General features: G+C 52.3%; 2 protein-coding genes and 1 long non-coding RNA gene across 3 annotated transcripts; all 3 read left to right on the forward strand.

Annotated features, from left to right (window-relative positions):
* Positions 1-21934: 21934 nt before the first annotated feature.
* LOC109939305 (probable beta-1,4-xylosyltransferase IRX14) lies at positions 21935-24477 on the forward strand. Its single transcript, XM_020549076.2, has 4 exons — positions 21935-21940; positions 22814-23004; positions 23087-23635; positions 24229-24477. The coding sequence occupies exons 1-4, from the start codon at positions 21935-21937 to the stop codon at positions 24239-24241; spliced, it is 759 nt and encodes a 252-aa protein (XP_020404665.1). The 3' UTR covers positions 24242-24477.
* A 524-nt stretch (positions 24478-25001) lies between these two features.
* LOC109939396 (uncharacterized) lies at positions 25002-25497 on the forward strand. Its single transcript, XR_002267676.2, has 3 exons — positions 25002-25091; positions 25222-25272; positions 25378-25497. It is a non-coding gene; the product is annotated as an uncharacterized lncRNA (long non-coding RNA).
* A 36744-nt stretch (positions 25498-62241) lies between these two features.
* LOC100278420 (uncharacterized) lies at positions 62242-65578 on the forward strand. Its single transcript, NM_001374046.1, has 3 exons — positions 62242-62468; positions 63179-64121; positions 64696-65578. The coding sequence occupies exons 2-3, from the start codon at positions 63199-63201 to the stop codon at positions 65171-65173; spliced, it is 1401 nt and encodes a 466-aa protein (NP_001360975.1). The 5' UTR covers positions 62242-62468; positions 63179-63198; the 3' UTR covers positions 65174-65578.
* The last annotated feature ends 5272 nt before the right edge of the window (positions 65579-70850 follow it).

Below are 70850 nucleotides of genomic sequence, written 5' to 3' on the forward strand. Positions count from 1 at the left end.
ATGGGAATCAAGGCAAGGTAAAAGGGTTAGGTAAAATTGCTATTTCATCCGAGCACTCTATATCTAATGTGTTTTTAGTTGAGTCTCTTGGATATAATTTGTTATCTGTTAGTCAATTATGCAATATGGGATAGAATTGTCTATTCACAAATGTAGATGTGTCTGTCTTTAGAAGAAGTGATGATTCATTAGCTTTTAAGGGTGTATTAGACGGCAAACTTTATTTAGTTGATGTTGCAAAAGAGGAGGCCGGTCTAGATGCATGCTTAATTGCTAAGACTAGCATGGGCTGGCTGTGGCATCGCCGCTTAGCACATGTGGGGATGAAGAACCTTCACAAGCTTCTAAAGGGAGAACACGTGATAGGTCTAACCAATGTTACTTTCGAAAAAGATAGACCTTGTGTAGCTTGTCAAGCAGGTAAACAAGTGGGAGGAGCGCATCACAGCAAGAATGTGATGACCACGTCAAGACCTCTGGAGCTGCTACATATGGACCTCTTCGGACCCGTCGCCTATCTAAGCATAGGAGGAAGTAAGTATGGTCTAGTTATTGTTGATGACTTTTCCCGCTTCACTTGGGTATTCTTTTTGCAGGATAAAACTGAAACCCAAGGGACCCTCAAGCGCTTCCTAAGGAGAGCTCAAAACGAGTTTGGGCTCAAGGTGAAGAAGATAAGGAGCGACAATGGGTCCGAGTTCAAGAACCTTCAAGTGGAGAAATACCTTGAGGAGGAAGGGATCAAGCACGAGTTCTCCGCTCCCTACACACCACAGCAAAATGGTGTGGTAGAAAGGAAGAAAAGGACTCTTATAGACATGGCGAGGACGATGCTTGGAGAGTTCAAGACCCTCGAGTGCTTTTGGTCGGAAGCCGTGAACACGACTTGCCACGCCATCAACAGGGTCTACCTTCATCGCCTCCTCAAGAAGACGTCATATGAGCTTCTAATCGGTAACAAACCCAATGTTTCGTATTTCCGAGTTTTTGGGAGTAAATGCTACATTCTAGTGAAGAAGGGTAGGAATTCCAAATTTGCTCCCAAAGCCGTAGAAGGGTTTTTGTTAGGTTATGACTAAAATACAAAGGCGTATAGAGTCTTCAACAAATCATCGGGGTTGGTTGAAGTCTCTAGCAACGTTGTATTTGATGAGACTAATGGCTCTCCAAGAGAGCAAGTTGTTGATTTTGATGATGTAGATGAAGAAGAAGTTCCAACGGCCGCAATACGCACCATAGCGATTGGAGATGTGCGGCCACAGGAACAAGATGAACGAGAACAACCTTCTTCCTCAACAATGGTGCAACCCCCAACTCAAGATGATGAACAGGAGGCGTGTGATCAAGGGGGAGCACAAGATGATCATGTAATGGAGGAAGAAACGCAACCGGCACCTCCAACCCAAGTTCGAGCGATGATTCAAAGGGATCATCTCGTCGACCAAATTTTGGGTGATATTAGCAAGGGAGTAACTACTCGGTCTCGATTAGTTAATTTTTGTGAGCATTACTCCTTTGTCTCTTCTATTGAGCCTTTCAGGGTAGAAGAGGCCTTGCTAGATCCGGACTGGGTGTTGGCCATGCAGGAGGAGCTCAACAACTTCAAAAGAAATGAAGTTTGGACACTAGTGCCTTGTCCCAAGCAAAATGTTGTGGGAACCAAGTGGGTGTTCCGCAACAAACAAGACGAGCACAGGGTGGTGACAAGGAACAAGGCACGACTTGTGGCAAAAGGTTATGCCCAAGTCGCAGGTTTGGACTTTGAGGAGACTTTTGCTCCTGTGGCTAGGCTAGAGTCCATTCGTATTTTGCTAGCATATGCCGCTCACCATTCTTTCAGGTTGTTCCAAATGGATGTGAAGAGCGCTTTCTTGAATGGGCCAATCAAGGAGGAGGTGTATGTAGAGCAACCCCCTGGCTTCGAGGATGAACGGTACCCCGACCACGTGTGTAAGCTCTCTAAGGCGCTCTATGGACTTAAGCAAGCCCCAAGAGCATGGTATGAATGCCTTAGAGACTTTTTAATTGCTAATGCTTTCAAGGTTGGGAAAGCCGATCCAACTCTTTGTACTAAGACTTGTGATGGTGATCTTTTTGTGTGCCAAATTTATGTTGATGACATAATATTTGGTTCTACTAACCAAAAGTCTTGTGAAGAGTTTAGCAGGGTGATGACTCAAAAATTCGAGATGTCGATGATGGGCGAGTTAAGCTACTTCCTTGGGTTCCAAGTGAGGCAACTCAAGGATGGGACCTTCATCTCTCAAACCAAGTACACGCAAGACTTGATCAAGCGGTTTGGGATGAAGGACGCCAAGCCCGCAAAGACTCCAATGGGAACCGACGGACACACCGACCTCAACAAAGGAGGTGGTTTGAAAGGGAAAAGGTGGACTTGGACCATGCAAGACTTCCACTGCACTCCGATGAAAGAGTAACTTCTTCCAAGTTCATCTGAGTACTCTTATTGCCTTTTTACTCTTAGTTGAAGATTTTGGTGAGGCAATGGGGTTAAAGGGCCAAAATTGATCCCGTTTTGGTGCTTGATGCCAAAGGGGGAGAAAATAAGGCCAAAGCAATAAATGGATCAGCTACCACTTGTGAATTTTGAAAATAGTAGAGTTAGAGTTTTTGTTTGTCAAAATACTCTTAATTGCTCTTATTGTCAAAAGTTGGTCTCCTGTGGGGAGAAGGTTTAATTATGGGAAAAAGGGGGAGTTTTTGAATCCTTGATAAATTTCTCGTGAAATATCTCACTTTATGTTTCAACATGTGTGTTTGACTTAGAGATAGGAAATTGAGTTTGATTTGCAAAAACAAACCAAGTGGTGGCAAAGAATGATCCATATATGCCAAATTTGATTCAAAACAAATTTGAGTTCTTATTTGAATTGATTTTATACTTGTTCTACTTGCTTTATGTTGTGTTGGCATAAATCACCAAAAAGGGGGAGATTGAAAGGGAAATGTGCCCTTGGGCCATTTCTAAGTATTTTGGTGATTTAGTGTCCAACACAAGTGCCTGAGTGTAAAATGGTGGACAAAGTACAAATCAAGCATAAAGGTATGTTTCTCAGACTTAGTACATTGTTTTATAGACTAATGTATTGTGTCTAAGTGCTGGAAACAGGAGAAATCGAATTGGAGAAGAGATGGCCTTGTTCAGCCAAAGCCAGCTCTGTCTAGGTGCACCGGACTGTCCGGTGGTGCACCGGACAGTGTCCGGTGGTGCACCGGACAGTGTCCGGTGCACCAGGCTGGCTCAGGCGAACTAGCTGCTCTCAGGAAGTAATTAACGGCGTACGGCTAAAATTCACCGGACTGTCCGGTGTACACCGGACTGTCCGGTGAGCCAACGGTCGGCCGCGCGATCCGCGCGGGACACGTGGCCGAGCCAACGGCTAGTAGGGGGCACCGGACTGTCCGGTGTGCACCGGACAGTGTCCGGTGCGCCAACGGCTCCAAGGCTGCCAACGGTCGGCTTCGCCAAATAAGGAAGGAAATCCGCACCGGACTGTCCGGTGCACCAGGCGACAGAAGGCAAGAATTGCCTTCCTGGAATGCACTCAACGGCTCCTAGCTGCCTTGGGGCTATAAAAGGGACCCCTAGGCGCATGGAGGAGTACACCAAGCATTCTCTAAGCATTCCTAAGCACTAAGACATCGATTCTGCGCTTTTGATTCCTTGCAATAGCAATTAGAGCTCTAGTTGAGTTGTGAACTCATTGAGTTGTGTTGTGAGCTCTTGTTGTGACTTGTGTGCGTGGTGTTGCTGTGATTTCTTGTCTTGAGTGTGTTGCTCATCCCTCCCTTACTCCGTGCTTCTTTGTGAACTTCAAGTGTAAGGGCGAGAGGCTCCAAAGTGTGGAGATTCCTCGCAAACGGGATATAGTAAAGCAAGCAAAACACCGTGGTATTCAAGTGGGTCTTTGGACCGCTTGAGAGGGGTTGATTGCAACCCTCGTCCGTTGGGACGCCACAACGTGGAGTAGGCAAGCGTTGGTCTTGGCCGAACCACGGGATAAACCACTGTGCCATCTCTGTGATTGACCTCTTGTGGTTATTGTGTTTTGTTGAGACTCCTCTCTAGCCACTTGGCATTATTGTGCTAACGCCTAACCAAGTTTTTGTGGATTAAGTTTCAAGTTTCACAGGATCACCTATTCACCCCCCCTCTAGGTGCTCTCACGTACCCAGAGTCATCCCTCGCTCTGCGTGTTCTAAGACGGCTGTCGAACCCTTCGGGGGGCCAGCCTTCGAACCCCTGATCAGTAGTGGGCGCAGAGCCCGAGTGGCCTGAGGCGGCTGTCGAACCCTTCCGAGGGGCCAGCCTTCGAACCTCCGACCAGTAGGGGGGCTCGGGGCCCGCGTGCTCTAAGGCGGCTGTCGAACCCTTCTGAGGGGCCAGCCTTCGAACCTCTGATCAGTAGGAGGGCTCGGGGCCCGCTTCCTTCGCAGAGAAGGATCCCTTTCAGAGTATCCCCTTTCCCGGTCCCTGTAGCAAGAGAGAGAAAGGGGAAGAGGAAAAGGATACGAAATTGAACGATGTGGCGCACCTTTTTTGACGCGGTCATTATGGCGGAGGTGAAGCGTCGCCCGCTTCGCCTGCCAAAGGTGTCGCCTGCCCTGCCGCGGTGTTAATGCGACGGGACGAGTGGTTCGCGGGGCAGCCGTTCGAGGAACGGAACAGGGGTGCGTCGTCTTCACGCTGTGGGAGGGGGCTCTCTCGTTGTCCCAGGAGGGGACGTGAGCCTGCAGACGATTTGACTGCTGCTTCCGCCCGCCTGCCGCCGCCATTACTACCGGCCTACTTTTGGCCATATCGACAGTCGCGCCTTCTCCCGCGGCTGACTGACCCGTGACCGATGTGCTTGGTTGGCACTGTTGGGCCATGCGTAGGGTCGCCTCGAGTCGCGGCACTGGTTCCGCAGCCGAGAAGGCGCGGTACTGGCGCAAGAGGCGGTGTAGTTTTTCGCACGTTGAAGTCGAAGGGGTGCATCCTCGTGGTGCGGTTGCATGCCGCCTGCATGGCGGTCCGCCCTTTTGCCCACTGGTTTAGGCGAAGATGGAGGAGTGCTTGTAACTGTTGGGCGATTACACGCTCTGCGCGCGACGGTTTGGCTTCTTCTGTCCTGGGCCAGCTCGCATGACGCGTGGGACCCAGCCCCCGTGTCGTAGGGGGAGGACCTTGGAGCGTGTTGGTGAAGATTTAGTCCGCGACGCCTGAGGACGCAAGTGGGGAGAGTCGCCTTTAAAAAGGGGGCGACCCCCTTGGGTGGCAGCCATGCCTTCGTACTCCCCTCATGCCTTGCATCCTTTCACCTTCTGAGCCCCTGGATGGGGAGCGCCCGCGTTGCTTTCGTCTTGCTGTTGTTGGAGGAGCGCAACTTCGCGGAAGTTGGTACCTTTCAGCCATCGCTCGGCTTCAAGGATTTTCATCAGGCAGCCCGGCTGCATCCCCTCACCAATGGTCACCCAAGACGGTGACCACTAGTTCGATGGTGGGGAGAAGCAAGCCGGGCTACGGCCTCTGCCTCGCCCTCAGCTTCAAGGATCTTCATCATCCTTGCTGGGGCGGAGGGCGAGGCGAGCCGGGGCCTGCCTTCGCGTGGGCTGGCATCAGGCTTCTTCCTCCAGCTTCTGGGGGTGGAAACCATCCTCCAGCTCTGTAGAGGAGGCGCCCTCCAGCCATGCCGGGGAAGGCGAACTGCTGCTGGCCTGCTGCCCAGCCAGGGTGCAGCATTCCGTCCTCTGTCCGGGCGACGGTGGCCAGCCGCACCGGGGGGTCTCACAACACGTCGTACGCCGCGAGGGCGGTACTCATGTTCTGGGACGGTCCCATTCTTGTTTTCGTGGCGAGGACGAGAGTGAGGACCTGCCGGTGCGCTTTGGGGCGGCCGGCGCCCGCTGGTGCGGTGTTGGTGGGCAGGTGGACGCCGCCGCCGGTGTTGAGGTGGTGGCAGCTGGAGAAAGCTTCTCCGCCGACGAGACTGTCAGCGCCACCCGCGGACCGACCACCGGCTCTTTGGCTTTAATGTCTGGTTCTCGCCCCTCGAGTGGGGACGCGAACGAGAGCCTTCCAGCGGTAGCGTCCGCCCTGGGACCATCGCTGCTGCTGCAGAGGTCGCCGGCGAGTCACCCGGAGTTTGTCGTCCCGCAGGCTCTCCAATGTGGGGGGTTGTTCGTACCTGCGGGAGTGGAACCAGAGTTCCGTTTGTAATGGCACCTTGAGTGCCGGTGTCTGTTCATTGTGGCTGTCGGGGCCTGAACATCTGGGTATTTTTGGTGCAATACCGTGTTTCTTCCTCATTTTGGGCACCAGGACTCGCCTATCGGCTAGCTGGACCGCTTAACCAAGTGTGAGTTGCCCGGTGCGGAAGGTGACGAGTGAGGTATCCATATCCCGGAGGCGTAGGAGTCCCTCGGCTCGCCCGGCCTTGCCGCCCGAGGCTTCTCTTGCTCAGTTAAAGAAAACCCTCGGCCGCTCTGCGATGAGCCGGAGCTGAAGGCAGCGGTGTGAGCGTGGACAGAGGCGGAGTCGGCTGGAGAAGAAACTTCGTCGGCCCAGGAGCGGGGGACTTCCTAGGCCGAGGAGGCGTAGCAGCGGTGGCTGGAACCTGGCCAGGTCGTCCACTAGCGGGACCAACCCTGGAGTCGGGCTGCCGAGGCCATGAGCCGGGCTGATGTCCTCAGGGGTCAGCTGGCTGAGGCTACAGAGCGGCTGACCAAGCCGTCTGCTCGGGCTGGGTTCCTGGAGGAGACCCTGGCGGCGATGGCCCAAGCGCGGTGCTGACATCTTCCTTCGAGGTGGAGATCCTCCGACCGTGTTGCCGTCCGAGGCCGGGTCGGATTCCGCCGAAGGTGGAGTCGATGCCGAGGGTGCTGCTGTTCCCCCTATTGATGTCTGAACCTACAGGATCAGTCTGTCTGTAGTATGCGTATGTTTTTTGCGGCCGCCGAGGCCCAAACATACTGTCGTCGTGTTGTAAAGTTGCGTTTCTTTTCCCCTAGTTTCGAGTATCAGGACTTGTTTGTCGGTAGCTGAATTGCTCATCCGAGCGAGAGTTACTTTTCACGGAAGGTGATGAATGAGGTATCCGTATCCCGGAGGCGTAGGAGTTCCTCGGCTCGGTCGGTCTTGCCGCCTACGTGTACTCTTACTCGTCCGCAGGGTTCTATTATCGATACAGTCGAGAAGGCACAAAAAATTGTTTCGGCAGAAAAGTTTTCGAGCGTTAAGACTTGTTCGGTCAGCGGAATCGCTTATCCGAGCGTGAGTTACTTATCGCAGAAGGTGATGAGTGAGGTATCCGTATCCCAGAGGCGTAGGAGTCCCTCGGCTCGGTTGGCCTTGCCGCTTACGTGTACTCCGTCGTTTTCAGGATCCCACCATCGAAGTAGTCGAAAAGCACGAAAGACGTTCTGACAGAAAGACTTTTTCCGAGGAAAATTTTGACGCAGAGGGGGTTCCCCCTTCTAGCCCCCGAGGGACGGTCGGGCTTTGCCGAGGCAAGGCTGACCCTTCCTTGATGGGTAGACTTTATTTGTGTATGTAAAGAGAACGAGGCATATGAACGACTTGAAAACATCTTAAGGGTAAAAGCGACGTAGCTGTCGGATGTTCCAAGCGTTGCTGTAGACCTCGCCTTGACTGTTGGCCAGCTTGTATGTTCCGGGCTTCAAAATCTTGGCGATGATGAATGGCCCTTCCTAGGGAGGCGTGAGCTTGTGACGCCCTCGGGCGTCTTGTCGTAGCTGAAGCACCAAGTCTCCCACTTGGAGGTCTCGGGACCGAACCCCTCGGGCGTGGTAGCGTCGCAGGGACTGCTAATACCGCGCCGAGTGTAGTAAGGCCATGTCCCGAGCCTCTTCCAGCTGGTCCAGTGAGTCTTCTCGGCTGGTCTGGTTGCTTCGGTCGTTGTACGCCCTTGTCCTCGGGGAACCGTATTCTAAGTCTGTGGGCAAGATAGCCTCGGCCCCATAGACTAGAAAGAACGGCGTGAAGCCCGTGGCTCGGCTTGGCGTCGTCCTCAGACTCCAGACCACCGAGGGGAGTTCCTTCATCCATCGCCTGCCGAACTTGTTGAGGCCGTTGTAGATCCTCGGCTTGAGTCCCTGTAGAATCATGCTGTTGGCACGCTCTACCTGCCCATTCGTCATGGGGTGAGCTACGGCGGCCCAGTCCACCCGGATGTGGTGGTCCTCGCAGAAGTCCAGGAACTTCCTGCCAGTGAACTGGGTGCCGTTGTCGGTGATGATGGAGTTCGGGACCCCAAAGCGATGGATGATGTTGGTGAAGAACGCCACTGCCTGTTCGGACCTGATGCTGTTTAGGGGTCGGACCTCAATCCACTTGAAGAATTTGTCGATAGCGACCAGCAGGTGCGTGAAGCCCCCGGGTGCCTTCTGCAAGGGATCGACGAGGTCCAGACCCCACACAACAAACGACCAGGTGATGGGTATTGTTTGCAAGGCCTGAGCAGGTAGGTGCGTCTGCCTTGCGTAGAATTGACACCCTTGGCAGGTGCGTACAATCCTAGTGGCGTCGGCCACCGCGGTTGGCCAGTAGAAACCTTGTCGGAAGGCGTTTCCAACGAGGGTCCGAGGTGCTGCGTGATGACCGCAAGCCCCCGAGTGTATTTCTTGCAATAGCTCCTGACCTTCGGCGATGGATATGCATCGCTGGAGGATGCCTAAGGGGCTGCGGTGGTAGAGCTCCTTTCCGTCACCTAGCAAGACGAACGACTTGGCGCGCCGCGCCAGTCGCCGAGCCTCAGCTCTGTCAAGGGGTAGCTCTCCTCGGTGGAGATATTGCAGGTACGGGGTCTGCCAGTTTTGATTAGGCGTTACCCCATTCTGCTCTTCCTCGACGCGCAGTGCCTCACCCTCGGGGGCTAAGGGTGCCTCGGGCTGGGCCGAGGCCTCCTCGGGCTCGGGCGTGTCGTCGGTCTTGTCGGAGGGTTGATGTAGGTCTCGGGAGAAGACGTCCGGGGGAACTGTTGTCCGCCTCGAGGCTATTTTAGCCAGCTCGTCCGCAGTCTCGTTGTATCGTCGAGCGACGTGGTTGAGCTCGAGCCCGTAGAACTTGTCCTCCAGGCGCTGAACCTCGTCGCAGTAGGCTTCCATCTTCGGGTCGCGGCAATGGGAGTTCATCATGACTTGGTTGATGACAAGCTATGAGTCGCCACGAGCGTCGAGGCGCCGAACCCCTAGCTCGATGGCGATGTGCAACCCGTTAACGAGAGCCTTGTACTCGGCCACGTTGTTGGACGCCGGGAAATGGAGGCGCATCACATAGCGGAGGTGCTTCCCGAGGGGTGAGATGAAGAGCAGGCCCGCGCCCGCTCCTGTCTTCATCAGCGACCCGTCGAAAAACATGGTCCAGAGTTCCGGTTGGATCGGAGTTGCTGGAAGCTGGGTGTCGACCCATTCAGCCACAAAGTTCGCCAAGACTTGGGACTTGATGGCCTTCCGAGGAGTGAACGAGATTGTCTCGCCCATGATTTCCACCGCCCACTTTGCAATCCTACCCGAGGCCTCTCGGCACTGGATGATCTCCCCCAGGGGGAAGGATGACACCACAGCCACCGGATGAGACTCGAAGTAGTGTCGCAACTTTCTCCGCGTCAGAATTACTGCATACAGTAGCTTCTGAATTTGTGGGTAGCGGATTTTGGTCTCAGACAGTACCTCACTGATGAAGTAGACCGGCCTCTGGACGGGCAATGCGTGTCCTTCTTCTCGTCTCTCGACTACGATCGCGGCGCTGACCACCTGAGTGGTTGCGGCTATGTAGATCAAGAGGGCTTCTCCGGCAGCGGGGGGCACCAAGATGGGCGCGCTTGTAAGGAGCGCCTTTAAGTTCCCGAGGGCTTCCTCGGCCTCGGGGGTCCAAGTGAAACGCTCGGTCTTCCTTAAGAGGCGGTACAGGGGTAGGCCTCTTTCGCCGAGGCGCGAGATGAAGCGGCTCAGAGCCGCAAGGCATCCCATGACCCTCTGTACTCCTTTCAAGTCCTTGATGGGCCCCATGTTGGTGATGGCCGCGATTTTCTCCGGGTTGGCCTCGATGCCCCGCTCGGAGACGATGAACCCCAGGAGCATGCCTCGGGGGACTCTGAAGACACACTTCTCGGGATTGAGTTTTACGCCTCTCGCCTTGAGACACTTGAATGTCGTTTCAAGGTCAGAGAGGCGGTCGGAGGCTTTCCTCATCTTGACTACGATGTCATCGACGTAAGCCTCGACCGTTCGGCCAATGTGCTCTCCAAACACGTGGTTCATGCACCTTTGGTATGTCGCGCCTGCATTCCTCAAACCAAATGGCATAGTGATGTAGCGGTACATGCCAAAAGGTGTGATGAAAGAAGTCGCGAGCTGGTCGGACTCTTTCATCCTGATTTGGTGATACCCTGAGTAGGCATCGAGGAACGACAGGGTTTCGCACCCAGCAGTGGAATCCACGATTTGATCGATGCGAGGCAGAGGGTAGGGAACTTTCGGACATGCTCTGTTTAGACCAGTGTAGTCTACACACATCCGCCATTTCCCACCTTTCTTTTTCACAAGCACAGGGTTGGCTAGCCATTCGGGATGGAATACCTCTTTGATGAACCCTGCAGCCATCAGCTTGTGGATCTCCTCACCTATGGCTCTGCACTTTTCTTCGTCGAATCGGCGCAGAGGCTGCTTCACGGGTCGGGCTCCAGCTCGGATATCCAGCAAGTGCTCGGCAACATCCCTCGGTATGCCAGGCATGTCCGAAGGACTCCATGCAAAAACCTCGGCGTTCGTGCGGAGAAAGTCGATGAGCACTGCTTCGTATTTGGGGTCGAGCTCGGAGCCTATCCGGACTTGCCTGGAGGCGTCGTTGCTGGGGTCGAGAGGGACGGACTTAACCGCCTCTGCTGGCTCGAAGTTGCCGGCGTGGCGCTTCGTGTCGGGCACTTCCTTCGAGAGGCTCTCCAGGTCGGCGATGAGGGCCTCAGATTCGGCGAGGGCCTCAGCGTACTCCACACACTCCACGTCGCATTTGTACAAGTGTTGGTACGTGGAGCCGACGGTGATGACCCCGTTGGGGCCCGACATCTTGAGCTTGAGGTAGGTGTAGTTGGGGACGGCCATGAACTTGGCGTAGCATGGTCTCCCCAGCACTGCGTGGTAGGTTCCTCGGAACCCGACCACCTCAAACGTGAGGGTTTCCTTTCGGAAGTTGGAGGGAGTCCTGAAGCAGACGGGCAGATCGAGTTGCCCAAGGGGTTGGACACGCTTCCCGGGGATGATCCCGTGAAAGGGCGCCGTGCCAGCCCGGATCATGGACAGATTGATCTGCAAGAGCCCGAGGGTCTCGGCGTAGATGATGTTGAGGCTGCTGCCTCCGTCCATGAGGACCTTGGTAAGCCTGACATTGCCGATGACGAGATCGACAACGAGCGGGTACTTCCCCGGGCTCGGCACGCGGTCCGGGTGGTCGCCTTGGTCGAAGGTGATGGGCTTGTCGGACCAGTCTAGGTAGACTAACGCTGCCACCTTCACCGAGCAGACCTCCCGGCGCTCTTGCTTGCGGTGCCGAGCCGAGGCGTTCGCCACTTGCCCACCGTAGATCATGAAGCAGTCGTGGACCTCGGGGAACTCCTCTGCCTTGTGGCCCTCCTTCTTGTCGTTGTCGTGGGCTCTGCCACCTTCCACCGGGGCCCGGCCTTGTGGAAGTAGCGCCGAAGCATGACGCACTCCTCAAGGGTGTGCTTGACGGGACCCTGATGATAGGGGCACGACTCCTTGAGCATCTTGTCGAATAGGTTGGCGCCTCCGGGTGGCTTCCGAGGGTTCCTGTGCTCGGCGGCGGCGACAAGGTCTGCGTCGGCGGCGGCGACAAGGTCTGCGTCGGCGGCGTCGCGTTTCGCTTGCGACTTCTTCTTGCCCTTCTTCTTGGTGCCGCGCTGAGCGGACGCCTCGGGGGCGTCTTCCGGCTGGCGCCCCTAGGGCTGCTTGTCCTTCCGGAAGATGTCCTCGACCGCCACCTGACCAGAGGCGAACTTGGTGGCGATGTCCATCAGCTCGCTCGCCCTAGTGAGAGTCTTGCGACCCAGCTTGCTCACCAGGTCGCGGCAAGTGGTGCCGGCAAGGAACGCGCCGATGACATCTGAGTCGGTGATGTTGGGCAGCTCGGTGCGCTGCTTCGAAAATCGCAGTATGTAGTCCCGCAGGGATTCTCCCGGCTGCTGGCGGCAGCTTCGGAGATCCCAGGAGTTCCCAGGGCGCACGTATGTGCCCTGGAAGTTGCCGGCGAAGGCTTTGACCAGGTCGACCCAGTTGGAGATCTGCGCAGGAGGCAGATGCTCCAGCTAGGCTCGGGTGGCGTCAGAGAGGAACAGGGGGAGGTTGCGGATGATGAGGTTGTCATCGTCCGTTCCACCCAGTTGGCAGACCAGCCGGTAGTTCGCGAGCCACAGTTCCGGCCTTGTCTCCCCCGAGTACTTGGTGATGGTAGTCGGGGTTCGGAACCGGGTCGAGAACGGTGCCCTTCGTATGGCCCGGCTGAAAGCTTGCGAACCGGGTGGTTCGGGCGAGGGGCTCTGATCCTCCCCGCTGTCGTAACGTCCCCCACGCCTGGGGTGGTAGCCTCGGCGCACCTTCTCATCGAGGTGGGCTCGACGGTCGCGGCGGTGGTGCTCTTTGCCGAGGCGACCCGGGGCCGCAGGCGCTGTGTCCCGCGTGCGCCCGGTGTGGACCGAGGCTTCCCGCATGAATCGGGAAGTCGCGGCGCGATGCTCCGGGGGGTACCCTGCCTTCGGGAAGCAGAGCTTTCGGCCCGTCGGACCGCGGCATCCTCCAGGAGATTCTTGAGCTCTCCCTGGATACGTCGCCCCTCGGTGGTGGATGGTTCCGGCATCGCTCGGAGTAGTATTGCTGCTACAGCCAGGTTCTGGCCGACCCCACTGGAAGCCGGGGGCAGCCTTGCCCTGGCATCGTCGACGATGCGGCGCTAGACGTCCTGGGCCAGATGACGCGCTTCTCCGGCCGGTGCTCGGCCTGCCCACTTCTGCCCGATGTTCTGCCGGAGCTGCACAAGTTGTCCTGCTTCCTCGTCGAGCCTGGCCTGCATCTCGCGGATTTGCTCGAGCTGTGCGTCCTGACCCCACCGCAGGGACTGGGACCATAGCTAGCTCCCGAAAGATGTCAACGCGAGGCGCAGGCCTAGGGGGATCGTCGTCCTCCGGCATACCAAGATGGTTGCCTTCGTCGTGACCCCCTAGATCGACGTGGAAACATTCGCGACTTGGGCCACAGTCCTCGTCGTCAAGGCTGTGGCCATCATCGGAGTAATCGGAGAGGCAGTAGTCACATGCGGCCATGAAGTCTCGCATGGCACTGGGGTTACCGAGCCCGGAGAAATCCCAACCAGAGTCGGGCTTGTCATCTTCCTCAGAACCCGGGGGCCCGTAGGTCGAGACAGCCGTCAGTCGGTCCTAGGTTGACCACATATGGTACCCCGGAAGGTTAGGATATGCCTTTATGAAAGCGTCCACCGAAGCGGGATCGCTTGGTGGGTCGAAGCTGAATCTAAAAGACACAGGATGGAAAACGGACGGTACCTCTTGATCGACGGATGGTGACGAAGTCACGTCGGGGACGGACTGCACCGTTATCTCAGGTACGAGGCTAACGCCCAGCAAGTCCTTCGCGAGCGTGCTGGCATTGTCCGTCTGCTTGGGGTTGGCGTGTTGCGGGGAAACGACGCTCGTCTTCATCTCAGACGCGAGGTCAACGTCCGCCATGTCCCCCGTTGGGGCGCCGGCGTCGTCGACTCGCTCGACAGCCAATGAGGTGCCGCCTCCTGTTTGGCCATGGTTGCCCCGCCTCCTCCTCGGTCGGCGGGGAACGTGACGGGACGGACCCGGATGCTGCTCTTCCGTCACGCAGGGAAGACGTCGTCGATTCCGCCGCCGTCGGGCGGGCTGACGGCCGTCGTTGTCGTTGTCGCGCGGCGGAGGAAGGAGCACCATGTCGTAACTGCTGTCGAGGGACATGAACTCGAGACTCCCGAAATGGAGCAGCGTCCCGGGCTGGAGAGGTTGCTGGAGACTACCCATCTGGAGCTTGACGGGAAGCTGTTCCTCAACACGCAGCAAGCCCCTACCTGGCGCGCCAACTGTCGACGTTTCGACCCCCGGGGGGTCCCTGGACCGACGAGTAAATTATCGCTGCGTGTCCCAGCCCAGATGGGTCGGCGCGAGATGGAACACAAGGGGGAAACAAGAGAGGGAACCGCGGCTCGTGTTTATCCTGCGCCCAGGGCGGATGCGCTTGCAGTAGGGGGTTACAAGCGTTCGCGGGGGAGAGAGAGAGTGGGAGCCTGTGCGTCAGCCCGTCCTCCTGTCACACCCGGTTTTAGAAGGCAAACCGAATGCGAACTATGTACGTGCCAGGATCAGAACTCACGTACACAGCGATTACATAAATGAACATCATCACACAATGCTCGAATAATAACATAAAAGAGTACTTATTACATCATAGAGTCATAGACATCCACAAAGTCATTGTCTTAACCAGTAAATCAAAGTGCTAAACGAAACGCAGTAAAGATAAGGCCTTCACAGGCAGCTGACTGGGGGTTGCCGCCAACCCACACCTAGAATTCATCGTAGTCTTGGAACTCCTGGAAGTCTCCTTCCACGGCTTCGCCTTCTCCTGAGCAGTGGTTACAATGCGGACAACCTGGTGTTTTGTGGTAAAGCAAGGATGAGTACACATCAACGTACTCAGCAAATGTCCCGTTTGGCTGAAGTGGACTAGCTTTATGTGGGGTTAGGCTCAAGCAGTTGCTTTTAGTTGGTCAAGTATTTATCATTAGTAGAAGCCAGATTTTAGCATTAACCAATCCGTAAACCATTTCCTCATCGAGGAACATCATCATCATAGTCGAACCAAAACCATATCATAACCATTGTATCTCGAACCATCTGTATCTCTAATCAAAGAGGATCCCATGGCTGCTCTTAACCGTGAGCACGGCTGATATACCAGTTTCACTACCCTCTGCAGAGGTTGCACACTTTACCCATGAGTCATGATTCCCTTTCTACCCGGGGAGAGCTAATCCCCATTGACCACTACCTAGGTGGTCCGGCAGGGCATCACTACGTAGCTTTTACAAAGATTCCCTAGAGATCGTAGCTGCCCGTTAGGTTTCTCCAGTTTGATAAACACAGTACCCCTCCCCGCAGGAGAGTGACTAACAAAGAGCAAAACGAAAGAACCTCGGCACTCAGCCTCGGCAGAGCAAGCACTGTGCCTGGACCCCATTGACGGCACGACGGCTAAACAACTACACCTCTAGTTCATCTAATTAATCAGCTAAGGGCATCCCATTTCACCCTCATGGTTGCACTGTTATCCCGGGTGGTCTCTCAACGAACCAGTCCTTACGGAGAGGTACTCAGGAAACAGCCTGAGCCCCCTAGAGTATCACAAGATCATCAACATCAACAGGATAACAGTATCATAAATAGCCACATCATGTTCATTGATTATGTTAAAGCAATAGCAAAGTGCTAACCATAATAGCCCATAAGGTCATCAAGGATAAAGTAAAGTGTAAAGCTAGTCAATCCTTAGGTTTCAAGTAAGTAATGCGGGGTAGTAAGTTATAAATGAATAGGACATAATGGGACAGAGGACACTTGCCTTCACCAAACTGCTGATCAGGGATTTCCTCTGCAACTGCCTCGGGAAACACAGACTGCTCGTTGTCTACGCAAAGCAATCATTCACACTATGCACTTGGGAAAATAACAAACAGAAAACAATATACCAAACATATGCAGCAGAGAGGGGTCACAAGTTCATAACAGAAAAGGGATAGGCACTCTAGTGTTCCCTAGGTCTGGGGTAGAGGACTACACAAAGTGATTCACTATCTACTAATCAGGTCTAAGTTAGTGGTGGGATTAAATAATTATCTGGTTTAAGTTCCTAAACTTAAGTGTTTAAGTCCATAAACTTAAGTAATCCAACTTTTATTAAAGTCTACTCATTTCTAATTATCTTAAATAAGGTTTCAATAGTCTTAATCCTATCCTAGTGATTAGCTATTAATTAATACATGGAAACAGCAGGGAAACATTGCATAAACAGATAGATAATAATATTATGAACATTTTGCAATTTGAAGCACCTAATTTGGAGTTCATATGACAAAGTTATGAATTTTACAAGTTTAGGGGTTAAAATTATACCCTAAGGACTTATTTTGAATTAAATAAAAGGGCCAGGGACTTAACTGCGAGAAACCAGGGACGACGGGCGCAATTTCCAGAAAACAGGGGGGCTCTTTAAGAAAATGCGCGGGCGAAGGGGTATCGGGCGCCTATAGCCGTTGGATCTCAGATCGACGGCTAGGATTAGATCCCGCGGCGGGCGCGCAGGCGCGCGGCGGCGTGAGCGGCTGACAGGCGGGGCCGGGCGGACAGCGCGGGCGCGGGCGACTGGCAGGCGGGACCGGGCGGGCAGCGCGCGCGGGCGACTGGCAAGCGGGACCGGGCGGGCAGCGCGCGCGGGCGGACTGACAAGCGGGGCCTAGCGGGCAGAGAGACGGGGTGAGGGGGCAGTGGGCCTGGGCCGCTGGATCGCTGGCGGACGGCCAGGATTAGGTCCGGGCGAGTTGAATCAGGGCCGCCCGATCTGGGTTGAACGGCGGAGATCGGATGGGCGGCCTGGGTCTTCCCTACGGCTAGCTGGGGCGGCGGCGCTCGTCCCCGCGGCGGAGGGCTCGCCGGAGACGAGGGGCACGGGCGACTGGCGGGGCTCTGGGGCAATCCGAGTGGTCGGGGAGGCTAGGGAGGGCACGGGGACTCCATTGGTGGGGTCTGGGTCGGGGCAGAGGCACCGGAGGGGGGCGGTTCACGGCGGGGCGGCTCGGCGGCGGGGTTACTCTACTCCGGCGAGCAATCAAACGCAACAGAGAGCAAAACAAAGGGCGATAGGGGCGGGAGAGGTCCCTTACCTCAAGGCGGGCTCCGGGGACTCCTCGGCGGCGACAGAGACGCGACGGGGACCCGGGTCGACGGTGGCGGCTGCACGGCGGACGACGGGTGAGCGCGGGCAGAGAGAAATAGGGAGGGGGAGAGGGAATTGGGGCGCGTTCCGAGTTGCGGACGTCGGGGCGGAGCTCACCAGGGCTAAGGGCGCGGCGGAGCTCCAACGGCGACGAGGAACCGAGCTCGGGACGGCGGGGTTATGGCGGCGGCGCTCTGCGTGCGCGCAGCGGGGGGGAAAGGGGGTCTACTGGGCGCAAATGGGGGGAGAGGGTGAGGGCGAGTGGGGCTCGGGGCACAAGTGGCCGAGGGCGAGGTGGGGCGAGTCCCACGCGCGACGTGGGCGCGGGGAAGGTGGGCGCGAGCAGCTCGGCGGTGGTTACGCGGGGACGACGGGGCTGACAAGCCGGGCCCGCAACGCAGAGAGAGAGAAGAAAGCGGGTGCGGGCGCGAGAGAAGCGGGGCTGACGGGTTGGGCCCACGGGCAGAGAGAGAGCGAGGGAGCGGGCGCGCGCGCGAGGAAGCGGCAGCACCGACAGGTGTGGCCGGACGAGCAGTGAGAGAGGGAGGCGGGTGCGCGGAAGGCGGCCGCGCCGACAGGCCGGGCCCGCTGCGCAGAGAGAGAAGGGGGGGGGGAGAGGCGCGCGCGCGAGATGGGCCGACTGGGCCGAAAGGCCGTGGAGGGCGGGTAAGTGGGCTGCTTTGCCTTTTCTTTTATTCTGAATTGTTTTTCCCTTTTCTTTTTACTTATTCTATTTGATTCAAATTCAAATGAGCCCCAAATCCAAATTAGACTTTTTGAGAATTATGCACCAAACAAAAGTGAAATCTAGGGTTCAACATGATGCAACAATTCATACTCCCTTAGGGTTTAACATAATAGACTATAATTACAAGTAAAATAAGCACTTAGCTCCTATAGAAATGAGAGGGAAAAGAATTAGGAAGGATGAGAAAAGGAAGTAACACCTGAATTTGTGAATATGAGCAAAGAAATTTTATACCCCCAAATTCAGGGTGTTACACCTCCCGCGCGGCCACCTTTTTGTACGAGGGCCCTGTACCTTCCTTTTATAGACGTAAGGAGAAGGCCCAGGTGTACAATGGGGAGTGTAGCAATGTGTTAACGTGTCTAGCAGAGAGGAGCCAGAGCCCTATGTACATGCCGACGTGGCTGTCGGAGAGGTGTTGGTGCCCTGTTCATGTGGTGTCGTGGTCGTCGGAGGAGCGCTTAAACCCTGTAGAAGTACAGCTATCGGGGCTGTCGGAGCCTTGCTGATGTCTCCTTGCTTCCGTAGGGGGCTGAGAACCGCCGTCGTCATGGAGCACGCGGGGTGCCATCATTAATTGTTTACCGGGGCGAGCCAGATGGGACGCCGGTCTTATTCCCCGTAGCCTGAGCTAGCTAGGGGTAGGGTAATGATGTACCCCCCCTGCGGCGTGGTCGGTCCGAGCCCGAGGTCGGGCGAGGCGGTGACTCCTCCGAGGTCGAGGCTGAGTCCGAGCCCTGGGGTCGGGCGTGGCGGAGACCGTCTTCCGGGGTCGAGGTGGAGTCTGAGCCCTGGGGTCGGGCGAGGCGGAGACCGTCTTCTGAGGTTGAGGTGGAGTCCGATCCCTAGGGTCGGGCGAGGCGGAGACCGTCTTCCGGGGTCGAGGTTGAGTCCGAGCCCTGGGGTCGGGCGAGGCGGAGTTCGTCTTCTGAGGTCGAGGTTGAGTCTGAGCCCTAGGGTCGGGCGAGGCGGAGACCGTCGTCCGAGGTCGAGGCGGGGGCCGAGCCCTAGGATTGGGCGAGGCGGAGCTTCCTATGGTGCCTAAGGCTGGACTTGGCTGCTGTCAGCCTCACCCTGGCGGGTGGCACAGCAGTCGGAGCAGGGCAGGCAACGTTGTTTTCCTGTCAGGTCAGTCAGTGGAGGGGCGAAGTGACTGCGGTCACTTCGGCCCTGTCGACTAAGGAACGCGCGTCAGGATAAGGTGTCAGGCGATCCTTGCATTGAATGCTCCTGCGATACGGTCGGTTGGCAAGGCGATCTGGCCAAGGTTGCTTCACTGCGAAGCCTGCCCGAGCTAGGCCTCGGGCGAGTCGAAGGTGCGCCCGTTACTTGAGGAAGCCCTCGGGCGAGGTGTGAATCTGCCTTGGTCTACTGTTCCTGCCCGAGGCTGGGCTCGGGCGAGGCGAGATCGTGTCCCTTGAGTGGACGGAGCCTTGACCTGAATTGCGCCCATCAGGCCTTTGCAGCTTTGTGCTGATGATGGTTACCAGCCGAGTTTAGGAGTCTTGGGGGTACCCCTAATTATGGTCCCCGACAATAATACTTATTATTATGTTCTTACATACGCATTGCACACTTAGGTTAGCCTGGTGGGACCTAATAGGTTATACCTAGATTTGTTTGTCATGTACCTTGTTTACACCTAGATTATTTATTATTGAGTAGATGTGCTAGTGCTATACTTGGTTTTTAGGGATAATGTTATATATGAAACATTGATCATGATTTATTATTGTTGGATTATTTATTATGCATGATAAGGTCACCTTGTTTAATTGGAACATGGATCGGCAACTCGAGAATGCAGTGCACCATAAGGACTATTATGGCTCTAGCCTTGGTTAATTAATTAGGGAAGTTAGTGTGTGAGAACCTTACCTGAAAGGGGCAAGCGGAGAGGAGTTGCTCAAGTATAGGGAGGTTCTTGAGCTAATCTGCTATGTGGTAGCTTTTTAGATGAGTGATTCCTACAACACCTCTGTCTGAAACTATAGCTGGTTTTCTTATACTAGTGGAACTTTATAAAGATCTCGTAGCGTCTCTCTGCAATCACACCTTGAAAGTGTGATATTATTCTTGATTAGCACAACATGGTTGGGTGCATAGTTCTTTAAACTTTTACATGACCTATGGGTAAAGATGTGCAACCTCTATAGAGTGTAAAATTGATATATCAGCCATGCTCACGTCATGAGCGGCTTGAGTCCTCACATGATTAAGTTATTGAATTAAATTAAACCAGACATGCATTTTATTGTTGGTACTGCATTTGGTGATCATTTATTCAATTGAGATTGTATATACTTAATAAGTGCTAATAAAATTGTGACTAGCTTTCCTAATTGTGGGGACTAAATTTTCCCCATTTCGATCCTTGTGGGGACTAAATTGCTCCCACGAGGAATCGAGGATCGGGTCCCCATTGCCATCTCTACCTGTGCCGACCCTTGAGGACCACTTTTGGGTTTTCTCAATACTTGGTGATAGAGTTGATCCCTATGCCGACTCTTGTGGATTAGTTCTAGATTATCTGAAGATCAAGGGATAGAGTCAAGCCCCATGCCGACTCCTATTGATTACCTCTAGACTATCTCCAAACTATATGAATGAGTTGAGCCCCATGCCGAGTCCTGAAGATTACTTATGATTTGTCCAACGACTAAATGAATGACTTGAGCCACCCGCCATCTCTTGAAGACTACTTATGATTTGTCTAAAGGTTAAATGAATGAGTTGAGTCTCGCTCTGACTCCTGAAGATTACTTTTGATTTGTATAAAGATCAAATGAATGAGTTGAGCCTTGTGATGACTCCTCAAGATTACCTCTGGATTATCTCAATACTTAATGATTGAGTAAAGTCTTGCACTAATTCGTATGGATCATCCCCGGATTTTCTTGAAGGCCTAAGTTAGTTCAATGCCATGATAAGTCTCAAAGCTCAATAACAGAGTCGAGCCATGAGCTAGCTTTTGAAATGGCCAAGAGTCCCTAACTAGAAACTCTTTTGGGTACCTCATCCATTAACTATTTGATAAACCAATAGCTTGATGTTGCAGCATTGTATAGCCACGATCATCAAGTTAAAACAGATGAAGATATATCCCTTACTTTGCCACATACCTGACTTGGTCGTTCTAAGGGTATTAGGCATTGCATACGCCCAAAGGTATTTAGGAAACATTTCGATAAGGTGATTGTAAGGCACCTTTAGAGAGGATGATTGAGTTCAAGGCCAAACACTCCTATAAAGACACAACATGTTAGGAGGAGCTAAGGACTCAATCATCTAAAACAAATATCCCTATATGGACACCAAGAATACCGAGTTTTAGATGAAATCATTCTATTAAAAGGAGGACTTTTGACCTTGGTTGTCAACGATAAAATATCCCTATATAGGCTGAGTACAAGTTCATGGAACTCAGACATTTACGTAAAAGTCCTTATATGGGTGCTAGGAGTATCGAGTTCTAAATGAAAGCACTCTAGAAAAAGGGGGAGTTTGGAACTCGTTCATCTATGAACAATCCCTATATGGGCACCGCCGCACTGGGAGTATCGAGTTCTAGATGAAAGAAGTCTAGTCAAAGGAGGAGTTTAGAACTCAGTTATATACAATATGGGAGACAATTTGAAGATGAGCTAAATATAGACTTGATTCTAAACTAATACCTAACTTAGGTATCATCAATGGATTCATACCGTTGGAGTGTCCAAATAATACAATTGTACTCAGTGTGTCAATAAGATCTTGCAATGTTCAATTCAGTTACAATACAAATGATAAGAATAGTACTACAGAAGAGGCTCGAGATGATCAGTTATCTTTGATGTATCCACCTTGACATCCTTCAATGGATCTTTAATCTTGTCATAAGGATAGTCAAGGTACTGGCAGTGAGCTTGGAGTTGTATTCCAACCCCATCAACCACTATGAGTTGATCCTTTATAATCTATATGTTCTAATAAGGAAGTCTCAAGCGAATAAGTGATCACCATTAGGAGAAGTGAAATTGGAGGCTTGAAGCAGATAGAAGGATTAATGACAATGAAGCAAGTTCTATAGAAAAGGTTCTTTGAAGAAATACGAAGGGTCAATTATGGAGGAGCATTTGTAAGCGAAAAATGAAGGTAATTGGCCTGAAGAAGCTGAAGCGCTATGATGTTTTTCTAGTTATAGAAGTCTGGAGAAGCTGATGTGACACAAGATCATAGAATTTAAAGTACCGGGTTAATGAATGAAACAAATCCTGAGCTTTGAGCTAAGTCTATAGCTTGGAGGTTGTAGGAAATGAGCAAGGGACTTGGCTAAAGACAGATCAACACGGTCATCATAATTCATGTCATTACAAGAGACGATCCTAGGTTGTGTGGTGCACCAGTGCTGACACTCTCCTTTTGTTTGTAAACATGTGTCAATGTGGGAGCCGAGACTGTGAGGTGCCTACATGATCGAGGAGTAATGAGACATCTACCCCATCGCGCATGTAGACGTCCTACTGCGCCCCACAACATCGTCACATAGCATGTCAACAAACAAGAGGGAGTAGAGGTAGTCCTGGACAAAAAACTTGTGGCTCGAGAACTCGCTCGACTCAACTCATTAGTGGCTCGCCTAGCTTGAAATGAATCATGACCCGAGCCAACATTTTGACTCGGTTCTTAATGAGCCAAACTCGGGCTGGCTCACGAGTTATTCATGAGCTAACACTACAAGAAACTAATAAATGTTCGTGGGTTAATTTAAAAACGTGGGTACCGACGTTCTTAATTGAGTTATGTTCGTGGGTTAAGTTAAGAACGTGGGTACCCACGTTCTTAAATTAAATTCGTGGGTCCATGGTAAAACCGTCGAACTTATCGTATTAGGAACGTGGGTACCCACGTTCTTAACTTAAATTCGTCGGCCACGTAGACACCGTCGAACTTAACCCAAAAACCTAGATCTCTCATCCTGCGCGTATCTCTTCTTTCCCTTTGTCTACCGCGCGCGCCCGCACCTAGCTGCCAGCCGCGCGCCCGCCGCCACCCCGCGCCCGCCCCACCGTGCGCTGGCTCGCGCGCCACCACCCAGCGCGGCCCACCCTCGCCACCTCGCGGCCCCGCCGCCGCCGCCGCCCCACTGTTAAGGCAGGTGATGCAGCCGACAAGGGGGCGGCGTCCGGGAACCCACAGAGTCACGTCGTGGTGGGGAGGCACGGGATTTGGATCCGGCCGTGGCCGCACCTGGACCCCGTCGAGGTGATGCGGGCGCACCGGATCATGGAGCGCGTGCAGGAGGAACAACGCTGCTAGTACGGCGTCAAGGAGCCGAGGCAGGTGCTCGCCGTCACCCCGACCTACTCACGCGCATTCTAGGCGCTCCACCTCATCGGCCTCCTCCACTCACTCCGTCGGAATCCTTGCGCATACTGGCACGACAGACCAACTACGGCTCAGCGAGGAGGACAAGCAGAATATGCCTCTTCCAGTCCATGGCCCTGCTTGCAACTCCTCAGGGCATCTGATTGGATGGCACACGTTCAACTCATTGCCCTTCTCTGGGAAGACGGCCACAGTTGTTGGTGAAGCAGCCCCTGTTCTGCCCAGGGATTTGGAGTGGGCTGGTTTTGTGTTGAACTCGAGGATGCTGTGGAAGGAGGCTGACGGTAAGCCTGACTGGGTGAAGGATCTTGATGCTGTGGGCGAGAATGGCGAGGAGATTGAGAACCCACTTACTCTGTTGAATGATCCGTCCTCTGTTGAGCCACTGGGCAACTATGGGAAGAAGGTCCTACTGTGGTGGCTTTGTGTTGAAGCACGGGCTGATAGCAAGTTTCCTGAAGGGTGAGTTTTTTTTACATCCCAAGTTTTTGTTACCCAGCTATGCTATTGGGGAAGTTTATTTTGTTAGATTCAAGATTCAGACATCTAGACTCATCCCCCACCTTGTTATAAGTTAAGTTAGGCCTTATCTGACTTAGCTAGGTTCACGGCTCAAAATCTCCAACGAATGCATGTGGCAACTGGATATAAACCAACTATCTAATAGCTACCCAGCAACTGAAACTGTTGGCCCATGTTTAGCTGAGCTCCATCTGGCAAATTTTCATGAGTACCATTCTCACTGTTATAAGATTTTCATGAGGCAGGAAGCAAAGCCTTGAGCTAGCTTGTTTGCATATGGACAGGTAGCGAATCATCATGTTTTCTGTTTCTGTTGAGTTTTTTTAAGTCTATGTTCACTATTACAATTTAATTCTACTTGCAAAAACTGCAAAAAAAATGGTTCGCTAATTTTTCTTTAATGTGCTTTAGTCCGCATATGTCCTGCAGTTCTTATTTGTTTTAGATGATGTGTTTGCTTGGTAGTCTTGTGTGTTGCAGTTATGTCGAAATTGTGTAACTTGCTGATACTCTTTTCGGATTTCTATTGGCAGAAAGTGGCCTTAGAGAATGGATTAATTTTGGTTGACACAAAGTATGAGTTTGGAAAAACATCTGATGGGACAATTGTGTTGATTGATGAGGTTATACTTCTGACGTTATTCTGCAAAAGCTTTTTAATCTTGTGCTCATTCTACCTAGTAACTAGCGGAAGAATATAAATATGCATTCTGACATCATAAGTTCATAACAGTGAGAATGCATTATGTAGAATCATATAGTACTAACTAGTTATTATATGCTTAGATATAGGCATAGTTGTTATATCATTAACTGATACTTCATGTAGTTGAAAACTTTCTCTTCTGAGTATTATCTATTTTTTTATAATTATGTTGAGTACAATTGAATAAGAACTTTTGAGATATTGAAATGTTGAATAGTTAGGTTTATAAAATTAATGTTATCTGCTAGAATATGCCTTTTCTGTGGTGTGGTCTTAGGCGTGGTAATGGATCATGGCCCTAATACTTGCTTCACAAACAAACAAGGCCCTTAATTTTGTCAGTTCAAAATTGTATTGTTTTATGATTCGGCCCTAACTTGATTCGATTCTTAAATTTGCTAGGTTAAATTAAATGGCCCGTTACCACCCCTATGTGGGCTTGGCCATTCCTGTGCGTCTAAGGCCCAGCCTAAGGTGTTGCGCCACCTGTCCTCATCCCTATGTACGCCTGCCTATATATGTGTACTGTTCCGGCAATCAATAATACACACAATCATATGGCAGTATATCTTCTATCATTATCCTCTTTTTATGAAGCAGGTTCATACTCCTGACTCCAGCAGATATCGGATTGCTAATTCATACGAAGATAGATTCATATCTGGCCTTGAACCTGAAAATGTTGATAAGGTAAACTACCTTTGAGTCATACACATCACGTATGGGCTGATTACCTTGAATCCTTGATTGCACTTTATGCCTTTAAACCTTATGATTCATATTTAACGAGGTTTCTGAATATATCATTTAATTATCACAGGAGTTTTTAAGGCTTTGGTTCAAGAACAACTGCAATCCATATGAAGACACGGTATATTTTCTTCATACAGTTGTTAGAATCACTTGTGCATTTTGTTCCATAATGATCCAACTCATCTTTTTTAGTGAAAACTTACGTGTACCCCAAAACATTCAGGTTCTGCCAGAAGCTCCAGAAGAGTTGGTATGTTAGTTGGCCTGGCGGTATGTATCTCTATAAGTTTCTGTCGTTGTTTCTCACTTCAAAGCTGATATTCATGAGGCCTTATCGTCTGAAAGAAGAAATGGTACTCAACTGCTGGTCCCTTTGGCAAAATTTTCTATTAAATATTTTATTACAATCATATTTCCTAGTAAATATATTATGTTAGGACATTTTGGCCCTAACATCTTTCTTATGAGCATCTTTCTTGGTAAAGATTTCCTAGTATATTTTCTAGTAAATTTTTCTAGTAAATATTTTATTACAATCATATTTCCTAGTAAATATGGAAATATACACGGGTCTTATATAACATCTTTCTTATGAGCAGGTCATCCAAAGATCATCCACCGCGACATTAAGGCATCTAACATTCTTCTTGACTTCAAATTTGAAGCTAAGGTATGCTCTGAGTTTTTCTTTTCTGTTCTAGAGTTAATAGCTGACTGTTTCTGTTAATTGAAAATGTATTTGTCACACAATGCTTATATAAACCACTTGATTAAGTTATATTATGTTAGGACATTTTGGTAGTCCACTAATTATATCTGGTTTGATGTTGTTATAAAGTGATCTCTGCTATCTAATCTATTTTGGTGGTCGTAAAGTTTTGCTTGCTTGAAATTTGATCACATTAGTTGAATTTTGTCTATAATCACATCAGATGAGAAATTATACAGCCTTCTTGCTTAAATGTACAGACCACTGTTTAATTTTTTGAACTTTATTTTATCTAACAATTGTCTCTCTACAGGTCGCTGACTTTGGACTTGCAAAGTGCACTACTGATAATAACACCCATGTTTCGACAAGAGTAATGGGCACCTTTGGGTATGTATTAATGCTACCTTATAATTCAAGTTCAAGGTTAGATATTATAGGCAGACATGTTGCATACCTATTTGGCTGAAAATTTACCTAATATTGATGCAATTCAGACTAGATCGAAATATGGTTAGTTTCCTTAATGATACAATACCCTATAGATTTTTGTAACCTTGTCATTTGCATCATATTCTCAGCTATCAGGAGAGTTATTCCAACATTCAACTTGTTATGCTAATGCTAGTAATAATTATGGCTTGCTAATACACATCTTCCTGGCTCTAGGTATTTGGCACCTGAGTATGCAACATCTGGCAAGCTCACAGAAAAATCCGATGTATTTTCTTTCGGAGTCATGCTTCTTGAGCTTATTACTGGGCAGCGACCAATTGACACAACCCAATTAGCAATGCTTGCTATAAGCACATATGTACTTCCATTTGCATGTTGTATAATACTAATACCAATTGCAAAATTATAGTTATTTTTCTACCCTTGTTAGTTAATAAGCATATTTCTGGTCAATAGGTTGTATTCTTATTCTTGTAACCGTGTTAATTAATGTTATGGACTTGTAGTCTCGTATTACCTTGTGAATATATCTATGCCTGCCTGCCATGTGAGCGTGCTTAGCCTGGAATTTGTGATATGTACATATATCCATGTGTTTGAAATCTGTATTGTATGTGATATTTTGTGTTGCATGTGATATTATGTGTGTTTAATTTTCATTTATGTATTTTTTATTTTTTCTGGAAAAGGATTAAGAACGTGGGTACCCACGTTCTTAACGTTAAGAACGTGGGTACCGTCGAACTTAATGTGAGCCCTCGCCGACCCACGCAGGACCCATAAGTTCGACGGCCACGTGGCCCCGTCGAACTTAAATGTAAGAACGTGGGTGCCGTCGAACTTATGGGAAAAAATTCGACGGCCCCCGTCGAACTTAAAAACCCACGTTCTTAATGTTAAGTTCGACGGTACCCACGTTCTTAAAGTTAAGTTCGACGGTACCCACGTTCTTAATGTTAAGTTCGTCGGGGCCGTCGAACTTACTTCTCTAAGTTCGTCCAAAAATTGCCGTTGGCTATATTCGTCGGTAAACCCACGTTCTTATGGTAAGTTCGATGGCCTATTACATTAAGTTCGACGGTTTTTCACCCACGTTCTTTAACCAGTTTCCTGTAGTGTAAATGAGCTGCACAACCACCTAGTGGATAGTGAGGCCCAAACACCAACACATATGCCTGTAGCCCGCATATGCATATCTGCTCGAAACCTAAGTGGCCAACAACCTATGCTCGAGTGCCCTACAGACGCAGCCATGCATGTGGCACACAGACCTCCACCCCAAGTCCCGACTCCCATCTCCTCCAGGTGATAGACCACAACCACCACTCGCCCACTCTGGAGTCTGACCTCCACGGACCGCGGACCGCGACTCCTCTAGCCTAGCAGCTCGCGCCCCAACCCCATCTTCGACATCCTCTAGCCTAGCGGCTTGCGCCCCAACCCCTAACTCATCTAGCCTATAAATAGATGAACAGTAACACCATACTGTTCACGCTGAATTGTAATCATTCTCGCGTCACTCTCGCTTTTCCATCTTCTATCAAGCCGAAGGTACAAATGTAATAAAAATGTCATTGATGTTTATCCATGTCTATAAAATGGGAGTATAAATAATCTAATGATTTGTAATGATTGTTTATATTCCTTTGTGTTTCATATGTCTCTATTTATATTCTATTCACTAAAATCATGAAGGTATGCCCTTCATGATCTTCGTCTGAAGATCATTATATCCCAGGGGAGATAATGCTTTGAAGGAGGAAGGTCTCTAATCATTAACAATTGTGTTGCTTTGTTCTTGATGTATAGCATCCGAGAACAAGGACCAACATTGGCGCCCACCTCCGGTGAACTCATTCGACCACTTTCGGCAAGCATCGACCTTCGTCATGCCGCCGAAGAAGACAGCAGCGCCAGGGGCTGCACTGCAGCCACTGGACGTTAATCAGGAGACGCTACGCGAAGCTAGGAGCCAGAAGAGGAAGGCTACCAGCCCAACATCTCAGGAGGAGGAACTGGACCAAGAAATCAGGGATCTGGAAGCTATTCATCAACAGGTCCAAAAGAAGAGAGAGAAAATGCTTCGGCTTGCCGACCTTCAGAAGAAGATTGATGAAGCTGCCGAAGAAATGCGTCACCTCACCCAGGATGACCAAGAACGACGGCCCCAGCACATGGAGCTTCATCAAAAAAATTCATACAATGATGATGAATGGTACGGTGACTTTCATCATGGCAATTTTGCTTTTGATGATGCTTCTCCCTTGGCAGCAGAATTGCAGGCTACCCCATGGTCCCCATCATACAAGCCACCTCAGCTTCCAATGTATGATGGACACTCAGACCCGAAGCAGTTCCTGATCGATGAGCTACGAAGCAACCATATCTTCATATGGGGACAATACTGTAGTCATGGCGAAATCCTTCGTCATGGCAGTCAAAAGCGTAGCGCAAACTTGGTACTCTTTTCTTCGGCCGGGGACAATTACTTCTTGGCAGAAGCTAAAGGACATGCTGGTCACTAGCTTCCAGGGCTTTCAAACGAAGCCAGTCACCGGTCAGCTCTGTTCCAGTGCACACAGGATCAGGAAGAGTATCTCTAGGCGTATGTCCGAAGGTTCCTGCGACTGAGAGCCCAGGCGCCTACAGTGCCCAATGAGATTGTCATTGAGTCCATGATCAAGGGGCTCAGACCAGGACCAACGGCACAATATTTTGCAAGGAAGCCACCGTAAACCTTGGAGAAGCTTCTCCAGAAAATGGATGAATACATAAGAGCTGATAATGATTTCCGGCAAAGAAGGGAAGAAGCTTACAAATACTCAGAGATGGCCAGGGGCTTCGGAGGAAGATTCCACCCCAGGCATGTTAGGTCAATCCATAACGCCAGCCCCGGTGATGATAGGGGAAGCCAACCCCAAAGGCAACAGCACAGCTCCCAATCGTCAGGGCCACAACAGAATTCCTTTAGGCCACCAGCTCCAAGAGGCAGAGGGGGCAGAAGCTTCGGAGGAAGATACGAAGATCAGCCTAGGAGACTGTTTTGTTTGTTCTGTGGCGAAGACAAAGGCCATACCACAAGAACGTGCCAAGTCACGATTCAGAAGCAGAAAGAGATTACCGAAGCTGAAGCATGGCAGAATCAGCCGAAGCAAGTACTACATACTGCTTCATGCTATTCTCCCTACGTCCCAGAATACGTAGGTAATCAACAGCCTATGGCCTCTGTCGCTTCGGCAAGCCATTCTCAAGCTTCCTGGGCCCAGCTCCCACCACCACCACCGCTAGCACCTACTCTGGTCCGAAGCCAGCAGCCAGAAGGGCACCAACACGCTCCGCAGCATCACGATTTTTGGGAGGAGTCCAAAGCTTGCACAGTCAATAGCACTGTGCCCGATCCAAGCACATCTACTAAAGAATATCCTACCTCTGGTGCATCTTTGCTTTTTCTGCCATTTTATTTTCTTGTATGAAAAACAATTCACGAAGGATTAAATTCCAATTTCATGTAATAATATTGTAATATCATCGAGTGAGATGCTCCCTCTTAACAAACTTCTGAAGTTATAAAAGTCGTTCCTAAGGGAGCACAGAGTAAGTTCCGAAGCTACAAAAGACGTTCCTAAGGGAGCGCAGAGTAAGTTCCAAAGTTACAAAAGTCGTTCCTAAGGGAGCGCAGAGTAAGTCCCGAAGCTCAAAAGTCGTTCCTAAGGAAATGCAGAGCCAAAATACCATCGAAATAGAAGGTGAAGAAGCTCCAAAGTCGTCCCTAAGGGGATGCAGAGCTTAAATGCCACCGAAATAGAAGGTGAAGAAGCTCCAAAGTCGTTCCTAAGGGGATGCAGAGCTTAAATGCCACCGAAATATAAGGTGAAGAGACTCAAAAGATGTCACTAAGGTGATGCAGAGTCAGAGTATTTCTGTGTGGACATGTCTTTGGCATAAACATCATGCTGCATTGAAAGTCGCCTAGAGGGGGGGTGAATAGGGCGAAACTGAAATTTACAAAGTTAATCACAACTACAAGCCGGGATAGCGTTAGAAATATAATCGAGTCCGCGAGAGAGGGTGGAAAACAAATCGCAAGCAAATAAGAAGTGTGACACGCGGATTTGTTTTACCGAGGTTCGGTTCTCGCAAACCTACTCCCCGTTGAGGAGGCCACAAAGGTCGGGTCTTTTTCAACCCCTTCCCTCTCTCAAACGGTCCCTCGGACCGAGTGAGCTTTCTCTTCTCAAATCAACCGGGAACAAAACTTCCCCGCAAGGACCACCACACAATTGGTGTCTCTTGCCTCGGTTACAAGTGAGTATTGATCTCAAGAAAGAATGAGAAAGAAGAAAGCAATCCAAGCGCAAGAGCTCAAAAGAACACAACAAATCACTCTCACTTAACACTAAAGCTTTTGTGGAATTGGTAGAGGATTTGATCACTTGGGTGTGTCTTATATTGAATGCCTAGCTCTTGTAAGTAGTTGGAAGGTGGAAAACTTGGATGATTTGAATGTGGGATGGTTGGGGGTATTTATAACCCCAACCACCAAACTACCCGTTTGGTGGAGGTTGTCTGTCGCATGGTGCACCGGACAGTCCGGTGCACACCGGACAGTGTACGGTGCGCCAGCCACGTCACCAGGCCGTTGGGTTCCGACCGTTGGAGCTCTGACTGCTGGGCCCGCCTGGATGTCCGGTGGCACACCGGACATGTACTGTAGAGTGTCCGGTGCGCCACGTCGCGCGTGCCTGACTTCTGCGCGCTCTAGTGCGCATTAATTGCTTCTGCAGGTGACCGTTGGTGCGAAGTAGTCGTTGCTCCGCTGGCTCACCGGACAGTCCGGTGTACACCGGACATGTCCGGTGAATTATAGCGGAGCGGATTCCCGAAGTTGGTGAGTTCAGAGTCGCTCTTCCTTGGAGCACCGGACAGTCCGGTGAATTATAGCGGAGCGCCTCTGAGTTTTCCCGAAGGTGAAGAGTTTGGCTTGGAGTTCCCTGGTGTACCGGACACTGTCCGGTGGTGCACCGGACACTGTCCGGTGCGCCAGACCAGGGCAGCCTTTGGTTATCCCTTGCTCTCTTTGTTGAGCCCATTTCTTGGTCTTTTTATATTGGCTAAGTGTGAACCTTTGGCACCTATATAACTTATACTCTAGAGCAAACTAGTTAGTCCAATTATTTGTGTTGGGCAATTCAACCACCAAAATCAATTAGGAAAATAGGTGTAAGCCTAATTCCCTTTCAATCTCCCCCTTTTTGGTGATTGATGCCAACACAAACCAAAGCAAGTATAGAAGTGCATAATTGAACTAGCTTGCATAATGTAAGTGCAAAGGTTGCTTGGAATTGAGCCAATATAACTACTCATAAGATATGCATGGATTGTTTCTTTGTTTTTGACATTTTGGACCACGCTTGCACCACATGTTTTGTTTTGCAAATTCTTTTGTAAATTCTTTTCAAAGTCTTTTGCAAATAGTCAAAGATAAATGAATAAGAATTTTGAGAAGCATTCACTAGATTTGAATTTTTCTCCCCTGTTTCAAATGCTTTTCCTTTGACTGAACAAAACCCCCTTAATGAAATCCTCCTCTTAGTATTCAAGAGGGTTTTGATATTAATTTTGAAGAGGGTATACCAATTTGAAATTATATTATAAGTCAGATACCAATTTGAAAATACTTCTTGAAAAACTAAAATTTTGAAATTGGTGGTGGTGCGGTCCTTTTGCTTTGGGCTCATACTCTCTCCCCCTTTGGCATGAATCGCCAAAAACGGAATCATTAGAGCCCTTTTGTAATTACTTTCTCTCCTTTGGCAAATAAAATTTGAGTGAAGATTATACCAAAGACGGAGAGTTGCTCGGAGCGGCGGTGAAGGATGAGTTACGGAGTGGAAGCCTTTGTCTTCGCCGAAGACTCCAATTCCCTTTCAATATACCTATGACTTGGTTTGAAATAGACTTGAAAACACATTAGTCATAGCATATATAAAAGAGATATGATCAAAGGTATACTTATGAGCTATGTGTGCAAATTAGCAAAAGAAATTCCTAGAATCAAGAATATTTAGCTCATGCCTAAGTTTGTTAAAGGTTTGTTCATCTAGTGGCTTGGTAAAGATATCGGCTAATTGATCTTTAGTATTAATGTATGCAATCTCGATATCTCCCTTTTGTTGGTGATCCCTAAGAAAATGATACTGAATGGCTATGTGTTTAGTGCGGCTATGCTCGACGGGATTATCCGCCATTTTGATTGCACTCTCATTATCACATAGAAGAGGAACTTTGGTTAATTTGTAACCATAGTCCCTAAGGGTTTGCCTCATCCAAAGCAATTGCGCGCAACAATGGCCTGCGGCAATATACTCGGCTTCGGCGGTTGAAAGAGCTACGGAATTTTGCTTCTTTAAAGCCCAAGACACCAAGGATCTTCCCAAGAACTGGCAAGTCCCCGATGTGCTCTTTCTATTAATTTTACAACCCGCCCAATCGGCATTCGAATAACCAAGTAAATCAAATGTGGATCCCCTAGGGTACCAAAGCCCAAACTTAGGAGTATAAGCCAAATATCTCAAGATTCGTTTTACGGCCGTAAGGTGAGCTTCCTTAGGGTCGGCTTGGAATCTTGCACATATGCATACGGAAAGCATAATATCCGGTCGAGATGCACATAAGTAGAGTAAAGAGCCTATCATCGACCGGTATACCTTTTGATCGACGGATTTACCTCCGGTGTCGAGGTCGAGATGCCCATTGGTTCCCATGGGAGTCTTGATGGGTTTGGCATCCTTCATTCCAAACTTGTTTAGAATGTCTTCAGTATACTTCGTTTGGCTAATGAAGGTGCCCTCTTGGAGTTGCTTTACTTGAAATCCTAGGAAATACTTCAACTCCCCCATCATAGACATCTCGAATTTTTGTGTCATGATCCTACTAAACTCTTCACATGTAGATTCGTTAGTAGACCCAAATATAATATCATCAACATAAATTTGGCATACGAACAAATCATTTTCAAGTGTTTTGGTAAAGAGTGTAGGATCGGCCTTTCCGACTTTGAAGCCATTTGCAATAAGAAAATCTCTTAGGCATTCATACCATGCTCGTGGGGCTTGCTTAAGCCCATAAAGCGCCTTAGAGAGTTTGTATACATGGTTAGGGTACTCACTATCTTCAAAGCCGGGAGGTTGCTCAACATAGACCTCTTCCTTGATTGGTCCATTGAGGAAGGCACTCTTCACGTCCATTTGGTAAAGCTTGAAGCCATGGTAAGTAGCATAGGCTAATAATATACGAATTGACTCAAGCCTAGCTATGGGTGCATAGGTTTCACCGAAATCCAAACCTTCGACTTGGGAGTAACCCTTTGCCACAAGTCGTGCTTTGTTCCTTGTCACCACACCATGCTCGTCTTGCTTGTTGCGGAACACCCATTTGGTTCCTACAACATTTTGATTAGGACGTGGAACCAAATGCCATACCTCATTCCTAGTGAAGTTGTTGAGCTCCTCTTGCATTGCCACCACCCAATCCGAATCTTGAAGTGCTTCCTCTACCCTGTGTGGCTCAATAGAGGAAACAAAAGAGTAATGTTCACAAAAATGTGCAACACGAGATCTAGTAGTTACCCCCTTATGAATGTCGCCGAGGATGGTGTCGACGGGGTGATCTCGTTGGATTGCTTGGTGGACTCTTGGGTGTGGCGGCCTTTGTTCTTCATCCTCCTTGTCTTGCTCATTTGCATCTCCCCCTTGATCATTGCTGTCATCTTGAGGTGGCTTATTTGCTTGATCTTCTCCTTCATCAACTTGAGCCTCATCCTCTTTTCGAGTCGGTGGAGATGCTTGCGTGGAGGAGGATGGTTGATCTTGTGCATTTGGAGGCTCTTGGGATTCCTTAGGACACACATCCCCAATGGACATGTTCCTTAGCGCGATGCACGGAGCCTCTTCATCACCTATCTCATCAAGATCAACTTGCTCTACTTGAGAGCCGTTAGTCTCATCAAACACAACGTCACAAGAAACTTCAACTTGTCCGGAGGACTTGTTAAAGACTCTATATGCCCTTGTGTTTGAGTCGTATCCTAGTAAAAAGCCTTCTACAGTCTTAGGAGCAAATTTTGATTTTCTACCTCTTTTAACAAGAATAAAGCATTTGCTACCAAAGACTCTAAAATATGAAATATTGGGCTTTTTACCGGTTAGGAGTTCGTATGATGTCTTCTTGAGGATTCGGTGTAGATACAACCGGTTGATGGCGTAGCAGGCGGTGTTGACCGCCTCGGCCCAAAACCGATCCGAAGTCTTGTACTCATCAAGCATGATTCTTGCCATGTCTAATAGAGTTCTATTCTTCCTCTCCACTACACCATTTTGTTGTGGCATGTAGGGAGAAGAGAACTCATGCTTGATGCCCTCCTCCTCAAGGAAGACTTCAATTTGAGAGTTCTTGAACTCCGTCCCGTTGTCGCTTCTAATTTTCATGATCCTTAAGCCGAACTCATTTTGAGCCCGTCTCAAGAATCCTTTTAAGGTCTCTTGGGTATGAGATTTTTCCTGCAAAAAGAACACCCAAGTGAAGCGAGAATAATCATCCACAATAACTAGACAGTACTTACTCCCGCCGATGCTTATGTAAGCAATCGGGTCGAATAGGTCCATGTGTAGGAGCTCCAGTGGCCTGTCAGTCGTCATGATGTTTTTGTGTGGATGATGGGTTCCAACTTGCTTCCCTGCTTGGCATGCGCTACAAATCTTGTCTTTCTCAAAATGAACATTTGTTAATCCTAAAATGTGTTCTCCCTTTAGAAACTTATGAAGATTCTTCATCCCAACATGTGCTAGTCGGCGGTGCCAGAGCCAGCCCATGTTAGTCTTAGCAATTAAGCAAGTGTCGAGTTCAGCTCTATCAAAATCTACCAAGTATAGTTGACCCTCTAACACTCCCTTAAATGCTACTGAATCATCACTTCTTCTAAAGACAGTGACACCTACATCAGTGAATAGACAGTTGTAGCCCATTTTGCATAATTGAGAAACGGAAAGCAAATTGTAATCTAAAGAATCTACAAGAAAAACATTGGAAATAGAATGGTCAGGAGATATAGCAATTTTACCCAATCCTTTGACCAAACCTTGATTTCCATCCCTGAATGTGATAGCTCGTTGGGGATCTTGGTTTTTCTCGTAGGAGGAGAACATTTTCTTCTCCCCTGTCATGTGGTTTGTGCACCCGCTGTCGATAATCCAACTTGAACCCCCGGATGCATAAACCTACAAAACAAGTTTAGTTCTTGACTTTAGGTACCCAAATGGTTTTGGGTCCTTTGGCGTTAGACACAAGAACTTTGGGTACCCAAACACAAGTCTTTGATCCCTTGTGTTTGCCCCCAACATACTTGGCAACTACCTTGCCGGATTTGTTAGTTAAAACATAAGATGCATCAAAAGTTTTAAATGAAATGTCATGATCATTTGATGCACTAGGAGTTTTCTTCTTAGGCAACTTAGCACGAGTTGGTTGCCTAGAACTAGATGTCTCACCCTTATACATGAATGCATGGTTAGGGCCAGAGTGAGACTTCCTAGAATGAATTCTCCTAATTTTGCTCTCAGGATAACCGGCAGGGTACAAAATGTAACCCTCGTTATCCTGAGGCATGGAAGTCTTGCCCTTAACAAAATTAGACAATTTCTTAGGAGGGGCATTAAGTTTGACATTGTCCCCCTTTTGGAAGCCAATGCCATCCTTAATGCCAGGGCGTCTCCCACTATAAAGCATACTACGAGCAAATTTAAATTTTTCATTTTCAAGTTCGTGCTCGGCAATTTTAGCATCTAATATTGCTATATGATCATTTTGTTGTTTAATTAAAGCCATATGATCATGAATAGCATCAATATCAACATCTCTACATCTAGTGCAAATGGAAGTATGTTCAACGGTAGATATAGAGGGTTTGCAAGATTTTAATTCTACAACCTTAGCATGTAATATATCATTTTTACTTCTAAGGTCGGAAATGGAAGCATTGCAAACATCAAGTTCTTTAGCCTTAGCAAGCAATTTTTCATTTTCATTCCTAAGGCTAGCAAGAGTAATGTTTAATTCTTCAATCTTAGCAAGCAAATTATCATTATCATTTCTAAGATTGGGAATTGAAGCATCACAAACATTTAAATCAACCTTAGCTAACAAATTAGCATTTTCATTTCTAAGGTTGTCTATAGTCTCATGGCAAGTGCTTAGCTCACTAGATAATTTTTCACATTTTTCAACTTCTAGAGCATAAGCATTTTTAACCTTAACATGCTTTTTGTTTTCCTTGATTAGGAAGTCATCTTGGGTGTCCAAGAGGTCATCCTTCTCATGGATGGCACTAATTAATTCATTTAACTTTTCTTTTTGTTGCATGTTTAGGTTGGCAAAAAGGGTACGCAAATTATCTTCCTCATCACTAGCATTATCATCACTAGAGGACTCATATCTAGTGGAGGATTTGGATTTAACCTTCTTCTTTTTGCCGTCCTTTGCCATGAGGCACTTGTGGCCGACGTTGGGGAAGAGAAGTCCCTTGGTGACGGCGATGTTGGCGGCGTCCTCGTCGTCAGAGGAGTCGCTAGAGCTTTCGTCGGAGTCCCACTCGCGACAAACATGGGCATCACCGCCCTTCTTCTTGTAGTACCTCTTCTTCTCCTTTCTTCTCCCCTTCTTGTCGTCGCCCCTGTCACTATCACTAGACAATGGACATTTTGCGATAAAATGACCGGGCTTACCACATTTGTAGCACACTTTCTTGGACCGGGGTTTATAGTCCTTCCCCCTCCTTTGTTTGAGGATTTGGCGAAAGCTCTTGATGACGAGCGCCATTTCCTCATTGTCGAGCTTTGAGGCGTCGATTGGTTGTCTACTTGACGTAGACTCCTCCTTCTTCTCCTCCGTTGCTTTGAATGCAACCGGTTGTGCTTCGGATGTAGAGGGATCATCTAGCTCGTTGATTTTCTTTGAGCCCTTGATCATATATTCAAAGCTCGCAAAATTCTCGATTACTTCCTTGGGAGTCATTAGTGTATATCTAGGATTACCACGAATTAATTGAACTTGAGTAGGGTTAAGGAAAATAAGTGATCTAAGAATAACCTTAACCATCTCGTGGTCATCCCACTTTTTGCTCCCGAGGTTGCGCACTTGGTTCACCAAGGTTTTGAGCCGGTTGTACATGTCTTGTGGCTCTTCCCCTTTGCGAAGTCGGAAGCGACCGAGCTCCCCCTCGATCGTCTCCCGCTTGGTGATCTTGGTTAGTTCATCACCCTCGTGCGCGGTCTTGAGCACGTCCCAAACTTCCTTGGCGCTCTTTAATCCTTGCACCTTGTTGTACTCCTCCCTACTTAGAGAGGCGAGGAGTATGGTTGTGGCTTGGGAGTTGAAGTGCTCGATTTGGGCCACCTCGTCCTCATCATAGTCCTCATCCCCTATGGATGGTACCTGTGCTCCAAACTCAACAACATTCCATACTTTTGTGGAGTGAGGTTAGATGATATTTCATCAAATCACTCCACCTAGCATAATCTTCACCGTCAAAGGTTGGCGATTTGCCTAATGGAATGGAAAGTAATGGAGTATGTTTAGTAATGCGAGGGTAGCGTAAGGGGATCTTACTAAACTTCTTGCGCTCATGGCGCTTAGAAGTTATGGAGGGCGCGTCGGAGCCGGAGGTAGATGGCGATGAGGTGTCGGTCTCGTAGTAGACCACCTTCCTCATCTTCTTTTTCTTGTCGCCACTCCGATGCGACTTGTGGGAAGAAGCTTTCTTCTCCTTCCCCTTCCCCTTGTTGCGGGATTCTTCCGATGAAGCTTTCCCGTGGCTTGTAGTGGCCTTGTCGCCGGTCTCCATCTCCTTCTTGGCGTGTTCTCCCGACATCACTTCGAGCGGTTAGGCTCTAATGAAGCACCGTGCTCTGATACCAATTGAAAGTCGCCTAGAGGGGGGTGAATAGGGCGAAACTGAAATTTACAAAGTTAATCACAACTACAAGTCGGGTTAGCGTTAGAAATATAATCCAGTCCGCGAGAGAGGGTGGAAAACAAATCGCAAGCAAATAAGAAGTGTGACACGCGGATTTGTTTTACCGAGGTTCGGTTCTCGCAAACTGTCGGGGACCATAATTAGGGGTACCCTCAAGGCTCCTAATTCTCAGCTGGTAACCCCCATCAGCACAAAGCTGCAAAGGCCTGATGGGTGCGACTAAGTCAGGGATCGGTCCATTCGAGGGACCCGATCACGCCTCACCCGAGCCCAGCCTCGGGCAAGGGCAGCCGACCCCGGAGGATCTCCGTCTCGCCCGAGGCCTCCCTCCAGCGACGAGCATACTTCCGGCTTGCCCGAGGCCCAGTCTTCGCCAAGAAGCAACCCTGGCCAAGTCGCCACGCCAACCGACCAAATCGCAGGAGCATTTAATGCAAAGGTGACCTGACACCTTTATCCTGACGCACGTCCTCCAGTCGACAGAGCCGAAGTGACCGCAGTCACTTCGCCGCTCCACTGACCGCCCTGACAGAAGGACAGCACCGCCTGCGCCGCTCCGACTGCTGCGCCACTCGGCAGAGTGAGGCTGACGGGCAGTCAGGCCTGGCCTCAGGCACCATAGGGAACTCCGCTCCGCCCGACCCAGGGCTCGGACTCGGGCTCAGCCCCGGAAGACGGTGAACTCCGCTCCGCCCGACCCAGGGCTCGGACTCGGGCTAAGCCCCGGAAGACGGCGAACTCCGCTCCGCCCGACCCAGGGCTCGGACTCGGGCTAAGCCCCGGAAGACGGCGAACTCCGCTCCGCCCGACCCAGGGCTCGGACTCGGGCTAAGCCCCGGAAGACGGCGAACTCCGCTCCGCCCGACCCAGGGCTCGGACTCGGGCTCAGCCCCGGAAGATGGCGAACTCCGCTTCGCCCAACCCAGGGCTCGGACTCGGGCTAAGCCCCGGAAGACGGCGAACTCCGCTTCGCCCGCCCCCAGGGCCCGGACTCAGCCCTGGCCTCAGCCGACGGTCTCCGCCTCGCCCGACCCAGGGGCTCAGACTCGACCTCGGCCACAAAAGATAGACTCGACCTCGACCTCGGAGGAGCCTCCACATCGCCCAACCTAGGGCGCGGACCGGCCACGTCAACAGGAGGCGCCATCATTACCCTACCCCAAGCTGACTCATGCTACGGGAAACAAGACCGGCGTCCCATCTGGCTCGCTCCGCCAGATAAGTAATGATGGCGCCCCGCACGCTCCCTGACGACGGCGGCTCTTAGCCCCCTTACGGAAGCAAGAGGACGTCAGCAAGGACTCGATAGCCCCGACAGCTGTCCTTCCGCCAGGCTCCAGCGCTCCTCCGACGGCCACGACACCACACGAACCGGGTGCCAAAACCTCTCCGGCTGCCACGATGGCATGTACTTAGGGCGCTAGCTCTCCTCCGCTAGACACGTTAGCACTCTGCTACACCCCCATTGTACACCTGGATCCTCTCCTTACACCTATAAAAGGAAGGACCAGGGCCCTCTTACAGAGGGTTGGTCGCGCGGGGACGAGGACGAGACAGGCGCTCGCGTGAGGCCGCTCGCTCCCTCTCCCGCGTGGACGCTTGTAACCTCCTACTGCAAGCGCACCCGACCTGGGCGCGGGATGAACACGAAGGCCGCGGGATTTCCACCTCTCTCTCGCCCGTCTCCGGCTGCCTTTTTCCCCCGTTCGCGCTCGGCCTTGCGCCGACCCATCTGGGCTAGGGCACGCGGCGACATTTCACTCGTCGGCCCAGGGACCCCCCCGGTCTCGGAACGCCGACAGTTGGCGCGCCAGGTAGGGGCCTGCTGCGTGTTGATGAACAGCTTCCCGTCAAGCTCCAGATGGGCAGTCTCCAGCAACCTCTTCAGCCTGGGACGGTGCTCCGTTTCGGGAGTCTTGAGTTCATGTCCCCCGACGGCAGCTACGACATGATACTCCTTCCCTCGCCGTGCGACAGCAGCAATGGCGGCCGACAGCCCGCCCGCCGGCGGCGGAATTGACGACGTCTTCCCCGCGTGGTGGAAGAACAACATTCGAGCTCACCCCGTCCTCTCCCCCGCCGACGGAGGAGGAGGCGGGGCAACCAAGGCCAGACAGGAGGCAGCGCCTCGTCGGCTGTCGAGCGAGTCGACAGCGCCGGCACCCCAATGGGGGGTGCGCCGGGCATCAACCTCACGTTTGAGACAAAGACGAGCGTCGTCTCCCCGCAACACGCCAATTCCGAGCAAACGGACGACGCCAGCACGCTCGCGAAAGGCTTGCTGGGCGTCACCCTCGTACCTGAGACGACGGTGCAGTCAGTCCCCGACGAGACTTCATCACTGCCCGTCGACCAAGAGGTACCGATCGATTCCCATCTCACGCCCCTTGGATTCAGCCTCGACCCGCCAAGCGACTTCGCTTTGGCGGGCGCCCTCGTAGAGGCGAGTCCAAACCCTCTGGGGTTTCGTATGCGGTCACCTTGGGACCGGCTGACGGACGTCTCGACCTACGGGCCCTCTGGGTCCGAGGAAGATGACGTGCCCGACTTCTGTTGGGATTTCTCCGGACTTGGTAACCCCAGTGCCATGCGGGACTTCATGACTGCATGCGACTACTGCCTTTCCGACTGTTCCGATGGTAGCCACAGCCTCGGCGACGAGGACTGCGGCCCGAGTCGCGAATGTTTCCACGTCGATCTAGGGGGTCCCTCCGAAGGCAACCATCTTGGTATGCCGGAGAACGGTGATCTCCCTAGGCATGTGCCTCTCGTTGACATCCTACGGGAGCTAGCGGTGGTCCCCGTTTGGGGCGGGGGGTCATGACCCACAGCTCGAGCAAATCCGCGGGGTGCCGGCCAGGCTCGACGAGGGAGCAGGAGCACTTGAGCCGATCCGCCGGGACGTCGGGCAGGAATGGGCGGGCCAACCTCCGGCCGGAGAAATGCGTCATCTACCCCAGGGCTTCCAGCACCGCATCACCGACGATGTCAGGATGAGGCCGCCACCTGCTTCTAGTGGAGTCGGCCAGAACCTGGCTGCAGCGGCAATGCTCCTCCGCGCGATGCCGGAGCCATCAACCACCGAGGGACGGCGAATCCAGGGAGAGCTCAAGAATCTCCTCGAGGACGCCGCGATTCGACGGGCCGAAAGCTCCGCCTCCCGAACGCAGGGGTACCCCTCGGAACATCGCGTCGCGACTTCCTGATTCATGCGGGAAGCCTCGGTTCACACCGGGCGCACGCGCAACACAGCGCCTGCGGCCCCGGGTCACCTCGGCAACGAGCACCATCACCGCGACTGTCGGGCCCACCTCGACGAGAGGGTGCGCCGAGGCTACCACCCTAGGCATGGGGGGCTCTACGACAGCGGGGAGGATCGGAGTCCATCGCCCGAACCACCCGGTCCGCAGGCTTTCAGTCGCGCCATACGACGGGCGCCGTTCCCGACCCGGTTCTGACCCCCGACTACTATCACAAAGTACTCGGAGGAGACGAGACCGGAACTGTGGCTCGTGGACTACCGGCTGGCCTGCCAACTGGGTGGAACGGACGATGACAACCTCATCATCCGCAACCTCCCCCTGTTCCTCTCCGACACCGCTCGCGCCTGGTTGGAGCACCTGCCTCCGGGGCAGATCTCCAACTGGGACGACCTGGTCCAGGCCTTCGCCGGCAATTTCCAAGGCACGTACGTGCGCCCTGGAAACTCCTGGGACCTCCGAAGCTGCCGGCAGCAGCCGGGAGAGTCTCTCCGGGACTACATCCGACGATTCTCGAAGCAGCGCACCGAGCTGCCCAACATCACCGATTCGGATGTCATCGGCGTGTTCCTCGCCGGCACCACCTGCCGCGACCTGGTGAGCAAGCTGGGTCGCAAGACCCCCACCAGGGCGAGCGAGCTGATGGACATCGTCACCAAGTTCGCCTCTGGCCAGGAGTCGGTTGAGGCTATCTTTCGGAAGGACAAGCAGCCCCAGGGCCGCCCACCGGAAGATGCCCCCGAGGCGTCAACTCAGCGCGGCACCAAGAAGAAGGGCAAGAAGAAGTCGCAAGCGAAACGCGACGCCGCCGACGCGGACCTTGTCGCCACCGCCGAGTACAAGAACCCTCGGAAACCCCCCGGAGGTGCCAACCTCTTCGACAAGATGCTCAAGGAGCCGTGCCCCTATCATCAGGGGCCCGTCAAGCACACCCTCGAGGAGTGCGCCATGCTTCGGCGCCACTTCCACAGGGCCGGGCCACCCGCGGAGGGTGGCAGGGCCCGCGACGACGACAAGAAGGAAGATCACCAGGCAGGAGAGTTCCCCGAGGTCCGCGACTGCTTCATGATCTACGGTGGGCAAGCGGCGAACGCCTCGGCTCGGCACCGCAAGCAAGAGCGTCGGGAGGTCTGTTCGGTGAAGGTGGCGGCGCCAGTCTACCTAGACTGGTCCGACAAGCCCATCACCTTCGATCAAGCCGACCACCCCGACCACGTGCCGAGCCCGGGGAAATACCCGCTCGTCGTTGACCCCGTCATCGGCGACGTAAGGCTCACCAAGGTCCTCATGGACGGAGGCAGCAGCCTCAACATCATCTACGCCGAGACCCTCGGGCTCCTGCGTGTTGATCTATCCTCGATCCGGGCAGGCGCTGCGCCTTTCCACGGGATCATCCCCGGGAAGCGCGTCCAGCCCCTCGGACAACTCGACCTTCCCGTCTGCTTCGGAACGCCCTCCAACTTCCAAAGGGAGACCCTCACGTTCGAGGTGGTCGGGTTCCGAGGAACCTACCACGCGGTACTAGGGAGGCCATGCTACGCGAAGTTCATGGCCGTCCCCAACTACACCTACCTAAAGCTCAAGATGTCGGGCCCCAACGGGGTCATCACCGTCAGCCCCACGTACAAACACGCGTTCGAATGCGACGTGGAATGCGTGGAGTACGCCGAGGCCCTCGCCGAATCCGAGGCCCTCATCGCCGACCTGGAGAGCCTCTCTAAGTAGGTGCCAGACGTGAAGCGTCACGCCGGCAACTTCGAGCCAGCGGAGACGGTTAAGTCCGTCCCCCTCGACCCCAGCGGGCGACGCCTCCAAGCAGATCCGGATCGGCTCCAAGCTCGATCCCAAATAGGAAGCGGTGTTCGTCGACTTTCTCCGCGCGAACGCCGACGTCTTCGCGTGGAGTCCCTCGGACATGCTCGGCATACCGAGGGATGTCGCCGAGCACTCGCTGGACATCCGAGCCGGAGCCCGACCCGTCAAGCAGCCTCTGCGCCGATTCGACGAAGAGAAGCGCAGAGCCATAGGCGAGGAGATCCACAAGCTAATGGCGGCAGGGTTCATCAAAGAGGTATTCCATCCCGAGTGGCTTGCCAACCCTGTGCTTGTGAGAAAGAAAGGAGGGAAATGGCGGATGTGTGTAGACTACACCGGTCTAAACAAAGCATGTCCGAAGGTTCCCTACCCTCTGCCTCGCATCGATCAAATCGTGGATTCCACTGCTGGGTGCGAAACCCTGTCTTTCCTCGATGCCTACTCAGGGTATCACCAAATCAGGATGAAGGAGTCCGACCAGCTCGCGACTTCTTTCATCACGCCCTTCGGCATGTACTGCTATGTCACCATGCCGTTCGGCTTGAGGAATGCGGGTGCGACGTACCAGCGGTGCATGAACCATGTGTTCGGCCAACACATTGGCCGGACGGTCGAGGCCTACGTCGACGACATCGTAGTCAAGACGAGGAAAGCCTCCGACCTCCTTTCCGACCTTGAAGTGACATTCCGGTGTCTCAAGGCGAAGGGCGTGAAGCTCAATCCCGAAAAGTGTGTCTTCGGAGTACCCCGAGGCATGCTCTTGGGGTTCATCGTCTCCGAGCGGGGCATCGAAGCCAACCCGGAGAAGATCGCAGCCATCACAGGCATGGGGCCTATCAAGGACTTGAAAGGCATACAGAGAGTCATGGATATGTCTTGCGGCTCTGCGCCGCTTCATCTCACGCCTCGGCGAAAGAGGCCTACCTCTGTATCACCTCTTAAGGAAGGCCAAGTGCTTCACTTGGACCCCTGAGGCCGAGGAAGCCCTCGGGAACCTGAAGGCGCTCCTCACGAATGCGCCCATCTTGGTGCCCCCAGCTGCCGGAGAAGCCCTCTTGATCTACGTCGCCGCGACCACTCAGGTGGTTAGCGCCGCGATTGTGGTTGAGAGACGAGAAGAGGGGCATACATTGCCCGTCCAGAGGCCAGTCTACTTCATCAGTGAGGTACTGTCCGAAACCAAAATCCGCTACCCACAAGTTCAGAAGCTGTTGTACGCGGTGATCCTGACGCGACGAAAGTTGCGACACTACTTCGAGTCTCATCCAGTAACTGTGGTGTCATCCTTCCCCCTGGGGGAGATCATCCAGTGCCGAGAGGCCTCAGGTAGAATCGCAAAGTGGGCGGTGGAAATCATGGGCGAAACAATCTCGTTCGCCCCTCGGAAGGCCATCAAGTCCCAAGTCTTGGCGGACTTCGTGGCTGAATGGGTCGACACCCAGCTCCCAACAGTTCCGATCCAGCCGGAACTCTGGACCATGTTCTTTGACGGGTCGCTGATGAAGACAGGAGCCGGCGCAGGCCTACTCTTCATCTCGCCCCTCGGGAAGCACCTACGCTACGTGCTACGCCTCCATTTCTCGGCGTCCAACAATGTGGCTGAGTATGAGGCTCTGGTCAACAGGTTGCGGATCGCCATCGAGCTAGGGGTCCGACGCCTCGACGCTCGCGGTGACTCGCAGCTCGTCATCGACCAAGTCATGAAGAACTCCCACTGCCGCGACCCAAAGATGGAGGCCTACTGCGATGAGGTTCGGCGCCTAGAAGACAAGTTCTACGGGCTCGAGCTCAACCACATCGCCCAGCGCTATAACGAGACTGCGGACGAGCTGGCTAAAATAGCCTCGGGGCGAACAACGGTTCCCCCGGACGTCTTCTCCCGAGACCTGCATCAACCCTCCGTCAAGATCGACGACTCGCCTGAGCCCGAGGCACCCTCGGCTCAGTCCGAGGCACCCTCGGCTCAACCCGAGGCACCCTCGGCTCGGCCCGAGGCACCCTCAGCTCGGCCCGAGGCATCCTCGGCTTAGCCCGAGGTACCCTCGACCCCCGAGGGTGAGGCACTGTGCGTCGAGGAGGAGCGAAGCGGGGTCACGCCTAATCAAAACTGGCAGACCCCGTACCTGCAATATCTCCACCGAGGAGAGCTGCCCCTCGACCGAGCCGAAGCTCGGCGGTTGGCGCGACGCGCCAAGTCGTTCGTCTTGCTGGGAGACGGGAAGGAGCTCTACCACCGCAGCCCCTCAGGCATCCTCCAGCAATGCATCCCCATCGCCGAAGGTCAGAAGCTCCTACAAGAGATACACTCGGGGGCTTGCGGCCATCACGCAGCACCTCGAGCCCTTGTTGGAAACGCCTTCCGACAAGGTTTCTACTGGCCGACGGCGGTGGCCGACGCCACTAGAATTGTCCGCACCTGCGAAGGGTGTCAATTCTACGCAAGGCAGACCCACCTGCCCGCTCAGGCTCTGCATACGATACCCATCACCTGGCCTTTTGCTGTGTGGGGTCTGGACCTCGTCGGCCCCTTGCAGAAGGCACCCGGGGGCTACACGCACCTGTTGGTCGCCATCGACAAATTCTCCAAGTGGATCGAGGTCCGACCCCTAAACAGCATCAGGTCCGAACAGGCGGTGGCATTCTTCACCAACATCATCCACCGTTTTGGGGTCCCGAACTCCATCATCACCGACAACGGCACCCAATTCACCGGCAGAAAGTTCCTGGGCTTCTGCGAGGATCACCACATCCGAGTGGACTGGGCCGCCGTGGCTCACCCCATGACGAATGGGCAAGTAGAGCGTGCCAACTGCATGATTCTACAAGGACTCAAGCCTCGGATCTACAACGACCTCAACAAGTTCGGCAAGCGATGGATGAAGGAACTCCCCTCGGTGGTATGGAGCCTGAGGACAATGCCGAGCCGGGCCACGGGCTTCACGCCGTTCTTTCTAGTCTATGGGCCGAGGCCATCTTGCCCACAGACTTAGAATACGGTTCCCCGAGGACGAGGGCCTATGCTGACCAAAGCAACCAAGCTAGTCGAGAAGACTCGCTGGACCAACTAGAAGAGTCTCGGGACAAGGCCTTGCTACACTCGGCACGGTACCAGCAGTCCCTATGACGCTACCACGCCCGAGGGGTCCGGTCCCGAGACCTCCAGGTGGGCGACCTGGTGCTTCGACTGCGGCAGGACGCCCGAGGGCGGCACAAGCTCACGCCTCCCTGGGAAGGGCCGTTCGTCATCGCCAAAGTTCTGAAGCCCAGAACGTACAAGCTAGCCAACAGCCAAGGCGAGGTCTACAGCAACGCTTGGAACATCCTATAGCTATGTCGCTTCTACCCTTAAGATGCTTTCAAGTTGTTCATATACCTCGCTTCCACGCAAAGTTTAGTCATCAAGGAAGGGTCAGCCTTGCCTCAGCAAAGCCCGACCCTCCCTCGGGGGGCTAAAAGGGGGGAACCCCCTCTACGTTGAATTTTTTCCTCGAAAAAAGATCCTTTCTGCCAGAATGTCTTTCGTGCTTTTCGACTACTTTGAAAGTGGATCCTAAAAATGACGGAGTACACGTAAGCAGCCAAGGCTGACCGAGCCGAGGGACTCCTACGCCTCCAGGATACGGATACCTCACTCATCACCTTCTGCGATAAGTAACTCACGTTCGGATAAGTGAATCCGCGGACCGAACAAGTCTTCACGCTCGAAAGCTCCTCTGCCGAAGCGGTTCTTCGGGCCTTCTCGACTGCGTCGGTGACAGAACCCCATGGACAGGCAAGAGCGCGCGTAAGCGGCAAGGCCGACCGAGCCAAGGGATTCCTACGCCTCCGGGATACGGATACCTCACTCATCACCTTCCGTGAAAAGCAACTCCCGCTCGCACAGACAATTCTGTTACCGACGAAAAAGTCCAGATACTTGAAACAAGAGGAAAAGAAGCGCAGCTTTACAACACGGCGAGGGTGTGTTTGGGCCTCGGCGGCCGCAGAAAACACACACTACAAGATAATCCGATCCTGCAGGCTCGGATCTGGACAGTTGAAGGGAGCAGCAGCACCCTCGGCATCGACTACACCTTCGGCGAGGTCCGACCTAGCCTCGGACGGCGACGCGGTCCGAGGATCTCCGCTCTGAAGGACGACGTCATCACCACGCCCGGGCCATCGCCGCCAGGGCCTTCTCTGAGAATCCGGCCCGAGCAGGCGGCTCGGCTGGTCACCCCGAGGCCTTGGCCAGCTGTCCTCCGAAGACACCAGCCCGGCCTGAGACCTCGGCAGATCAATTCAGGCGTCGGTCCCGCTAACGGACGACCCGACCAGGCTCCGGCCGACCAAGTCTTCTTTTTCGAGCCAACTCTGCCTCTGTCCGTGCTGACACCGCTACCCCTGGCCTCGGCTCATCGAAGAGCGGCCGAGGGGTTCCTTTAACTAAGCAAGAGAAGCCTCGGACAGCAAGGCCGACCGAGCCGAGGGACTCCTACGCCTCCGGGAAATGGATACCTCACTCGTCACCTTTGCACGGGGCGACTCACGCTTGGTGAAGCGGTTCAGACAACCAACAGGCGAGTCTTAGTGCTCGAAAATGAGGAAAAAACACGGCTCCGCGCCAAAAATACATTCATGTTCAGGCCCCGACAACCACAATGAACAAAAGACCGGCATTCAAGGTGCCATTACAAACGGAACTCCGGTTCCGTCCCCGCGGGTATGAACAACCTCCACACCGGGGAGCCTGCGGGGCGACGAGTTCCGGGCGACTCGCCAGCGACCTCTGCAGCAGCAGCCATGGTCCCAGGACGGACGCGGCCACCGGAAGGCTCACGTTCGCATTCCCGCTCAAGGGACGCGAACCAGCCATCAAAGCCAAAGAGCGGACCGCTCCAAAGCGCACCGGCAGGTCCTCGCTCCCGTCCTCGCCACGAAAGCGAGGAAGAGGGCGGAATGTTGCATCCTAGCTGGGCAGCAACAGTTTGCCTTCCCCGGCATGGCTGGAGGACGCCTCCTCCGCAGAGCTGGAGGATGGTTTCCACCACTAGAAGCTGGAAGAGGAGGTGGCCAGCCGGCCCGCGCGGGAGGTAGAGCCCCGGCTCGCCTCGCTCTCCGCCCCAGCAAGGATGATGAACATCCTTGAAGCTGAGGGCGGGACCAAGATCACAGCCCGGCTTGCCTCTCCCCATCCAGGGGCTGGTGGTCACTGTCTTGGGTGACCACCGGCGGAGGGGTGCAGCCGGGCTGCGTGATGAAAATCCTTGAAGCCGAACGATGGCTGAAAGGTACCAACTCCCACGGAGTTGCGTTCCTCCAACGACAAGGCAGAAGGACTGCGGGCATCCCCCATCCGGGGGCTCGGAAGGTGGAAAGACACGATGCATAAGGGAGCGCGAAGACATGGTCGCCTTTCAAGGGGGTCACCCTCCTTTTAAAGGCGACTCTCCCTACTTGCGTCCCCAGCCGTCATGGGCTGGGTCTTCTCCAACACGCTCCAAGGTCCTCCCCCTACGGCGCGGGGGCTGGGTCCCACGCGTCATGCAAGCTGGCCCAGGGCAGAAGAAGCCAAACCGCCGCGCGCGGTGCATGCAACCGTCCAACGGTTACAAGCGTCCCTCCACTTTCGCCCAGACCAGCGGGTGAAAGGGCAGGCAGCCATGCAGGCGGCATGCAACTGCGCCAAGTGGGTGCACTTCTCCGACTTCCAACACGCCCAGCATGGAGGCCCAGGCCCACGCGTCATGCAACCGGCGCGCCGGATGCTACGTGCGAGCAACTGCACCGCCACTCGCGCCACTGCCACGCCTCCTCGACTGCGGAACCAGTACCGCGACTCGAGGCAACCCTACGCACGACCCAGCAGCGCCAGCCTGGCGCGAGGGTCAATACGGCCAAAAATGGGCCGGCAGTAATGGCGGTGGCAGGCGGGCAGGAGCAGCGGTCACGTCGTCAGCCAAGCTTACGTCCCATCCGGGGGCAGCGAGAGAACCCTCTCTCACGGCGTGAAGACGACGCGCCCGTGTTCTGTTCCTCGAACGGCTCGCGCACGCGCAACGGCCGCCCCGTGAACCGCATGCCCCGTCGCATTAACTCCGCGGCGGGACAGGCGGCGCCTCTGGCAGGAGAAGCAAGCGACGCTTCGCCTTCGCCATAATGACCGCGTCAAAAAAGGTACGCCGCGTTGTTCGATTTCGTATCCTTTTCCTTTTCCTCTTTCTCTCTCTTACAACAGGGACCGGGAAAGGGGGATACCCCGAAAAGGATCCTTCTCCGTGAAGGAACCAGGCTCCGAGCCTCCCTACTGATTAGAGGTTCGAAGGCTGGCCCCTCGGAGGGGTTCAACAGCCGCCTCAGAGCGCGTGGGCTCCACACCCACTACTGGTCAGAGGTTCGAAGGCCGGCCCCTCAGAAGGGTTCAACGGCCGCCTCAGGCCACTCGGTCTCCGCGCCCACTACTGATCAGGGGTTCGAAGGCTGGCCCTCGAAGGGTTCACAGCCGCCTCAGACACAGAGCGAGGGATGACCATGGGTACGTTCGATACATAACCAAGGCTCGGGCTGCGCTCCCGAGGTACCCTAGGACATTTCCGAGACCAGTGGGAACGATCTTGTAACGGAATCCCATCAGAGGGAGGCATCGAGCCCTCGGACCCCGTCGATAGGGGACCGGGTCCGGCAGATCACCCGCAGGTACTTTTGGGCGCGCCTCTGGGCCTCTAGCCGACCCCTAGCAAATGGGGCACGGACGTCCGCTCGGATTACCCGCTAGCAGCTCACCGGAGACACCATGTTCGGCGCCCTCCGAGGGCAACATGGCGCTTTCCCCCCCTCCTCCTTGCGGAAAGGCGACCCAGGGGCGTATGTAAAAAAGTCGAGTCTGTCCCTGACCGTACTCTCGCCCTGTGCAGAGGCTCGGGGGCTGCTCTCGCAAACCTGGCTCCGGCCAAACCGTTGACAACGTCAACATACCAGCCCGAGAACTTGGGACCCGACCGTGCACCCGGGCTACGGCCAGCTCGCATGAGGGAATGACAAGACCAGCCAAAGCATTGCGCGAGGCATTAAGACCTCGGAGGAGTCAAACCACTCCTTCGAGGCCTCGGGGGCTACACCCGGTGGGTGCGCTCGCGCGCACCCACTGGAACGTAATGCAACCGAGAAAGGCTGGTCCCCTTGGAAAAAAGTGCGACAAAAGCCTCCAAGCGAGTGTTAACACTCCCTTCGAGGCTCAGGGGCTACTGTCGGGGACCATAATTAGGGGTACCCTCAAGGCTCCTAATTCTCAGCTGGTAACCCCCATCAGCACAAAGCTGCAAAGGCCTGATGGGTGCGACTAAGTCAGGGATCGGTCCATTCGAGGGACCCGATCACGCCTCGCCCGAGCCCGGCCTTGGGCAAGGGCAGCCGACCCCGGAGGATCTCCGTCTCGCCCGAGGCCTCCCTCCAGCGACGAGCATACTTCCGGCTTGCCCGAGGCCTAGTCTTCGCCAAGAAGCAACCCTGGCCAAGTCGCCACGCCAACCGACCAAATCGCAGGAGCATTTAATGCAAAGGTGACCTGACACCTTTATCCTGACGCACGTCCTCCAGTCGACAGAGCCGAAGTGACCGCAGTCACTTTGCCGCTCCACTGACCGCCCTGACAGAAGGACAGCGCCGCCTGCGCCGCTCCGACTGCTGCGCCACTCGGCAGAGTGAGGCTGACGGGCAGTCAGGCCTGGCCTCAGGCACCATAGGGAACTCCGCTCCGCCCGACCTAGGGCTCGGACTCGGGCTTAGCCCCGGAAGACGGCGAACTCCGCTCCGCCCGACCCAGGGCTCGGACTCGAGCTAAGCCCCGGAAGACGACGAACTCCGCTCCGCCCGACCCAGGGCTCGGACTCGGGCTAAGCCCCGGAAGATGGCGAACTCCGCTCCGCCCAACCCAGGGCTCAGACTCGGGCTAAGCCCCGGAAGACGGCGAACTCCGCTCCGCCCGACCCAGGGCTCGGACTCGGGCTCAGCCCCGGAAGACGGCGAACTCCCCTCCTTTTAAAGGCGACTCTCCCTACTTGCGTCCCCAGCCGTCATGGGCTGGGTCTTCTCCAACACGCTCCAAGGTCCTCCCCCTACGGCGCGGGGGCTGGGTCCCACGCGTCATGCAAGCTGGCCCAGGGCAGAAGAAGCCAAACCGCCGCGCGCGGTGCATGCAACCGTCCAACGGTTACAAGCGTCCCTCCACTTTCGCCCAGACCAGCGGGTGAAAGGGCAGGCAGCCATGCAGGCGGCATGCAACCGCGCCAAGTGGGTGCACTTCTCCGACTTCCAACACGCCCAGCATGGAGGCCCAGGCCCACGCGTCATGCAACCGGCGCGCCGGATGCTACGTGCGAGCAACTGCACCGCCACTCGCGCCACTGCCACGCCTCCTCGACTGCGGAACCAGTACCGCGACTCGAGGCAACCCTACGCACGACCCAGCAGCGCCAGCCTGGCGCGAGGGTCAATACGGCCAAAAATGGGCCGGCAGTAATGGCGGTGGCAGGCGGGCAGGAGCAGCGGTCACGTCGTCAGCCAAGCTTACGTCCCATCCGGGGGCAGCGAGAGAACCCTCTCTCACGGCGTGAAGACGACGCGCCCGTGTTCTGTTCCTCGAACGGCTCGCGCACGCGCAACGGCCGCCCCGTGAACCGCACGCCCCGTCGCATTAACTCCGCGGCGGGACAGGCGGCGCCTCTGGCAGGAGAAGCAAGCGACGCTTCGCCTTCGCCATAATGACCGCGTCAAAAAAGGTACGCCGCGTTGTTCGATTTCGTATCCTTTTCCTTTTCCTCTTTCTCTCTCTTACAACAGGGACCGGGAAAGGGGGATACCCCGAAAAGGATCCTTCTCCGTGAAGGAACCAGGCTCCGAGCCTCCCTACTGATTAGAGGTTCGAAGGCTGGCCCCTCGGAGGGGTTCAACAGCCGCCTCAGAGCGCGTGGGCTCCACACCCACTACTGGTCAGAGGTTCGAAGGCCGGCCCCTCAGAAGGGTTCAACGGCCGCCTCAGGCCACTCGGTCTCCGTGCCCACTACTGATCAGGGGTTCGAAGGCTGGCCCTCGAAGGGTTCACAGCCGCCTCAGACACAGAGCGAGGGATGACCATGGGTACGTTCGATACATAACCAAGGCTCGGGCTGCGCTCCCGAGGTACCCTAGGACATTTCCGAGACCAGTGGGAACGATCTTGTAACGGAATCCCATCAGAGGGAGGCATCGAGCCCTCGGACCCCGTCGATAGGGGACCGGGTCCGGCAGATCACCCGCAGGTACTTTTGGGCGCGCCTCTGGGCCTCTAGCCGACCCCTAGCAAATGGGGCACGGACGTCCGCTCGGATTACCCGCTAGCAGCTCACCGGAGACACCATGTTCGGCGCCCTCCGAGGGCAACATGGCGCTTTCCCCCCCTCCTCCTTGCGGAAAGGCGACCCAGGGGCGTATGTAAAAAAGTCGAGTCTGTCCCTGACCGTACTCTCGCCCTGTGCAGAGGCTCGGGGGCTGCTCTCGCAAACCTGGCTCCGGCCAAACCGTTGACAACGTCAACATACCAGCCCGAGAACTTGGGACCCGACCGTGCACCCGGGCTACGGCCAGCTCGCATGAGGGAATGACAAGACCAGCCAAAGCATTGCACGAGGCATTAAGACCTCGGAGGAGTCAAACCACTCCTTCGAGGCCTCGGGGGCTACACCCGGTGGGTGCGCTCGCGCGCACCCACTGGAACGTAATGCAACCGAGAAAGGCTGGTCCCCTTGGAAAAAAGTGCGACAAAAGCCTCCAAGCGAGTGTTAACACTCCCTTCGAGGCTCAGGGGCTACTGTCGGGGACCATAATTAGGGGTACCCTCAAGGCTCCTAATTCTCAGCTGGTAACCCCCATCAGCACAAAGCTGCAAAGGCCTGATGGGTGCGACTAAGTCAGGGATCGGTCCATTCGAGGGACCCGATCACGCCTCGCCCGAGCCCGGCCTTGGGCAAGGGCAGCCGACCCCGGAGGATCTCCGTCTCGCCCGAGGCCTCCCTCCAGCGACGAGCATACTTCCGGCTTGCCCGAGGCCTAGTCTTCGCCAAGAAGCAACCCTGGCCAAGTCGCCACGCCAACCGACCAAATCGCAGGAGCATTTAATGCAAAGGTGACCTGACACCTTTATCCTGACGCACGTCCTCCAGTCGACAGAGCCGAAGTGACCGCAGTCACTTTGCCGCTCCACTGACCGCCCTGACAGAAGGACAGCGCCGCCTGCGCCGCTCCGACTGCTGCGCCACTCGGCAGAGTGAGGCTGACGGGCAGTCAGGCCTGGCCTCAGGCACCATAGGGAACTCCGCTCCGCCCGACCTAGGGCTCGGACTCGGGCTTAGCCCCGGAAGACGGCGAACTCCGCTCCGCCCGACCCAGGGCTCGGACTCGAGCTAAGCCCCGGAAGACGACGAACTCCGCTCCGCCCGACCCAGGGCTCGGACTCGGGCTAAGCCCCGGAAGATGGCGAACTCCGCTCCGCCCAACCCAGGGCTCAGACTCGGGCTAAGCCCCGGAAGACGGCGAACTCCGCTCCGCCCGACCCAGGGCTCGGACTCGGGCTCAGCCCCGGAAGACGGCGAACTCCCCTCCGCCCGACCCAGGGCTCGGACTCGGGCTAAGCTCCGGAAGACGGCGAACTCCGCTTCGCCCGCCCCCAGGGCCCGGACTCAGCCCTGGCCTCAGCCGACGGTCTCCGCCTCGCCCGACCCAGGGGCTCGGACTCGACCTCGGCCACGAAAGACAGACTCGACCTCAACCTCGGAGGAGCCTCCACATCGCCCAACCTAGGGCGCGGACCGGCCACGTCAACAGGAGGCGCCATCATTACCCTACCCCAAGCTGACTCATGCTACGGGAAACAAGACCGGCGTCCCATCTGGCTCGCTCCGCCAGATAAGTAATGATGGCGCCCCGCACGCTCCCTGACGACGGCGGCTCTCAGCCCCCTTACGGAAGCAAGAGGACGTCAGCAAGGACTCGACAGCCCCGACAGCTGTCCTTCCGCCAGGCTCCAGCGCTCCTCCGACGACCACAACACCACACGAACCGGGTGCCAAAACCTCTCTGGCTACCACGATGGCATGTACTTAGGGCGCTAGCTCTCCTCCGCTAGACACGTTAGCACTCTGCTACACCCCCATTGTACACCTGGATCCTCTCCTTACGCCTATAAAAGGAAGGACCAGGGCCCTCTTACAGAGGGTTGGCCGCGCGGGGAAGAGGACGAGACAGGCGCTCGCGTGAGGCCGCTCGCTCCCTCTCCCGCGTGGACGCTTGTAACCCCCTACTGCAAGCGCACCCGACCTGGGCGCGGGACGAACACGAAGGCCGCGGGATTTTCACCTCTCTCACGCCCGTCTCCGGCTGCCTTTTTCCCCCCTTCGCGCTCGGCCTCGCGCCGACCCATCTGGGCTGGGGCACGCGGCGACATTTCACTCGTCGGCCCAAGGACCCCCCCGGTCTCAGAATGCCGACACAAACCTACTCCCCGTTGAGGAGGCCACAAAGGTCGGGTCTTTTTCAACCCCTTCCCTCTCTCAAATGGTCCCTCGGACCGAGTGAGCTTTCTCTTCTCAAATCAACCGGGAACAAAACTTCCCCGCAAGGACCACCACACAATTGGTGTCTCTTGCCTCGGTTACAAGTGAGTATTGATCTCAAGAAAGAATGAGAAAGAAGAAAGCAATCCAAGCGCAAGAGCTCAAAAGAACACAACAAATCACTCTCACTTAACACTAAAGCTTTTGTGGAATTGGGAGAGGATTTGATCACTTGGGTGTGTCTTGTATTGAATGCCTAGCTCTTGTAAGTAGTTGGAAGGTGGAAAACTTGGATGATTTGAATGTGGGGTGGTTGGGGGTATTTATAACCCCAACCACCAAACTAGCCGTTTGGTGGAGGCTGTTTGTCGCATGGTGCACCGGACAGTGTCCGGTGCGCCAGCCACGTCACCAGGCCGTTGGGTTCCGACCATTGGAGCTCTGACTGCTGGGCCCGTCTGGATGTCCGGTGGCACACCGAACATGTACTGTAGAGTGTCCGGTGCGCCACTTCGCGCGTGCCTGACTTCTGCGCGCTCTGGTGCGCATTAATGGCTTCTACAGGTGACCGTTGGCGCGAAGTAGTCGTTGCTCCGCTGGCTCACCGGACAGTCTGGTGTACACCGGACATGTCCGGTGAATTATAGCGGAGCGGATTCCTGAAGCTGGCGAGTTCAGAGTCGCTCTTCCTTGGAGCACCGGACACTGTCCGGTGTACACTGGACAGTCCGATGAATTATAGCGGAGCGCCTCTGAGTTTTCCCGAAGGTGAAGAGTTTGGCTTGGAGTTCCCTGGTGTACCGGACACTGTCCGGTGGCACACCGGACAGTCCGGTGCGCCAGACCAGGGCAGCCTTCGGTTATCCCTTGCTCTCTTTGTTGAGCCCATTTCTTGGTCTTTTTATATTGGCTAAGTATGAACCTTTGGCACCTGTATAACTTATACACTAGAGCAAACTAGTTAGTCCAATTATTTGTGTTGGACAATTCAACCACCAAAATCAATTAGGAAAATAGGTGTAAGCCTAATTCCCTTTCATGCATCATATCATCGCATCATTCAGCATAACATTACATTATACATCATGTCGCATGAGCAGCAAAATTGAGAAGAAGTTGTTTCTCTCAAAATATATGATGACTGAAACAACGTGCCAGAGCACAAAGCAACTCTTCGGCAATTAAAATCTTGTACGCCAGGAAAATTTGTTGTCGACAACATCATGCAATAGGTGTGCTATAGAAGGGCTTGCTCTTTACGAAGCATGAAAATAAGGGAAGGTGTTTTTTCACCGAAGGCTAAAAAAATGGTATATACGCAAATTTCATGCATCACAAAGAAATATATTACACTAATGTACACATATATATACAATGTTTAACTTGTACGAACATTACATCACACAAATGTTACATTTCTTAGCTACACAAAAATCTAGTCTTCCTTGAAAATTCTGTCAGTAGCTTCGTTCAGAAGTTTGTTGACAGCTTCGTCAACAGCTTCTTCAGCAATCCTTATAGTTTCTAGTGCCGCCTTCATGGCTGGATCAGCTTCGGGATCATAGGGCTCAGGTGGCGGTGAAAGTTCAGCTATAGTAAAAGTAATAAATTGTTAATCCGAAGCCAGAAAAAATACTAAAGCTATGAAACAATTAAAATACATATGCGCCTTGCGCGCTCGGCAGCCTCTTCGGCTCGCTTGGCTTACTCTCGGGCTTCATGAGTTTCTTTCTAATTCTTCTTTATAGCTTTGTCGGCTAGTTCTCGGCCGCCTTTCATCCAAACGTTGGAGTAAAATTTTCCGCCCATCAGAGTTGTCTCAGCCGAAGGATCCTTCGTGTTCTCCACAGTGAAGACAGCCTCCGTCTGGGTTGCAGATTTAACATGTTCACAACAAGATTTTTCCAAAATTGTTGCAACCCCTCTGGCATCGGCAAAGGCGCAGAAATCACCATGGTCACTGAGGATCTCTTCAAAAGCTTCAGCTTCTTCACCGATCTATTCAATGATTCCTTTGGGATCGTCTCTAATAAATTTTTGCTCGGATGAGTAAGCACCCACCTTTGCAAAACTATCTTTCAGTTTCTTGGCACAATCCAAGGATTTTTCGTAATATCTCTCCTTTGATTCCTGAAGCTCATCTACATTCTTTTGCAATCTTGCGCTAGTCCACTCGCTTATTTTCTGTTTTGCTTTAGCCACTTCAAAATGTTCATTCTTCTCGGCAAGTTTTTTCTTTAAGTTTTCAATTTCGACTCTATGAGCTTCGGACTGTGCGGCAAGATTGACTTCACTAGCCTTGACTCTGTCTACCAAGCAAAGCAGGATTTTATCTTTCTCTGTAGCTTCATTCCTCAGTTTGATAACCTCTGACCGAAGGTTACCAAGGGCTATTTGGCAGCTTTCATCCTCAGCATTCTTCTGTGCTCTCAAAGCGTTGCTCAGAATTAAACCCTACAAAAAAGGGGGAGACAAAGGATCAGCACAAGAATAAAAGACACAAAAATAATCTACTTATAAGTCCATAACTTCTGTACCTTCAGACTATTGTATGCAAGGTTGTCTGCGAGGTCATCCTTCGACATAGCAGAAAGGCCAACTTCAAGCTTCGAAAATCCTATGTTTTTTGCCATCTCCCGGCAAACAAATATTTCCTTGTTGTACGGGAGGCAGTATAGAAAATCATCTTCGTTGGTGCCATTATACACCAAGGCCCCCTTCGGGTACTTCAGTTCCCGGGCGTAGTGTTTGGCTTCCGCAATTTCCTCTACTGATAATTTTTTACCCGAAGCATGTCGAATAATAAATTCAAGCTCTTCAGTAGGTGCTTCGGGAGTAGGGGATTTGAGAGCACCTAGAGGGGGGGGGTGAATAGGTGATCCTGTAAAATCAAACACTAAATAGCCACAAACTTGATTATAAAGATGTTAGTGCAAGTTAATTAAGTTTATGGAACGAGCTCTTGCGAACACAAGCAATCACAGAGAGGAGCAACACAAGAGACACGTGATTTTTATCCCGTGGTTCGACCAAGTAACACTTGCCTACTTCCACGTTGTGGCGTCCCAATGGACGAGGGTTGCACTCAACCCCTTTCAAGTGATCCGATGATCAACTTGAATACCACGGTCTTTCCTTTGATATCTTTTCCTGTTTGCGAGGAATCTCCACAAGTTGGAGCCTCTCACCCTTACAAAGTTTTGATCACAAGAAAGCACAAGAGTAAGGGAGGGAAAACAACACACACAAGATTCAATCCACAGCACACACACGCACACAAGCCAAGACTTGATCTCAAAGCACAGCACAGGGAGTTCACAACTCGAACGGAGCTCAAATCACTAACACAACGAATCAAATGCGTGGAGGCGGAGTCTGGATGTCTTAGTATGCTTAGAGAATGCTTGGTTTACTGCTCCATGTGCCTAGGGGTCCCTTTTATAGCCCCAAGGCAACTAGGAGCCGTTGGACATCGATTTGGTATGCAATTCTTGCCTTCTGTCGAGTGGTGCACTAGACAGTCCGGTGCACCACCGGACAACCACTGTAGCAGTCCGATGCTCGATTTCCTTCCATATCAGGTGTGGCCGACCGTTAGCCTCAGGATCGGTTGGCGCACCGGACAGTCCGGTGTGCCTAACTGACCGTTGTTGTGGGCCACGCATCGTCCGCGGATTGCGCAGCCGACCGTTGGCCGCGAGCGCCTTTGGCTCACCGGACAGTCCGGTGCACCACCGGACAGTCTGGTGATTTATAGCCACGTCGCCTTTCTCTTTTCCCAAGAGCGCCTAGTTGACGCCGAGCTAGCCTAGGGCACCGGACACTGTCCGGTGTGCCAGGCCAGAGCTGGTGTTGGCTGTACTTTGCCAATTATTCTTTAATTCGAATCTTCTTTTCTTGGCACTGTTTCTAGCACTTAGATAACCATGTTAGTATTCAAAAACAATTCACTAAGTCTAGAAACATATCTTGTTCTTGATTTCACACTTCTCACTCATTTGGCACATAAGAACTCACTTAATATGTGTTGGACATCTAATCACCAAAATACCTATAGAAATGGCCCAAGGGCACATTTCCCTTTTAGGATTCAACCTTCTCAGGCGCGTCTTCTTTCTCTAGAGCCAAATCAACATCTGAAGGTCCTTGTTCAATGCTCTGCCCAGTTTCAACAGGCTCTGTTTCAATGGGCACTGAGGGCCTAGCTTCAGCTTCAACGCGAACTGTAGCAGCTTCGGCAGTCTCCTTTGCAAAAGCAGGAGTTCATGCCCTTGTCCACTCCAGGACAGCGTCCAGCACACTAGCCATTCTCCTCCTCTTGGGAGTTGTTACAGGAGCTCTGGGCACCTTCGGAAACTCCGGCTCTGGTGGCGGGCTCAGGATTTTTTGCAATCCTGCCTATTCTCCTAGCTCCAGCAATTCGATCGCTTTTTTGTGACTTCGGCAAAATGCTTCACCGCTCCGACCGATTCAATTTTCTCCTGCCCTATTATTTCCGACATTTCAGCCGATTCTTCCTTGGAGCCGGCAGGAGCAGGCTGTCCCGGCTCAGTGGTGGAAGGTGTCCCTTCAACAAGCTTCGGCACCCTGGCTGTTTCAATGTATCTAGGTCGGTGCGTCAACACCTTGATCTTTTGCCCTTCGACGCAACAGAAATGGCCGAAGTAACAGTTTTTCTCTTTTTTCCCTGCTTTTGCGAGGGATAGCTATAATCTGGATATACAAAACCAATAACATCGAAAACTCTGTTAAGTCTTTTCTTGCCTGTCCTTCCGAAGGCTAAGGTCATGGCATCATCTTCGGCTCTCGTGTAAGCCCCAAGCAACTCATCGCTAGTCGCCTCAACACAGTTCAGCCAGTCATCACTCGGCTCGTCAAACTAATCTCTGTATCTGAAGGTGTATTTCAGATAAACCAAACCTCCTTGACTAGACCCGGCAGTAGTCTCCTTCGGCATTTCCCAGTCATTCACAAGAGGCCACACTTTATAGGCTATGTGCTCCTGGACCAGGTCTCTTGTACCAATAAAGGTGCATACATTGTTGAAAGCCTTCTGGCATGCTTCGATATTGTTTCCAAGAGCAGTAATCGGTCTTCTGATGCCGAAGCGAGACCAAATAGGGTGTTGGATAATCCCCTTTATATCTTCCCTTTCAGCTAAGTTATTCTTTACATAAAACCATTCTTCCATCCAGGCCCCTGGCCACCTCTTTCGAAACGTTGGAACTAGATAGCTTACATCAGAACGAGGCACGAAGCCATAACAACCAAAGTTATTGTGATATTGCTCCTTGCCAGTAGCCTTCGTATCATACAACAGCTCGTGCATGTTGCAGAAGCATTTTGCACTTAGCTCTAGTCCTTGGCTCCTCACGTCCAAATAAAAATCTTCATCCTGATTATAGCTTCGGGGGTAATCTGATGAAGAAAGATCTCAAAGGTCTTCAACTAGAAATTTACTCAATGGAAACTGAAGCACTACCTTCATGAAACTCCTGTAAACAACAACTTCGTCCACCTCAGGTGCAGGGGCGACGCTGTCCCCTCCAACTCTCACAATGGACATATCACGAAAATATCTTCCTTTCATAGCATCAATCTGGCTCTGTTTGATGGATGACTTTCCGAAGATAGTGTGGCTCGGCCGCCAGGGTCGATCTTCGACATCTTCGTTCCCACTTTCCACATTAAAGTTTTCGCTATCACCAGAATCTGTAGACAAATCAGCTAGCATTTCATTTGTAATCTTCTATGTGTTTGTCTTCTCCATAGCCTCGTAAAAACCAGCTAGAGCAGGATCAACAACTTTCTTCTCTTCAGCCATTTGGTGAGCACTTGTGCAAATGCCGAAACTCACAAATCGAGCAAAATATGACAGAACAAGAGAATTCAACCTTGAAAAATAACACAAGCGATTGAGATGGCGCATCAAATGCTATCACTGCAGGTTCCTATTTATATGCCCAGCGCATTGCACAGGCCCTACATGTCATTGACTTTCGCTATTCTAGCGAAGGGAAGATGTTTTTTCGGACCTTCGGCTAAAGGCCTTCGTTCACGTCGCAGTCTGAATTTGTTAAATACAAAAACAAATTAATACTACGAGGGGCTACTGTTGGGGGCCTTCCTCTTCCGAAGGTCCTCAAAAACTTAACTAACATGTTTCTCAGTATAAGACTGTTACAGGAGGTTTTCGGCCTTGAGATGAAGGTGTGCGTAATATGAAGGTGCGGTATGAAGGAAGGGTGAACGGGCGCCGAAGCTGTGCCTGAAGGACCTTCGGCTTAGCATGATAATGATGGTGAAGGATGGAACCGACTTAAAAGAGAAAAGACCACCTAGTCCTTGATAGTTTGCTTTATGGTCAACAGTAAATGTCAGGGACACGAATGTAATTTTGTCCAGGCTGCCTCATGTGCCTATAAATATATGAACAGTAACACCATACTGTTCACGCTGAATTGTAATCATTCTCGCGTCACTCTCGCTTTTCCATCTTCTGTCAAGCCGAAGGTACAAATATAATAAAAATGTCATTAATGTTTATCCATGTCTATAAAATGGGAGTATAAATAATCTAATGATTTGTAATGATTGTTTATATTCCTTTGTGTTTCATATGTCTCTATTTATATTCTGTTCACTAAAATCATGAAGGTATGCCTTTCATAACCTTCGTCTGAAAATCATTATATGATAGGAGAGATAATGCTTCGAAAGACGAATGTCTCTAATCATTAATAATTATGTTGCTTTGTTTTTTATGTATAGCATATGAAAACAAGGACCAACAGAAGATCTTAAGCTAATCCAATTACTTATCGGAGGAAAAGCATTGCGATCCATTGCAAGGAGGAGTACCATTTTATGTAGGAAAAATATCTAAATTGCCCTTATTATTATCTATAAACGATGTTGTATTTGAGTTGGTTCAATATACTTCTTTATAAAATTTGTATTTTTTATTTATTTATGTATAAACTGAGTTTTCAATATTTATATTTTTGGACATAGTTATAACATAACGTATTTTTTGTTTGAATTGAAGACTAAATTTGTACATAAAAAATAAAAAATTTATTAAGATATAGCTTAAACTAACTCAAATAGATGATGGGATAAATTGAACTAAAAATAAACATCATAGATGAGAGTAGTTTATTTTTTATTTTTTTATTACTTGGCGGTTTCTTGTAGCGCCACTTCAACCCCCTGTCCGCCCTCTGCTTCCACTCCCACGTCGTTATCCGGAAGAGCAACGGGGAGGAGAAAGATCCTCTCCCTCCTCCTCTGTACTCTTCTTTCCCGTCCCCTCCACGTCTCGTCTCCTCCCTCGCTGCGGTGCGGGATACGGGCTAGATTCAGTCAGCGCTCATGATCCGGAGGATCGAGGGCAACAACCAGCGCGGAGCGGCACAAGCCTCACGTGTCCGGGATCTCTTCTCCGCCCAGTAGGCTTCCTTGCCTTCGGGCGGTTTCCAGGTGAGGGAGGGCGACTCGCCTTCGTCTGATTGCTTTCTCTCTTTCTTCTTTCGTGCGATGTTGATAGTACCACCTCGCCCTCGGTGCCGCGCCCGTCGCCACGATCTGGTCTGCAGATGCTCATCTTGACTCCTGTGCGTCCAGTGAAACCCTCACGTGACGGGACTGAAAATGAACTCGACTGGAATCAGTATAGTGTCCGATTGGGGGGGGGGGGGGGGGGGGGGGGGGGGGGGCAAATCCCTCGCTTGCTGCCCTCAGATCGAGGACCCCGTCGAGGAATCGCTGTTTTTTTTTCTGGAAGTTCCCATCCTGAAATTGGTTATCCATGTCTTTTGAGTTCCCCGTTCCGATTGCTCAGGAAGTTTCCCACTCTGGAACCGGCCATTGCTTGATTGCTTCTTGGTCTACCGTGTACTTCAACGTTGCCTTGCCTACATGTCTCAGCATCTTATATATATTTAGACAAGACACTTGTGGTCTACATATCGACTGTAGTGTTGGGTATCTAACCTCCTGGTACCATCTATACTCCTTCAATGCTAAGCAATCATTGACTGATATAGTGATAGCTCCAGCCAACAGTACTTTCAGCATTTCATTTTGTTATATATGCATCTTGTCAATTCTTTGTTTGCCCCTGTTCTCCTGGTGGAACAAGTAAGCGCGTGCTAATCCGATGCCGAACAATTTTTTTTTGTGGCGCACAGGTTGGTAGCATGTGAGAGTGATGGCGGCCGCCGAAGCGAGGGCTGCCTGGCAGCGCGCCGCCAACCGCTGCATGGTCCAGGAGGACGCCAAGCGAGCTCCCCATCTGGTCTGCTGCTCGCCGCCCCTACAACCGCACGACACGAGCGATGGAAATCCTCTGAGCCCGCAAGATCTCCATGTCCCTACATTTGTGCCCATCAACTGGAACCTGATGAACTCCAGCCTGCCCATGGAGACCCAGTGGTGGCTCCAGTTGCAGCCCAACTTTGGGTGCCAGGCAGCCTTAGCTAGGGAGCGCCTCAACTATGTAGGTGCGGAAGCCGCTGAGAAGAAAACGGAGGGTCTAGCGCCAGTACCTAAACTTGAGGATGTCCAAGCAAACAAGGCCGCAGATCCTTTTGAGCCTCCATGGACCATTTCCGCGGCTGTCATGAAGCAAACATCTGGAACGGGTTTGGAAGAGTTGAAGAATCTCGCTTGCTATACCCCAGTGAGCCTCGACTGCAAAGGTAGTGCCAACAGATGTGTTTCCGAGGATAACAAGTTTACAGATTTCAAAGCTTTCGATCCTCTCTTCCCTAAGCCACAAAAGGAATACTGCGAAATGCATGCCCCCTGGAAAGAAACCAGAAAATCTCAGCCATGGTGGCAACTAGCTGATGCCGATGGTTTGGCTTCCCTTGTCGCTGAAAGAGCAATGGAAAACATTGTCGACAATGATCTGCCAAGGCCCACTCAGACAGTCCGGGTTCATGGGGGTGAAGTGAAGGTCCCTGAAAACAAGGATGATTATGGGCTGTCTGCTCTTTGTGCGGACAAAGAGCTGGATCCTGCACATGACACTATGGAGTGCAGCTACAGTGTTTCAAGCACCACCAACAACGACACGAACTCTTCTGATGGGGGGCATTGGCAACAACATCAAAGAAATAAAGAGCCCGGGTAATTTACCTTCTTTCACAACCAGTTAAATAACCACAAGTCCAAAACTACAATGATGTGTTTTCCTTGTGTGGTTTCCACTGCCTTTTCCCTGTTTTATGTAGTTCTCCTCACTGATGGAACTAGTTTCCATGTACTGCATTTAAGAGAGACTAATAGCATAGTATCCCTGTTTTATGAGTTCTAGTGTGTGTCTGGTGATATGCTCCTGTTCCCTGTTGTCTATTTAAATACAATGTCCAATTCAGTATTTACTAAGGCCATGTTTGGATATTTGGAATTAAAATTTATTCTAATAATCATAATTTATACATAGATCAATTAAGCTAATATGGTTATATCTGGAATATATTTGTAAACTACTGTTAGACATATAAAGGAACTACTTATATGTTGCATTTCTATGTATACTACTGTTATATGATTGTCTGAAGTGATCTATGCATCGATCATATGACCAGAGAGTAGATATCCTCTAGAGGCATCTGCCTTGGAAAGCTTTAGATGTCTTCTATTTGTCCCATGTCTTTTTCCCGGTCCCTGCCCATGCACTAAATATTACCATATTCTCCAGGGAGGCACATGATTCTTATAGTTCCACCGCCAATACACCGGGCGGCAAGCCAGCATATCAGAATGCTTCCGAGAGGGCCAAGCTGTTAGATGCTCTCCGCCACTCACAAACACGTGCTAGGGAAGCTGAGATAGCTGCCAAGAAAGCCTACGACGAGAAAGACCATGTCATCAAGCTATTGTTCCGTCAGGCCTCGCACCTTTTTGCATGCAAGCAGTGGTTGAAAATGTTGCAGCTGGAAAACATATGCCTTCAGCTCAGGTTCAGAGAGCACCAGATAGCGACCATGTTCCCAGAGCTTCCATGGATGGTGACGAAAGAAAAGGTAGCACCTTCTCAAGAGCACAGTGACAGGAAGAAAGGCAGAAGGCTGAACAGGAAAGGTGGCCTACGCGATGCCGTTGCATTTGCTGTTGGTGTTGGTATTGTTGGTGCTGGATTGCTTCTTGGCTGGACTCTTGGGTGGCTACTGCCCTAACTGGAAGTTTCATTGTCGTAGATGACAGGACAGATGCCACCTGTGCACGCTGAATTGAATGGCAATAGGTAAGCTCCAAGTGCGTGCTTTCGTGAAGAGTGAAAAAGGGGCAGATTTTTAGAGTTCTTCCATGGTAGTCTGTTGATATGGTGATGATAGCTTGATCTCTTATGTTGGTTCCGTATACATAGGAAGGATCTGGTGTACATACTTCCAGAAACTGGATATACCTTATGTTGGATGCGATCCTTAGCTGTGTGCTGTACATATGGGCCAGTGAGGGTCTGGTGGAAGATGAAATCAGCCGACTTCAACAACGTATGCGCTAGTACTGTAAATCTATAGATTTTATTTGCTTTAATGTAGCAGGAATTGTGATAATCCGTTTGCTGTAATGTGTGCTAGACTTACTAGTTTAAAATAAGTTAGATTATATAATCTAGACAGATTATAATTCCAAACAAACAGACCCTTATATGCATATGCATAGCTTGTTTTAGACAGATTATAATCCCAAACAAACAGATCCTTATGTATCTCTTTTTCGATGTTCATCCACATGAGGCCTTACTTTGTTATTCATGTCTCACTGGATTGAACAAGATTAGAAAGAATTAGGAGAGATTTTGACTTGCTGTAGATTTAAATCCGCTCAATCCTCTCCAATCATATGGATTAAAATTATAACAAACAGACTTGAGTGTTGGCATTTCGAAATTTCAATATACTAAAAAGAGGGAATGCAACAGGTGCACCAATTTAATAGGCCATCAGATGTATTTGGACCCGTCTGTAGACGAGTGAGAATCAAAACACAACTTTGTTTAGCTCAAACTAGTAGCAAATGTTTTTACCGTCTAGCTATCTTGGTCAGTTCGTAGAGCACTGTCAGCTACGACGTTGCACGAAACACGTGCAACTGAAGCGCAAAAAACATAGAGTTTTTTGGAACCAAGGTATCACCAAGACTGGACTTCTAAAAATAAGTATCCCGAACACTGGAATTGGAATTTTAGTATTATAATCCGTTCAACTTCGTTATTTTGCTACCGGAGTCAGATTTAGTCGATCCGCAGTCGCTGTTACGGCAGTCCATCTCACTGCCCGTTTCTTAGAACGGATTGGCGCTGGAGCTGGAGCTAACGACGCTCTTCTTTGCCGGCGCGTGCTGGAGCTCGTCTTGTCCGACGGCGCTCCTCTCTCTGGTGCTCGGCCCAATCTCCTTCCCTGCTAAGGTATCCTCTCGAGTGCCCCTGTTCTCTTCCCTGTCGCTCCTCTCCCTGGTGCTCAACCCCCGTCGTAGGTGAGCGCTGTAGCCGTCAATCTTGAGCAGCTCGTCGTAGGTTGCTTCCCCGCAGCAATGGAGAAATCTCCAAGATCCATTCTTATCGGATCAGGACCTGCTAGGGCCGACACACGCAAAGATGTCGCTGAAGCTGCAAATGGGACTAGGCTGATTGATGGGAATAGGCGCACAGGCATCGTCGACACGAGCAACATTGATTATGGCACTAGTAGATTACGTCCGCGCCATCGATTATGTAGGACACATGATCCGCTATGTTTTACTGTAAATAACATTAAATAGTAACAGTCAATACTATAATGTGTTATTGAATCTCATTATTCATTTGGTTGTAGGCGCAGAGATATAATCGAGTTTGGGATGGTCTTTTAGACGCCATTAGACAGATGCAATTATCTGCCGATGAGTTGAGGAAGTTGAGCCGTCGCAATCATGTGCCTGAGTATTTGGATATGGTGCACAAGAATTGCTTGGTTAATGCCATGAGTGATGTTACTGAAATTGCAAAAGGTCTAGACACTATGAGCAGGGATTTGGAGGAAGTTCTTATTGGTCCGCAACCTCTCCTTGAGGATTACGAAGCCCTTGGAGTGTACGATGATTTCAAATCTGATGTTCATTGTGATTGTATTGAGCAGTTTGGTTCGGATGTAGACAACTCTTCTTTTGACTCGGATGAGATCATTGATCGCCGTTTATCACATATGAACGAGCCTATCTGAGCTATTTGTCTGTGATAGAGCTGCCTCCTCGACAATAGCCATGTATTAATTTGATGTAGTATTCTATGGCCAATGTATTTTGGCCAATGTATTTTGTGAGACTTGTAGTTCATGATGTGTGCCCAGTTTAATGAATTCAACTTTTTCTTTCCAAACTTTGGTGGGGTGGAAAGCCATATCTGCTACCTGTCACAAAGTCTACTTAAGCTTGGCCATAAGGTCCTATTTTCCTCATAAACTATATAGCTTTCTGTTTGCTTACCGATTTTTTAGGATGTATACTGAGATGCTGTCGGACTGGACGACATGGACATGCATAGTAGATCATTAACTCTGAGCTGCCAGATCTTGAGCATTGTTTTGAAGTACGATATGTCACAAATGGTTTAAAGGTCTTTTATGTACCATGGAGGCCATTCCTGATGCAGAATACACTTCCTACACTATTGCTGATGCTGGAAGCATTCACATGAATAAGGTGCTGCAGTTTACTCTTGCAGATATTGATCAGGCAATATGTGTCTCACTTACAAGCAAAGAGAACACTGTCTTCAGGTCTGGGATATCTCCAGAGAAGGTTTTCATGGTTCCTAATGCAGTTGACACTGCAATGTTTACTCCCTCTCGCAAGCGCTTAAACTTGGCAGCTAACTTCAGAAATACAAGCGTCCTGAATTTTCAGAAACTTAACAGCCCGAACGCGTCCGAAAACAAGCTACTGAATTCACTGCCAGAAACACAAGCGACTGCCAACAAGCGACTGAATTCACCAAGCTACTGAATTCACCAAGCGAAAACAATTCACTGCCAGAACTTAAGCTGCTACTCAGAAACAGAACTTCTTCTTCGGAGTAAGCTTCTTTTTGACAGCTGTCTGAAGTCTCCTAGGTGGTGACCATTCGCTTGTTGACAGCTGCTGAACAGTAGAAGCCTCTTCTATTATTGGCAGCGAGGAAGAAGGGATGTTGTTAACAGGTTCTTGTGATGTTGTTTCCATGCCAACAAGCTGATGATCAGTATCAGCCTCTGGCGGTGTTGGAAACTGTCGGCGTTTCGAGACCGGGGGGTCCCTGAGCCGACGAGTGAGTGTGCCGCGTGCCCCAGCCCAGATGGGTCGAGCGCGTGGGCGAGCGCGAAGGGGGAGAAGCGAGGTGGCCGGAGACGGGCGTGAGAGAGGTGGAAATCCCGCGGCCTTCGTGTTCGTCCCGCGCCTAGGTCGGGTGCGCTTGCAGTAGGGGGTTACAAGCGTCCACGCGGGTGAGGGAAGCGAGCGGCCCCAAGAGAGCACCTGTCCCGTCCTCGTCCCCGCGCCGCCAACCCTCTCTAAGAAGGCCCTGGTCCTTCCTTTTATAGGCGTAAGGAGAGGATCCAGGTGTACAATGGGGGTGTAGCAGAGTGCTACGTGTCTAGCGGAGGGAGAGCTAGCGCCCTAAGTACATGCCAATGTGGCAGCCGGAGAGATCTTGGCACCCTGCTGGCGTGATGTCGTGGCTGTCGGAGGAGCAACGGAGCCTGGCGGAGGGACAGCTGTCGGAGCGGTCGAGTCCTTGCTGACGTCCCCCTGCTTCCGTAAGAGAGCTGAGAGCCGCCGTCGTCACAGAGCTTGTGGGGCGCCATCATTGCCCATCTGGCGGAGCTAGCCAGATGGGACACCGGTCTTGTTCTCTGTGACCCGAGTCGGCTCGGGGTAGGATGATGATGGCGCTTCCTGTTGACGTGGCGGGCCTGTGCCCTAGGTCGGGCGACGTGGGGGCTCCTCCGAAGCCGAGGTCGAGTCTGTCTTCCGTGGCCGAGGCCGAGCCCGAGCCCCTGGGTCGGGCGAGGCGGAGTTCGTCGTCTTCTGGGGCTGTGCCCGAGTCCGAGCCCTGGGTCGGGCGGAGCGGAGTTCGCCGTCTTCCGGGTCTTAGCCCGAGTCCGAGCCCTGGGTCGGGCGGAGCGGAGTTCGCCGTCTTCCGGGTCTGAGCCCGAGTCCGAGCCCTGGGTCGGGCGGAGCGGAGTTCGCCGTCTTCCGGGTCTTAGCCCGAGTCCGAGCCCTGGGTCAGACGGAGCGGAGCTTCCTATGGCGCCTTTGGCAAGGTCTGACTGCCTGTCAGACTCACTCTGTCGAGTGGCACTGCAGTTGGAGTGGCGCAGGCGGCGCTGTCCTTCTGTCAGACCGGTCAGTGGAGCGGCGGAGTGACGGCGGTCACTTCGGCTCTGCCGGGGGGCGCGCGTCAGGATAAAGGTGTCAGGCCACCTTTGCGTTAAATGCTCCTGCAACTCGGTCAGTCGGTGCGGCGATTTAGTCAGGGTTGCTTCTTAGCGAAGCCAAGGCCTCGGGCGAGCCGGAGATGTGTCCGCCGTTAAAGGGGGGCCTCGGGCGAGACGGAAGTCCCTCGAGGTCGGCTGCCCTTGTCCGAGGCTAGGCTCGAGCGAAGCGTGATCGAGTCACTCATATGGACTGATTCCTGACTTAATCGCACCCATCAGGCCTTTGCAGCTTTATGCTGATGGGGGTTACCAGCTGAGAATTAGGCGTCTTGAGGGTACCCCTAATTATGGTCCCCGACAGTAGCCCCTGAGCCTCGAAAGGAGTGTTAGCACTCGCTTGGAGGCTTTCGTCGCACTTTTTTGCAAGGGGACCAGCATTTCTCGGTTGCATTTTGTTCCGGTGGGTGCGCGCGAGCGCACCCGCCGGGTGTAGCCCCCGAGGCCTCGGAGGAGTGGTTTCACTCCTTCGAGGTCTTAATGCCTTGCGTAATGCTTCGGCTGGTCTGGTTGTTCCCTCATGCGAACTGGCCGTAGCCCGGGTGCACGGTCGGGGCCCAAGCTCTCGGGCTGGTATGTTGACGCTGTCAACGGTTTGGCCGGAGCCGGGTTTGCGAGAGCAGCCCCCGAGCCTCCGCACAGGGCGAGAGGACGATCAGGGACAGACTCGGCTTTTTCACATACGCCCCTGCGTCGCCTTTCCGCAAGGAGGAGGGGGGGAGAGCGCCATGTTACCCTCGATGGGCACCGAACATGGTGTCTCCGGTGAGCTGCAAGCGGGCAATCCGAGTGGACGTCCGTGCCCCGTTCGTTGGGGGTCGGCTAGGGGCCCAGAGGCACGCCCAAAAGTACCTGCGGGTGATCGGCCGGACCCGGTCCCCTGGCGACGGGGTCCGAGGGCTCGATGCCTCCCTCCGATGGGTCCGAGGGCTCGATGCCTCGGTTATGTATCGAACGTACCCCTGGTCATCCCTCGCTCGGCGTCTGAGGCGACTGTGAACCCTTCGGGGGCCAGCCTTCGAACCCCTGATCAGTAATGGGCGCGGAGCCCGAGTAGCCTGAGGCGGCCATGGAGCCCTTCGGGGGGCCGGCCTTCAAACCCCTGACCAGTAGTGGGTGTCGGGCCCACGCGATCTGAGGCGACTGTTGAACCCTTCGGAGGGCCAGCCTTCGAACCTCTGATCAGTAGGGGGGCTCGGAGCCCGGTTCCTTCACAGAGAAGGATCCTTTTCGGGGTATCCCCCTTTCCCGGTCCCTGTTGCAAGAGATAGAGAAAGAGGAAAAAGGAAAAGGATACGAAATCGAATGACGCGGCGTACCTTTTTTGGCGCGGTTATTACGGCGAAGGCGAAGCGTCGCCCGCTTCTCCTGCCAGGAGCGCCGCCTGTCCCGCCGCGGAGTT

The sequence above is a fragment of the Zea mays genome, chromosome 2, assembly GCF_902167145.1.
Source record: "Zea mays cultivar B73 chromosome 2, Zm-B73-REFERENCE-NAM-5.0, whole genome shotgun sequence".
Taxonomy (NCBI): domain Eukaryota; kingdom Viridiplantae; phylum Streptophyta; class Magnoliopsida; order Poales; family Poaceae; genus Zea; species Zea mays.

What these genes read in the sequence shown, in the direction of transcription:
- LOC109939305 (XM_020549076.2), top strand. An exon ending in AGTCACGTCGTGGTGGGGAG is followed by an intron (nt 23,005 to 23,086) that starts GCACGGGATTTG and finishes GAGCGCGTGCAG; the next exon opens with GAGGAACAACGCTGCTAGTA.
- LOC100278420 (NM_001374046.1), top strand. Translation starts at nt 63,199, where the DNA reads ATGGCGGCCGCCGAAGCGAGGGCTGCCTGGCAGCGCGCCGCCAACCGC. An exon ending in CAAAGAAATAAAGAGCCCGG is followed by an intron (nt 64,122 to 64,695) that starts GTAATTTACCTT and finishes CATATTCTCCAG; the next exon opens with GGAGGCACATGATTCTTATA.